General features: G+C 41.8%; 2 protein-coding genes across 2 annotated transcripts; one reads left to right on the top strand and one right to left on the bottom strand.

Moving 5' to 3' along the window:
* The first annotated feature begins 25,294 nt into the window (after window positions 1-25,294).
* Window positions 25,295-52,414, top strand: LOC103054639 (chromobox protein homolog 2). Its single transcript, XM_007423360.3, has 5 exons — window positions 25,295-25,580; window positions 25,683-25,726; window positions 27,041-27,106; window positions 45,645-45,714; window positions 46,120-52,414. Exons 1-5 carry the CDS (start codon window positions 25,509-25,511, stop codon window positions 47,470-47,472), a joined length of 1,605 nt encoding a protein of 534 aa, XP_007423422.1. The 5' UTR covers window positions 25,295-25,508; the 3' UTR covers window positions 47,473-52,414.
* Window positions 52,415-60,475: 8,061 nt separating this feature from the next.
* On the bottom strand, window positions 60,476-65,565 carry CBX8 (chromobox 8). The gene is made up of 5 exons (XM_007423356.2): window positions 65,234-65,565; window positions 64,652-64,695; window positions 64,355-64,420; window positions 64,160-64,226; window positions 60,476-63,772 (listed from the first exon to the last, which is right to left on the bottom strand). The coding sequence occupies exons 1-5, from the start codon at window positions 65,300-65,302 to the stop codon at window positions 62,936-62,938; spliced, it is 1,083 nt and encodes a 360-aa protein (XP_007423418.1). The 5' UTR covers window positions 65,303-65,565; the 3' UTR covers window positions 60,476-62,935.
* Between the last annotated feature and the right edge of the window lie 6,524 nt (window positions 65,566-72,089).

Genomic DNA, 72,089 nt, shown 5'->3' with positions numbered 1-72,089 from the left:
CTATAATCAAACATTAAGTATCTCTGTTAGTGAAATGTATGGTCTGAACCTGTCTGGAGGTTTATTCTGGGTCTTATAAGGTGTTCCTTTATCAATCCACTCTCTCATATGTTTCCTCGCTTGTCCTGTTCTTTGCTGCAGATGGAGAGAGGTCCAGAACTGAATCTGGCAGTGACAGGTTCTTTCACCAGACTTTACTTCCCAGTCCTCTCTGGCCTTTCCTTCTTTCCAGCTGGCTTTGCATTGCTAAAACCCCCAGTGGGAAAAGATTCTGCCCTTCCAAGGCTGCTCATTTCCAACCCTCCTGAATTGGGCCCGTCGCTCATGACGGATTATGCCATCTTCAAGGCCAGCCCCAGGCCCCTCTGCCTACAGAGGCTGCCAGACCCTGCTTCCATAAGGGATCGGGGGTGCTGGAGCCCGAGGGCAAGGAGCCCGTCCTGTGCCACAGCAGCCGCTCCAACAGCAGGGTTTGCCCTCCCTCCTCCCTCTACCCCCTCCCCATGTTTCTCTCCCCAGCCTAGGACCTCATATCTCAGGAGCTCAATAAACAGAGGTTTCCATAGCAACCAGTTCCGGCTGTGCGGACTTCTCCCACTAATGAGATGAAACAAGAGACGGCAGGAAGGAAGTGCTTGGCTTGGGAACCTGTTGCAGGGCGGTGGGGGCGCCTAGACAGGCAGCCGGGTCTGCAGCCAAGCCTTTAAAAAAAGATGAGCCAAGGATGGTTGACAAGGGTCACCAAAAAACTAGAATTATTATTACTGTTTTACAGCAGAGTCCGTCAGGCAGGGGGCAATTCCCTTCTACCTGCCTACAATCAACCGGGTGGCTTCTTCTATTGCACAGAAGCCCTGCAGCAATGGGCCAGCAATGAAAATGCACAAGTCGCTGCTTCTCCCAGAGCAGGCTAAGATCTGAGACAGGTGCTTCGGTCTGGTTTAGGGAACTCTGGCCCTGTTCCATTTATGTTTTTTCAAGACTAATCTAGTTTGGTGTTTTTTTTTTAAAGTATGGAATGCAAGTACCCAAGCAATATGTTCTTAATAGATTTTTCCCCCACAACAATAATAATATATTAAATTTGTATGCTGCTCGACTCTTAATGACTCTGAGTGGCTCACAACTATCAAACAAAAAAATTACAATAAAATCAATAAAAATAAAAAATAAAGATAAAGATAAAAAATGGCAAGCATAATGAAGTGAGGGGTGGCACTCTCCCCTGCTGAAGGCCTGGGTGAAGAGCTTTGAACTGCATTGCGCCACCTCACTTTTCCTTAGGAGGCAACATGTATTATTTTAAGCTGGGATAAGGCAGTCCTGTTTCACTTGGAAGGATGGCACCACTCGGCTCTCCTCTTTCCCCTTGCTATTGTCCCTTCCTGTGTCTTGCCCTCTGCATTCAGTCAGCAGCACCTAAAAAAGACAAGGGAGAGACCAGGAGTGCTGAACATCACCAGATCTTTTTTCACATGGAAAGGGGTAAGTGAACAGGACACAAGAAGGAGGAGGAGGTTTGCAGAAGAGCAATGGACCCCAACTTGGGCTCAAAGGGTACCCAGTAACCAACCTATTTTCCTCTAAGGGGGGCGGGTTATTTGAGGGACTGCCTCTCCCCGATTACATCTGCCAGTCCCATCAAGTCTGGCAGATAGGCATGCTGCAGGTCCTGTCTGTCAGGGAACTGCATTTCCCTGTCTTGGGGAATCTTCTCCCCCACCCCAGCATGGAACTGAGGTTAGCCCCATCCTTCTTAACATTCTGCAAGTCCTGGCTATGTGATCAGGCCTGGGAGTCCCAGGGGACTGGGGAGATTTTGTGATGGCTCCCTTACTATGGTTAACGTCATCCTCTTCTGTTTTGTGTGTTATTTATAGTTTTTATAATTTTAATGATTGTTTTATATGTACAGCATTTACTGGTTCTTTTTAACTGAGCGTTGTGTGCCACCCAGAGTCACTCTTTTGTGAGATGAGTGGCTATACAAATATGATCAGTCAATCAATCAATCAAGGTGCAATGAAATGCCAACAGAAGCAACCTTAATCATTTGATTATTTGTTCTTTTAGACATGGGACAGAAACTATCACTGACTTTAATATTGAAAAATCTCAGGGTACACACAATAATTTCATGAGCAGGCACATTCCACTTTACAAAATGTGTACAAGCTACAGGTCAAAGCTGTCTAGCAAAAGTGATCAGTAAAACTGTACATGAAAATCCAGAGTGGAATGAAAGTGTGGGTCTAAACTGGTGTTTTGGAAACCAGATTGAATTTAGATATTGTTTGCAATATAATCGCAGCACTGACTGACAAAAGCTAGGAATGCTCCCAAGAATCACTTGACCACTGGACTGAAAACATTGATCAATGCAATTAATCAATTGGTTTGTCACAGCTCAAGAGGTGTTGCCTAGCAGATGGATTTGATTCATATGTACCCTGTACAGAAGGCTTTGAATGCTCCTGAAACAATTGCAAGCTCTATACAGATGCCTTCTAATTACAGCAATATATTTAAGTTCATCTTCTGGAAAGATCAGGAATGCTGTTGCCCTCTCCCTTTAGGACAGCTACAGAACATTGCCTGGTACCAGAGGAGATGTTTACAAGCATTAGGAACGAGAAGAAGAAAAAAATTAAGATGCTAATTTAAATATCAGATAATTATCTATTTAAGTTCTTTGAACAGAAGAAACATTGCCCTGTTTCTAAGAGTGGCAACATTTCCTGCTTGCATTGCCTCATCATGATTCCTAGAACAGAGAATGGCTTCTTTAACTGTGCTTGGAATAGGAGAGTGCAGAGTCCAAGCACAACCATTCACATGTTCTGCAATACCAGTTGCAAGCAGATGATGGCTCCCAAGCTGTGTTACTATTAAAATAACCATAATTGCATTTTTAACCCCCTGGGCATAGGTTTTTGCAGCTGTAGGGTCAAAACAGGCCAAGAAAGAAATAAGCTCCATCAGCATATTTTTCAAATGCTGAACAGCTTCTAGTTGGCATTGATATCACATAAAGTCAACATAACAATTTCCATTCTTAGTACTGAGATATTATTGGTCTAAATCCAACCTTCTCCAAGTTAGTGTTCTCTAGATGAACTACTCCCATAATCCCTAGTCAACAGTTGGCTGGGCATACACAGGGAGGGGGGTGGGGAACTATACTGAAGAATGCCAATATACTGCATACTGTATATTCCTAATTGATAACTGAAGAGCATTCAGAGTTAAAGCAATGACACATCTCTATGCCTCCCTTTGTCTTTGACCTTTTACCAAAGCAGTACGTATGCAGGTATACCCAGTTTCTACCACTGGCTAAACAATAGTATTTATTAAGAGCAATCAATCTGCCTAGCCATTAAAAGTTTTCTCAACTACATCACATCTCAAATAAGTCGCACATATGCATAAAGTCTCTTCCTACCCTAAAGAAAAGCAACAAAAAGATATGATTTTGACTACATTTGCATAATTCACTTTACTTTTAATCCAGTACAACAATAAAAGCACTGCTAGTCAAGGTTAACCTAATGGTCATGCTAATTCTATGTCTCCTCTTTGACAGTGTCCCATTTTGGAGTTACAAAGGAAGTAGCCAGGTTCCAGGAGTCAGATATTGAAGACTGTAGCAGGCAACAGAGTTCTCCAGGTATTTTGGACCAATTGTCACAAATGGTTGACTGACTGACTGACTGACTGACTGACTGACTGACTGACTGACTGACTGACTGACTGACTGATTATTATGTGCCATCAAGTCGGTGTCAACTCTTAGTGACCACATAGATAGATTTTCTCCATGACAATCTGTCCCTAACCTGGTATTTCAAACTGAATCCATTCACCTTATTGCTGGTCATCCTCTTTTCTTTCCTTCTACCTTTCCCAGTATTATACCCTTCTCTAGAGAGGTAGATCTTTGCATAATGTGTCTGAAGTAGGATAATTTGAGCCTGGTAACTTGTCCCTTGAGTGAGTACTCTGGGTTGATTGTTTGATTATCCATTTCTTTTTGTTTGTTTGTTTGTTTGTTTGTTTGTTTGTTTCTTGGCTGTCCGCAGCATTCTCAGAAGGCTTCTCCAACAACGAAGCTCAAAAGTGTCAATACTCTTCCTATCCTGCTTCTTCACAGTCTAACTTTCACTTCCATAGAGTATTACAGGGACCACTGCTTGCACCATTCTGATCTTTGTAGGTATAGATACATCACAGCATCTGAATATCTTTTCCAAGGTCTTCATGGCTGCTCTACCAAGTGTTAGTGTGCAGCATATTTCTTGACTGCTTCTTCCTTTATTGTTGATGGTTGATCCTAAAAGACAGAAGCTATCCACTACTTCAATATCTTCATTGTTAATTCTAAGTCTCGGTGTTTCACCTATTGTCATTAGTTTGGTTTCTTTATATTTAATTTTAGCCCCATTTTTTCACTGTGCTCCTTGACTTTTATTACTGGAACTTGCATTTTTGGCTATCAGAGTAGTGTCATCAGTATAGTGCAGGTTATTGATGTTTCTTCCTCTGCTTTTAAAACCACATGCTTCTAATCTAGCATCCCTTAATATATATTCAGCGTATAAATTGAATAAATCAAGGCAGAGTATATAGTCTTGTCTCACTCCTTTGCCAGTCTGGAGCCAGTCTGTTTCACCATGTTCTGTTTATAGTGTGGTTTCCTGACCTGTATACAGATTTCTCAAGAGGACAATGAGAAGCACATTCCACAGCTTGATGTGATTAATACAATCAAAGGCCTTTCTATAATCAATAAAGCATATATTGACTTCTTTTTTGGTATTCTTTGGCTTTCTCAATTATCCAGTGCGCATCAGAAATAATGTCTCATGTTTCTCAGCCTTTTCTAAAGCCAGCTTTAACATGTGGCATCTTTTTTTCTGTATAGGGAATCTAGTCTGCTTTGGATGATTCTAAGTATTGTTTTGCTAGCATGTGAAATTAAGGATATTTACAATACTTTGCACATTCAGTTAAGTCTTCCTTTTTTGGTATTGGAATGTAGATTGACCTCTTCCAATCTGCTGGCCACTGTGTTGTTCTCCAGATTTGCTGGAATAGCTTGGTTAGAACTTTTACTAATTCTTCTTCTGTTGCCTGCCATATTTCTGTGGATATTCCATCAGTTCCTGTAGCCTTCAGACTTGGTAAGGATTGGAGTGCTGATCTAATTTTATCTTCTAGTACTAGAGGTTCTTGTAAGTAGGGAATACTTTCTAAGCTATCTTGTATGTTGACATCTCAACTGTATATTATTTCAGTTTACTCCTTCTAACTTTGTTTGATCTCCTTTGAATTCATTACTATCGGTCCATTGGTGTTCTTTAGCATACCAGTTCAAGGTTGGAACCTCCTTCTGAGTTCAGAGATCTTTTGAAAGAGTTTCCTTGTTTTTCCATGTCTGTTTCTATCTTCAGATTTTTCAGATGCTGTTGTAATATTGTTTATTGTCTCTTCTAACAGCTCTCTGAAATTCTTTGTTAAATTCCTTCCTGAGGTTTTTGTCTTTCTTGGTTCGGTTTGGTTTGGTTTGGTTTGGTTTGGGCTTCTCTTCTCTTCTCTTCTCTTCTCTTCTCTTCTCTTCTCTTCTCTTCTCTTCTCTTCTCTTCTCTTCCTGGCAATTTCCATGATTTGTTCTGACATCCAGTTTTCTTTCTTCTGCTTCTTCATCTCTGGCAGTCTCTTTTCATATTGATCCTTAACAACCTCTTCAAATTCATTCCACTGTTACTCTGGTTCTCTATCAAGGAGGTTCAGGACTTCAAAGCAATTCCTGGTGTTCTCCTTGAAAACAATGGGTATATGCTCAGGACCATATCATGGAACCTGGTTGGCTTTCTTCTTCTTTAGCTTAACTTGGATTTGTACATGAGCAGTTCATGATGAATTGATGCATTTGCCATTGTCACTATAGTGATCATATGCCTCCAGCATTTTCCCATATTGCTGCTACCACCCAATATAAGTGCCTGCTTGTTTTATCTGGGCAGTTGGGATGACCTTCACACCTTGGATGGCCCTGCTGGGAATATATACTCTTGGCATACGCTCCTGATATTCTTCCCTCATTCTTCCCAGGAATATTCCCCCACCATGATGAGGCAGCACAGCAGGACTTAGGAAGATGCGGGGGATAACTTGACACTATGTTAATGGTTAGAGACCACTGCTGGTCTAAAATCACTCTACAACCAATCACTGTATTGACTAGCTATCAAATATAATTTTTGATTTCTTGTTGACTGCAACATTACAGGACGACTTATGTATGCATGAATATTCTATCCAGACCTAACCATTCAAACTGACCTTTGATTTCATTCTGAAGCTAAGAAATCTGGGCCTGTCAGAACTTCAACATCCGTATAACCTGCCTTGACTTCCATAGAAAAAATGGAAGTATATTTTTTTAAATGCCAAAACTGAAGTATGTACTTTTTTCATTGTAAGAGACAGTATATATTTTATACAGAATAAAAAATGAAATAAAATGAATTTTGAATGAGAATTCCAAGAGAAGAGATTTTAAATAAACAAAATTATATGCAATTCGGTAGTACGGTTAGCAGAATGGTGAAATAGTTCACCTGTGGGCCAGTAGTTATCTCTTGGCCTAATCTACATCACAGGGCTGTTAAAAGTATGACATAAAAAAACACAATGTAAATAATTCCTCAGAGGAAAAGTTGCATATAAAATCAATTATTGAAAAAGTAAAATTATAAAAACACAATGTAGTCTCATAAAGTTTTGCCAATGGAGAAATATTGGTGTAAGTTGGGTTTTTTTCCTTCAGGTAGCAGAGAAGAGGTTACGGTATTTTTTTATTATTATTATTTAGTTGGCTTCCTTTACTCTCTCCTTAGATATTAGCAAGAAATGTAGAAACATACAGAGTTCTCATGCAAGCTTCCTATGCTATGGAGGATTCTAAAATTGCAAGTGTTTCAAAGTAAGTGGTCTTACCATAAGATTGAAGACAAAGCCATAAAATTTTTATTTGTTGTTAAGGACTCTCTGTAGTTTCTCCTACAACAGCCTGTCATTTACCCCTCTGGAAAAAGTACTGTTGTGCTATAAGTCACCAGGATCGTTTATACAGGATTACATCAATCAGTCAGTGGATCATATGAACCCTCTTCTAATTTTTTTGAGAAGAAAAAACACTCTTGTTTTCTTTGGGGACAGACCAGATGACAGTGGGAAGACCTTCCTTCCTTGTCAATCAACTTAAGAAAGAAAGAAAAAAGTATTCAGGCATCCAGACTTTCTAGGGATCTTGTCATAACTGGTCAGGGAATTCATTTCTTCTCCTATAGAGAGAGGAGTAGTGCTGTTTGGCTACAAAGCTCAGCAAGAGCCCCTGCCCTGGAAAGTCAAAGAAGCTCTTTTTCTCTCAGTCCTGGGTGCCATACCTGAGCATACAGTATAGAACAATCACCCCCAACCTGCTGCTCTCCAAAAACTTTGGACTACAACTCCCACCAATCACCCTTCAGCATTCTTGGGTGGGATGATGGAAGCTATCATGCAACCTAGCCCAGGATGCTAGGTTGGATGCAGGATTGGAAGAGGCTGACACAGGAACAAGCTCAGAAAACCTCCTTCTCCAGTTCCCTTCCAAGCTTTCTCTTAATGACATTTTTTTTTTAAAAAAAATTGCTTTCCGAGTGATTGAAAAAAGAAAAGCCAGAGCTCTGAGTTACAAAAGCCAAAGAGCCCTACAGAGGGTTTAGCGGGTGCTTCTGTCCACAAAAGTAGTTGGAAAGACCATTATTGTTTTCCTCTTCCCAGAATGATTGGTTCCCCATCTGCCTCTCCTGCCTCCCAGGCGGAAAGGAATCACACAGCACAGCAGGGAGAGGCCTGTGTTATATTGCCTCCTAATTTGCTACGCATTTCCACACCATTTGCTTCCCTTTCTTTCTCCTAGGCTGGAAAGGCACTTGCTGCCCAGGGGGTCTTCGCTGACCAAGTGAGTTGGATGCTAAGTCCAGGAAAGCTGCCTGTCAGGGGACCAGCTTGGGGGTTGCTCCAGGTGTTCCTATGGTTACCCAAAAGCCACAGGGACAATAAGAGTCTCCAGCCAGCTGACTGGTAGAGATTTGAAAGCTATACATCTATAGTTTCCTTATTGTGGTGCACACTCAGATTCTGACTGGCCAGAAGTCCCTTAAGAACTTTGGCCAGTCTATGCTATCTAAACTTCTACAGCACCCCGGCTACATTGTACAGTACTGTACAGCGGGAAATGTGAAATATGCACTCTAGGACAGTGTTGATCAGCCTTAGCAACTTTAACATGGACTGATATCTATCTAACAGATTCTTCTCCAAACTTCACAGTTCCCAAAGATGGAGCTCTGCAGACTGGAGACTGAAGATAAGATTTTTTTCAGGCATAGCACCCTGGACTGAAGAGCAGGCTGGCAGATGTTAACATGAATAAACCAACCAAATGTTCATTGCACTGGGCTGCTGAAAGATACGAAAGCATTGAAACCTAGAATGTTGAAGGTGTACAGCTTTCAGTTAAAGTTATAATTAAACAGAATGAATTATATGGCTAACTCAGGAATGGCCACTAAGCCAGCTTGTCCAGGTCGTGGTGCCTTCACTTCCCATCTTTTGTGATGTGAATTCTATTTGCAGGCAGTCTGTCTGAAATCTCTGCAAGGGCAGCTTTGTTTTGGTCATTTCACACTTTGCCATTGGGAAATGCCCAGGAAGGCCAAAAAGTGCTCTCAAATGCAGTTGCAACCATTCCAGTAAAGCTCATAGAAAAAAGGCTCCTTTTGTTTTTCTAGTACTATAATGTCAACAATTCCCTAGAGCTGGAATGAAATATCAGTAATATCATGCAGTTTATATCCCTCTGTTTTGTCTATTCTTGCCCATTTGGTGATCATCTCCAACTATGTGTTTCTACTTAATATCATAAATGTTATAAAAGCTCTAATGCTATACATACTCTTTTGGGAATAAAACCTGTTGAGCTCACTGGAACTTACTTTTAAGTCAATATACACAGGATCTGATGCAAGTTAAGAATTGCCATGTTGAAGGATGGAGGGAATCTTAAAGAGCTGCCATGATAAATAAAAACAAAGGACCTGCTTATCCGGTATACAGTGGGCATTTAAAGAACACTCTCTGATTTCTATCTAAGTCTCCATGTATTTAGCAGTCAAGAGAAATCCATGTATGAAACATCTTCCTTCAGAATTACTAACTAAAATATTTAATAGAATGATAGAAGTGTGTGTTACCACCAAATGATTTATTTCCATTTAGATTCATAGGTAAATCAGGGGTCATCTTAAATATGAACATCCTACAGCAGCCAACATGCTATGGTGCATGGTGGTTAAACTTGGCCTGGCAAGACTTGCTCCCAAATTCTTACAGAGCAGTGAACTAGATGGCTCCATCCGTTATTATCTCTGGTGTTGTGAAAGCTACAGAAACATGGTCATAGGTCAGTAGAATTATCCCAATAGCTGCAAGAGGGACAGCTGGAAAACAGAAGAACTGCTTTTTTCCATACAAATGCGTCTGAGAATTAATAACTGTGTCAAAAATCCTTCTCCAAGTACTTTCACTATCAGTGGTAATATGCAAAGAATGGCTTGGTAATAATATCTAAGAATGTTAAATAGAAGATTTCAAAAAAAGCGATAAAAGAACATCCTCTTTCCCATGCAAATATTATTTCGGTCTGGGGAGAGCTAATTCTGCAAAAGGCCATGGCAACAGATCTTCCTTCATTCTCCCGTCATCTTCAATGTCACGGAAAGGAATTCTTGCTGCAACTGATCTCGTACTAGGAAAAAACATATTGCATTGGACTCATTCATATCTCTAAGCCACAAGCACCAGGGTTAAAACAAACAAATGGCTTGGCATAATGTGCAACCTGAGCTATTACTGTACAAATTATTCCACAAACTAGGATTTAAGCAAATAATAGCTTGGTGTAATATGTGAAGCCAGTTGGGAGTTAGCACACTAGAGTTTTTTGGAAAAATTGTAACACAATCTTCGATGATGGATTTTTATTTTTTCTTACATGTGTACACACAATCCCCTTTGCCATTTAAATAAATTTCCCAAATTGAACAGTGACTTACATGCATCTCCCACAAAAGGAGAAAAAAAAATCATTCCACTAAGTTTCACAAGAGTTTATACATAACAAGCAGTATTGTTAATTTACTCAGATATTTTAACTGATTTGTGAACAGTTGTTTTTATATTAAAGTATTTTGTTTTGTTGTTAATTGGATGCTGGGTTTTGTTTCTTATTTATTTGGCTGTAACTTCCTTTTCTTTTTTTATAGCAATCTTAATTTGTTTACATGAATTTATTATTTGTGAATTCAAATTATTTTTCATTAAAATGTTATTGTTGACTTTTGTTGTAGTAAGTGTGACTGCTTTGAAACTAGGGTAGCCACATGTTCTGTTTCAGAGGATAGTGCTCTGTTTCAAGGTGATTTTTACTTGAATGATTGTCCAATCCAAATCTGGTATAAAAGAAAAAAGAATGAAAAGAGAAGAAACATACAGTTATGCCTTCCACCCTTCTTCCTATTGAGTCATTATCATCTTATTCTTTTCCCCATCGTCTTTGGCCTTTTTTAATCCCCTAATCCAGAAATCATCAATTTGATCTTTTCTTCTTTCAACAAAAAGTCCATTTAAAGTTTCCAGTCTTTCAAAAAAAAACGTGTTGCTTTCTCTGACCAAATTGGTCAGCTTCACCATTTCTGTAAGTTCAGTTAACTTTATGATCCTATCTTCCACTGTAGGTATTTCATTACTTTACCAGCTTAATGCAAACAATAATCTTGCTGTGGTGACCATATATGATATTAATTTCCCATCTTTCTTTTCTAATTCCATGTCCATAAAACCCAATAGGAATAATTCTGGTTTCATCATGATGTTAGTACCATTTTGACTTTTTTGACACACAGACCCACCCTGCAGTCACCCCTGGCATGAATGATATTACTTAAGGGAGGAGCCTCGTTCTCAGGCAGTATGAAATATTCCAGTATAATTCCATCCCCTACCAAGTGCATTCATAAGCCTTTATAACAAGCCTTGTTGCATCTGCGACCCACTTCATAAATTATTCCAAAGATGTTTGTGTATCAGAAAGTGCCAGATGAGTCCCAATTTTTTTAAAAGCAATGCCAAAGCTCTTATTGCAGGAGTTAGAAAATAATAAGGAATAGACCCCCGTAGAGGAAGCCTGGAGATGCAGTTGACCCTTCTTGTTTTATCCTGAGCCCCAGGGACCTTCAGTCAAAGGGTAAACTAAGGCGCCAACAGCGACCTCGGGTGCACTCCAAGGAAACCACTACACTTCTCCACAAAGCACAGCTCCTTGACTACACAGCCATCCATGAAGTCCCTTCTCATATTCAAAAGACAGATACTCTAGATGAGTTCAGAAAGAACATCGGCTGAATAACAAGGAAAGATGGCAATCCTATTCCTCTAAGAAGGACTTGCATGTTAATTTAGCCAAATAGATTTGTGTTCTGGCTATTCAAGTCCATCTTTGACGTTTACAGCACCATCTTATAGATGCCAGCTCAGACATTAGCTTCACTGAATCTAATGGGATTTGTTCTGGGTTTACAGGCAACAACAAACGAAAGGTGACAAATTTGGCAAATCAAACATGATTTACCAAGAAGGAAATGAAAACAAGTGAAGGTTTGTTGGAGATATGATCAACCCCACTCAATAGAAGGTATTATAAACAATAATCATAAAAACCACAGAACAAAAGGCCCTTTTTTGCCTTCAGAAGTACCCCATCTGACTGAAGAGAGGAGGAAGGCTGGCAGTACTGCTCTGCTACTGATGAAGTCACGGTTCATTCATTCAGAAAGAACAGTGGAGGCAGAGGTGATACAGCAGCAGCACTGCTGGCAGTGGCTGCTCTTTCACTCACTCGTTCCTTCCTTCTGCACCATTCCTCTGTTGTGGCTCCTGTTGGTAGGGTTACTTACCCGGGCTGCAAAATTTAGACAACCACTCTGTCTCCAACTAACTTCAGCACACCATTCTTTTCACTAAGCCACTTTCTCTCCTCCCCAGTTAGAGAAGAAACTGGATCTCCACCCAACCTTCTTAGTTCCAGCCAATGACTACTGTCCTTCTTGTGCTCCTGCCTCATTTAGTTTGCAAAAAAACTAAGACTCATGTGGCACATTTATTATGGCATAGGTTTTAGTGTATAACTGTCTACTGCATCAGAAATATTGCTCAAGAATCTCCTAATAAGCAACTAATTATGTATTTACAACCACCCTACTTCTTCCTCTCATTTATCCCACTCATGAAATCCCTTTGGAACCATAGGTCAGCTATATCCTGCCTTTATATTCACTTGAATGTTCAACACAGTGAACAATCAAAATACAAAGACCAATATCAAAATGGCTAACAATCAAAGCAAAAGTTATGCCTCTTAGCTGCTCTCCTAAAGGTACAGACAGTGGGGATCAAATGCAGTTTCCTACAGAGTGGTTTACCCAAGTTGGGAGCAGTGCAGAAGGCTCTGTCCCACTAAAGAGGCCTCTTCAGGAGGGTCTCCCTACAGATCTTAATGTCCAGGGAGATCTGTAATGAGAGAGGTAATCTCACAGACAGTCAGACTCTAAAGCTTTTAGGGTTTAAATATCAAAACCTTAAATCATGGCCAGAAAGAAATCAGCAATCAGTACAGATTTTTCAACAAAGAGTTCACATGATCCCATGGACTTTTACAAACAAGAGCATGGCAGAGCAGTAGAGAGGCTGGTCTGCAGAAAAGGCTGAGTTCTGCAGAAGATGAGAGCTGCTGGTTTTTCCCACCATAAATATAGGTCCTGATGTGAAGTTGAAGCACTTGCAAAAACATAGAGTACTGACCAGATGATCATTCATTGTAAGAAGCCTGTATATTAGAGGAACACTACCCAGGGCTATGCAATGTCAGGTGAGAGACAGACACAGGTTGAGGAAGGAAGGCCTGGAGTGAGAGAATGGGTCAGAATAAGGCTGGGATGGAGGTGGAAGGTCACCAAGAAGGGCTGAATTAGTTGGAGCTATCAGAGAATGAGAGCTATATGTGGGAAGTGAATGTGGAGAGAACTGATTGAGTAGTTTGCCAGAGTACCAGCCACCTGGATCCCAAATAGAGATGTGGTTGATTGGTGGGATGGATGTTTGGAAGAAGACAGATCCTGAAGAGGCCCACCCTTCCTTTTTCAGGAAGATTGTGGAGAAGGTAGTGGGGCTACAACTGCAAAGAACTCTAAAAAAAGAAGATCATCTAGATCCTTTTCAGTTGGGGGTCTTAGATCTGAGTATGGGACAGAAGCCACATTGGTCATGTTGGCTGATAACCTGCAGTAGGACGTGGAGATAAACCTTCCTTGGTCCGTTTGGATCTCTTCATGACACTGGTTACTATCAATCATGATATCTTTCTGGGCTACCTGCAAGGGTTGGGAACTGAGGCATTGTTCCATTGGTAGAGGAGACAAGAAGCCAACTTGTCAGCTGCTCCAGTAGGGGGTGCCACAGGGTTCATCTTTCTCTCCCCTTCTTTTCAATATTTACGCAAAGCTGTTGGGAGAGGTCATTCATTAGTTCAGATACCATCAGTATGCTGATGATACCAAGATATATATCTCCACCCAGATTGAGCAGGTGGTGTGGAGGCTGTGAAAAACTGGATAGGAAGAGACAAGTTGAAGCTGAAGTTCAGTGAGAATGAGCTGCTGTTCTCCAGAAACCATCTGATGCTCTTTCAAATCCAGTTACTCTGGATAAGGTGGCACTAACCATGAGGGAATAGATTCATGGCTTGGGGGTCCTCCTGGACTCACAGCTATTGCTAGATAGGCAGGTGGAGACCATGGCCTTTGCCCAGCTTTGGCTGATTGGTCAGTTGTGGCCCTTTGTAGAGATGGCATCATACCTTTGCACCTATGAGTTGTTTTTGCTAACTGGTGAGAGATAGATGAGGGAAAGGATCTTCACACACTGTGCCTGTTTCTTTCTTACTTAGCCTATTGTTAGCTAAATTTGTCTCTGTTTTAAAAAAACAAAATGGAACTTCCTCTTTCATTCTCATGCTTCCCTCCCTTCAAGATGTAACTTAGAAGTGAATCTTTCCCATCTTACTTTTTCCATAATAAATCTAATTTTTAATTCAAATATCATGGAAGCCTGGGTTCTATTCTGGGAAAGAGCTAGAAATCACTTTGTTGTTGTAACATGAACTCTTTGAAATAGCTTCTTACTCGACATCTGTATGCCCCCCCACACACGCACACACATATATACCGCCTTTTGTAGCATTCAGAACAACAGTGAAAACAGAGCTGTTTAGAACTTAGAAGAGTTCAGGTCTGGTCTCTCTGGATGATTTTTTGGTTGTATGGGACTTAGATGCCTGTAACGATATTTTTTGTTTGTAATGTTTAATCTTAACAATATATCTTTGCGGGGGGTAGTTGGGATGGGTTTTTTGTTTATTAGAGGGGATAATATTCATCTTTTTTATGTTTAAAACCATGAGAAGTCCTTGCTGAGTGTGGCAGTATGAAAATACAGTAAATAAATGAATGAATAGCTGGATATTTTTCCTTATACAACCTGGTATATTAAGCTTAAGCAACATTCCAAAATACCAATTGCTTCCTTGGAGTTGGATGGAAGGAGGCAACCGCAGTTAATCTTCTGGAGCCTAATTTTAAATCTCCATTCTGATGAAGAATCATTGATAAGAACTATGATTTTGATTATTTGCTACAAGGACAAAGCTTGAGTTAGGAACCTTAGCTGTTATAAGAAGAAAAAGATACTGAGACTGTATGGGTGGGTTCACACAACACGTTAACAAAGTGTAATTCCTGTACTTGCATAACATGCTAGGCTCAGACAAAAAGTAGTCCTCACTTAACTACCACAGTTGGGACCAGAATTTAGGTTACTGAGTGATGCAGTCATAAGCGAATTATCATGTGACCGCTTCGCTTAGTGACTACAATCCCAGCGGTCCCAGTTGCCATTGTTAAGTGAACGCCGTGGTTGTTAGGGAAGGCAACCTCCTGCTGCCTTCCCACAATCAGGTCAGTGGAGAAACCGGCAGAAAGGTCCAAGCCCAGGCATTGCCGGGTGGAGGAGGGAGCGAGGGGGTGCGTGTGAGGGCTGGCGAGGGTGCGCAGGGGTACAGTGCAGGTCAGGTGCTGAAGGGCCTCAGAACCGCTTGAATTTTCACATCGAGAGGCGTCTGAAGCCTCTCCACTCCAGGGCTGAAACTCCTACTTGGATTTCAGCACGGAGCTTTTTCAGCCAGCCCCCAGGGACAAAAGGGAGCACTGCGAAGGAGGGGGGGGAAATGGCTGCTTTCACCTCTTTTCCCCTTTTTTGCAGCACATAGCCAGCCCCATAGGGCCCAGCAGCTAGGCCAGGCAAGCCTTGTTAGCAGCAGGAGCAAGAAAACTGCTGGTGGCAGGGGGCCAAAAGGGCAACAAGGGGTGGGGGGGAGATAGGCAGGTGGGGGGAGGTGAAGCGCCCCTGGGCTCATAAGTGTGGGCAGGCTGCCAAGCGCCCAAATTTTGATCACATGATCGCGAGAGCACTGCAACGGTCATAATTTCAGACACAGCTTGTAAGTCCATTTTTTCAATGCCATTGTAATTTCAAATGGTCGCTGAACAAATGGTCATTAAATGAGGACTACCTGTAAACCATATTTTGGATTATGTTGTGTTGTGTTGTCTTGTGCTATGCTATGCTATGCTATGCTATGCTATGCTATGATGGCCTGTTTCATACAACATGCTAAGACAATGGCTCGGTTCTCATAACACACTAAACATAAATTACCAACACCTTTTAGCCTAATTAATATGTAATGCAAAAATCAGTCTTTTAGCCCTAGTAATGTTATTTGCAACCATCAGCTAGCCTCATCCAGCTTACAAGACTATCTAGCGTTTGGGTCAAGGAAACAATAATGAGTGAATTGGAACTATTGAACAAAATTCCCTGCTGGAACTGAGTCATGTCTTAAATTGGTTCAATTAAATCAGCTTGTTTTGCAGAACATTTTCTAGATGTAGAAATAGAAGTTGCTAACCCAAATAATATGAATGAGAGGCTAGAAGAATCTAATTGTAGGCCATTAGAGAAATCTTATGTCTTCATATTTTATCTCATATTAACATAGTATCATACAAGACAAAGGCATTTTTCAGGTTCTCTGGAGAGTAATTGAAAGTATTCATCTTACGATACTAAGATTTTCAGCATGGCCTCTTCTGTACAGTCTATAAAACTTCACAGGTCAATAAATTATATATACCTTAATCTTGAAGACTATAATTAAGGCTGCAAAGCTAGATGTATTTATTTGCAAACTACCCTTTTCAGCAAAATGGGAATTACTAAGAAGGAAATCTGCATATAGGCTGAATGCATTTTCGCCTGATATCTGTCACAATGCCTACTAGGGACACATGCACACCTAGCCCTGGATATTTTAGGGAGTGAGGTGAGTGTAATGGTGTGAAAAGAAGGCAGGTTTGATCATACTCACTGATATCTAGTACAAATATAAATATCCATAACGCTGGCCTCATTATCTTTTAACACCAATAAATCAGCTAACAGGAAGCTCAGACAAGTGACACACTGAGTCTATGGCCTTTAGCATAGATGAGAACTAATGCTGTGACCAACTAATCCAGTGGCATGGGCACAGCTAGGAGAGAAGTTCTTAGAGGCCCCTATCTTTTAAAAATTCTTCTTTTGCACTGCAGCAGTAGTCTGTATCCCATACATCTATTCTGTCCCCTGGAATTTATATATTAATTAACTCTAAATCTAAAACTAGCTTGCCAGGTAAGAAAAAGGCCCATGTTGTCCAGCTGTCTACCTTCAGCCGTGGCCAGCAAGATACCTCTGAACCAGCATTTCCCCAGTCTGGTGACCCAGATGTGTTTGGACTACAGTATAATTCCCATTACCTCAGCTACATCTGTTCAGGTTGGGAAGAGCTGCTGTATGTAAAAATAAACAGGTTTTCTCATACAACTCCACCATCCTGGAGAATTATATTTCTGAAGTCCACTTTCCTAAGGGAAGTGTTTAAGCAACAGAAGAAAAAGGTAAGATCTTTGCTCTCCAACGGATTATTGGAAAAGGAAGAAATATGCAAATATACATACAGTATTCCTATATTTGAAGGTTTCTAATAACTGTAGCTTAGCAACTGGAGAAAGGCACAATCAAAGTTTCCTGGATTTTCCCCTTAGGACTCTCACTGACCAATCAGATCAAATATCCATTTTCTCTAAGACATTTCCTTTGCCACATGGAGATTCCTAAATTAATAGCTGAGTCCAGCTGAGTCCACTAGTAGTTTCCAGCAGGCCAATATTAGTGTGTGTGTGTGTGTGTGTGTGTGTGTACACATATATGTACACAGAAATATGCACACATACATACATTCATAATTTTGAGGAATATGAAATTTTAAACTTCCATATTCAATATTTCTGTCTCAAAAGATATTCCTATATAAACAGGGAGCAAACCCCACACTACTCGCACTGATGATGTTACTTAGTTGAGTAATGAAACATCTGCAAGCAAACAACCAAGCTCAGAGAGCACCAAGGACTCCACAGATATTCTTACAGTTAGAGATAAACAGTAATAACTACTTTGTTGAATTAACTAAAAAAGAATAAACAATCTTTAACAAAAACATTCTTCAAGGCTCTTTGCTCTCATGGTAATTTTTCATCCAGTGATATTTATCACACTTCTAAATACTGTTGATTAAAGAAAGGTTATTTTTAAGCTTTTTCTGATAAAAAATGATACAATGTACAAAAATAATTCAATTTTGTTATAGCTGTCAAATAACTAAATGGAATCAGTTTTGTACATTGTACCATTTTCTAATACTTATGGGAAACAAACAATAAAGCCACAAGGAACTTAATTGCCAAAGGTTGCTGTGCAATGTTTCCAATTTCTTCACACATTTTCAAGCCTTCTGGAGCCCCGAGGCAGCCTTGCTTTTTTATCTGTGCTGTACCTGAGCTACTTGTAGCTGTATACTGGCATAGGCTTTCATAGCCAATATCTGTTGGGCAGTGATGGGCTTCAGGGTTTAGTGACCGTGGTGTAGACAACAGATTTCCTGACATTTTGCCAGCAACTGTGGCTGGCATCTTCAGACCACCTTGTCTCTGAAGATGCCAGCCACAGTTGCCGGTGAAATATCAGGAAATCTGTTGTCTAGACCACAGTCACTAAACCCTGAAGCCCAACACTGCCTATCTGTATCTACTTTTCTCCCTCTCCATCTTTCTGTTCCAGCTGCACTCTGTTGACTTTTAAGAATAGACTAACACTGTTCAATAAGCTGCAACTTGGACTCTCGTTAAGGTCTGTCAGGTTTAGCTATCTGACTAGCTATAGAAATGTGCCTGTAGTGAAGTCAGAAAACTAAGAAAAACATCTTCTCAGCAGATTCCATATGGCAGACAAAGCTCACAGTAATATGTCTGCAGCTAGGTCTGTTTGGCCTTTGGACCCATGACCAGAGTGAAGAATGGACTATTAATATCAGGTCAGCTATCCCTCCAAACTACTACTACATATATGGAATCGAGGCAAATAATTGAATTAAGCTCTAGGGTCCTCAGCAAGTCAGACAATATACTTCACTTAACAAACCTCACTTACTAATGAAGTGCAGAGGTTTTAGATAAAACTCCATAGAAGAACACAAATAATTACTCAAGGAATTTGGAATCTGCTTCAGATTTTGCACTTCTATCACTCGCCCCTTTAAAGTCTGCAAAGTGATTCTAAATGTGCCAATTGCAGCTGTAACATGTCATCATACTGCTCCTAAACTCTGCTGGCTGTTCCAACAATTCTATTCCTAATTTGAAGCACAGCAGAGAGCATGATGTATAACAAACTCCATCATGTGAGCTCACCAAAAATACACTTAAGTCAGTGGAGAAGGCCATACTGGGAGAACTTGTTCCAAAATCTTCTTGATGAGGGTGTACCCAAAGTGATAGTCTGAAAGATCAGTGAAGCTGTATACCATTATGGATGACAGAGGAACAGTTCATGGTCTAGGAGTGGGTTCTTTGACTAACTGATGTCCCATACACATTGAGTGGTCAAGACAACAGGAAGGAGAGCACGTGGTTTCACGTTTGAATTTGCAGATGGCAGCTTCCAGCTACCCTTCTCTATACCCACAGATTGCAACCAGATGTCAAACAAGCAGGATGAGAGTATACATCAGAAGCTACATCCTGAAATCCATACCCAATCACCTCTCACCTTAGGAACACATTGCTCAAATCTTTGCTGCTTCTTGGACAGATATGCTAAGGGAGCACGTGAACCAAGTGTAATAATGCCCCATACGCTCAAAGGCTTATCTTGGGTGGATGAGATGCTGCTGCAGACAGAATATGCAAACCTAGCCATGTCAATGCAGACAACACGGCAGTGTTAGAAAATGGTCATATAATCTATTTCAAGCCATGACTATCCGTTTGTCATCAAGGAAATTCAAAGGCACAAGGAAAAAAGGGTTGTATCACTCCAAAACAGTTGGAAAGTTCCCCACAGGGAACACCTGATGACTGCCTGGGATATGCAGTGTTCCACGCCACAGGGCACAACAGCAAAACTGTTCTCTCAGAGGAATGTAATTAAAGAGTTCTCCAAAGATGGTTTTAAGAGCTGGATGGCTCCATTGCCATTTTGAACACCCAGGTCCCAACTTTCTCAAAACAGAGACCACACCTTCACAAAAGTTGTATTCCTATATCACAATATGGAAAAGAAACTGGAAATGAAAGATCATTTTATCACCTTCATGAAAAACATGCTCTGAAAAGGACATGCATAACTAACCTAACTATGTGCGAATGGTGAGGATCACTGGTGTCGTCCAATCTTTGGTACATACTACCCACAGAATCCAGGTCAAATAAGCGTTCTTATTTGTGCTCAGTGCTCAGTTTTAGTGAGACTCCCTGAATGAACTTCTCCTGTCTGAACCAAATGTAATGAACATAGCCATCTAGGAGTGCTGATATAATATAGAGCCCATTGCTATAATAGTTAATATCTAGCAAATGTTCTACTGCATTGTCATTAGAGAAGAGGGGAGTAATTATCTAAAGTTCCCATGGTACAAAGACAACAACATGAGCAAGGTTCACAGAATGCTGCTCCCAACACCATCAACCACAACTAATCACTGCCCTTGGAAGGATCCACAGTTGGCCCAATGCTGGCCGGGGAATTCTGAGTGTTGAAGTCCGCACAGCTTAAAGTTGCCAAGGTTGAGAAACACTAGGCTAGAGGATCCATGCTTGGCCAGTGGGAAGGGGAAGAAGCCAGCAGCAGAGGAGAAGAACCCCCTTTTCCATTCATCTGGCAGTGGCAGCAAATCACTGTCCCTCTGTCAGCCGTTTTTAGAGGTGTAACAAAGGGAAAGCTGTGGAGGAAGCAGTTTTCCAAGTAACTTACTTATTCCCTTTTATTCAAGGACAAGAGGATTGCACCTTGTCAAGAGTGTGAGGAAAAGCCCTGAGATTGTAATAAGGCAATAATTTTAAGGGGGTATAGTACCATTAAGAATTGTTTTTACAGCCAGCAACTGATGACTTAACAAAAATAAATGTAAAGGAAATGTTATATTAAAAAGAGCTCTTAACTGACATCAAAGTCAAATTCCACCTCCTCATCCTAAACTTTAAGAGACTTTCAAGAAGGTCATCTTGTCCTTGATTTGATCAAGAATTGCTTGACTGGGCCTGTTATGTGAGCGTGGTCATGGCAGCTGGGGAAGAGAGGGAATCAGTCACCCATTTGGGAAAATCCAAGAGCTTCAGAAGATGTTGTTGCTGCTGCTGTTTTCATTTCTTCCCCATCCCTTCCACTCTTAATATCCTAAAATGAAGATTATAAAATCAATACTCCAGAATAACAAACAGTAGTACTTGTGATTAAGACTACTGTTAGTCAGATACAATTTATAAATCTCTGGTAATTCTTCCTCCAGGACTACAGTGGAATTTCCTCTCCTTGCATGACAAGAATGGGCTACAATGGAGCTGCAATGATTCAAAATAAAGCCTTATCAGATTCTGTGTAGCCATGATATTTGGAAAGAAGTGTCTCATTTTTCAAAATTGGAAAAGGTAAAACCACCTGGGAAATTCAGAGAACATATCCAGCTTCATGACCCACCGTAATCATGGGTTTCAAGGTTTGTAGCCTGCTGTGAGATGCACGCACCTGCATGGATCCTCATGGATTGATACAATTTTTTCTCAAGATCTTCATGAACTGACCATCACATGGAATACACTTCAATGTGAAGACTAATTTCCTACATAAACCTGATGTAGAATTTAATTCTAGTTGGAAACCATTCTTTGATTATAATGTTATATATGATGTTGTACACATCTGAGATTTGGGTTTTCTTTTCCACTAAATCATATTTCAGCTTGATCTATAATCTTCAATAGTGATTTAATGTACTGTGTATTGTTTATAGTTTTGTTAGTGATGTGTACTGTGTACTGCGTTAACCTAGGTTCAATTTAAAGTTCAATAGGGATAACTTTTATTTATATTTTTTCATTTATATTCTTTTAAATACGATTTTAAAAAACAACAACCGTCACATATCAGATTATATCTGTCAACAAGAATGAGCATTGAATTGCAGATCTGTCATTTTTACGCTTAATTATCTTTATGTGTATATAATACATGTTTTTATATCAGACCTAGAGAGGTCCCATGTCCAAATCAGAACAAGCCATCACGTGGGTCTAGATTTTCAAGGCTACCATGTGCAAAAACATGGATGTGATGCATCACAGATTCACATTATTGTTCTAAGGAATCTGCATGAAACCACCATCAGATTATAGATCACATCATCTGCACAGAATGAACCACTGAATCACAGATCTGTCATTTTTTTCTCCTTACTTATCTTCAGGTATATGTGATATATGCTTTAGCATTAAATTTAGGCAGATCCCATGGGAAAAAAATCAGATGATGAGGATCCATGCGTTGAATTCATCTTTTGTGTTATTTTATTGCTATTTTGGCACCTTAAGTAGTCAGTTTGTGATTGTGACAACTTATTCTATGCAGACAGATCCCTTGTACAATCATATAATTACATGAAGATTTGCACTTCAAATCTGTATTTGTGTACAAGGTCATTAAAACCTTCAAATCCAGATTGTAGGGACTCTGTGTGCAGATGAATATAGCTGTAATTTGATGGTGGGTTTAGGTGAATCTAGATATCTTACTTAGAGGATCCATACTTTGGATTCATATTTTTACACCATGCCAATATCACAAATGAAGGATTCACGATAATCATGAGTCATGCCATCCAGATAAATGTGGACTGTGATTTAATTCTGGTCTCATGTAGATCCCATGTTAAAATTATGTGGATCTATGAGAATGCATACCTTAGATCCATATTTTTTGTACCAAAGCAATGCCAGCACCTGTTAGATCCATAACTTTAATGCATGTAGAACAACATGGATTTGATTGTTCTTGCATGTGAATCCGATGTATGAACCATATGTAATCAAACTGATCCAGTGACTTGGGTTCATGATTTTGTAGCACAAAAATCTTCAGATCTTTATTGTCTAACTGCACTGAACCCTAACAAAGGTAATATATTATTTGATGAGGGCTTCAAATGCACTTGATGTACAAATCAATTGGATCCTTAAGCCTCCATAACTTAGATAGTAATCTGTCTAATTTTTTGGCCATGGTGACATCAAATTTTGAAAGTGTAATTGTGTCAGGTCCAGCCTAAGAACAATGGTGAAACAGTCTAGTTGAGTATAGTTCCTTTATTCCTTACACCTTATAGACAGAATCTTGCCAAACTAAATCTCTACTACAGCAACTAGTAGATATACCATCAGGGAGTGGTTATCCTGAACCTCTTTTGCTTCCCACGCTCCCCTTGAGGACTGCATTGTCTCTTATCTTCTTTCCCCTTCTGGAATGCACCCCCTCCCTCCTGATAGCCATGATCTCCCACATCACTCTCCTCCTCATAGATACATTCCACAAAGATTGTGATGGACTCATTGTGTGCAAACATCTTTGATTTTACGGTGGTTTTATGAGAAGCCCATGTTAAATCATTTTGGTCCATGAAACTCCATGACTTACGTCCACTTTTTAGTGATACAGCACCCCCAAAATTGTTGGGTTCTTATGTGTAAATGTGTGTGACTTGTATGACCATGGTTTCATGAGGATCCCAGGTAAAAGACATGGGTTCCATGTGGTTCCATGAAGATCTGTGCTTCAAATCTGTTTTGTGCCCTGATGGTGCCAGAACCATTGGATACATGATTTGAATCAATGCAAGTGGATGTGATCTGATGATGGTTTCATGTGAATCACCTGTAGAGTTTATCCACAATTAACAGGAGCCATTCTTTAGATTTACATATTTGATGAAATAGTTAGATTCTTGATGGTTAAAGTTCAGTGCATGCAGACAGATACTCTATATTTGATAGTGATTTCATGTGGATCCCATGTAAAATTCATGCAAAATTAAAAGGAACTTTTCAGTTGAGTCCACATTGGTGCATCATGGCAATGACTTTTTGCATGCCAACAGCTGTGATCTGTGATTTGAAGATGACTCCGTGTGGATCCTATGTGAAAACTACATATATAATTTTTATGCCAGGGTGTTTTATGCCAGGGTAATCTGTTTCCTAATTGTAGTATCTTACCCATAAGATGGTTATGATCTGTGATTAATAGTGGAGTTCTTGTAAAAAACCTGAGGATCAATGCCTCAGATCCATGTATCTGTGTTACAGCACTGTCACAAACTATCAGATCCATGATGATCAGGGAGTTATCTGTGATTTGATGGTGGTTTCCTGTAAGTCTCATTTAAAAAAAAAGGGCAAAATCAAGAGGATGCATCCTTTAGATGCACTTTCTTGCTGTATGACAGTGCCAAAATCTGTGATTATTAGAATTATGTGTCTGCAGACAATTTATTATTTGTGGTAGTTCCAGGAAGATCCCATGTCAAAATGTTATGAAATTATATTTGATTTCATCTACCCAACTTTCTCCTAAATTCACCTAGAGACTTCACCAAGACAAGATCCAATTCAGGTATTTTTCAGCTCATAGCTCACAACTCAATCATTCTACAGCACCACATTGAAACTATCATACTTGTTTCTTAACAATGCTGAAGCTGATGGAAACTGTAGAACTGTATTTGTTTTCTTTTAATTTTCCCTTTCTTACCTCCTTTTCAAGCATTTAATTCAAACAATAAGGAAATCACTTGATTTAAAAAAAAAAAAACTTTAACGTTTGTACAGTGTTCTATTTCTTGACTGATTTCCTGATGAGACCATTTGTCCGTGGAGTGATTCTAGGCGCCTAAATCCAAGCCAAGTCCGGTGGTCCCCGTTTATGATTAGGATGGGGGACCGCCTGAGAATTCCAGGACGGGTGGCTGCACCGGAAAAGTTGGGAAATCATCCCGTAGGAGGCAATAGATGAAGTTACGAGGAGCTGAATTTCGACTTTATCTCTAGGAATCATGAGAAAATGAAGACCGATGATGAAAGTTATCACTTTTTCGGCGCGCATTACGAAATAATTAAAGGAGGCGTTCTTAGAATTCCCGCACCAGATGAAGAATTTCGATTCCCGGGTTTAATCGGCGTTCTAAGATGTTTAGAAGGAAGGTGTTGAGCACCAAAAAGCCCAGACCCCGCGAAACCTTTCAACTTATTCGGGAGCGGATTTTTGATGCGGTCACACGTTTCAGAGCCGTGAAGAAAGTCGCTCGCGCACTCTGCGAATCTGGGCTGGGCAAGGCAAGTGTCGTCCTTCTCTCAAGGTTTAAACTTCAGAAACCCGCAGACCGTTCCTTTCACTCGCTTTCTACTCCAGCAGCTCGCTCGTCGGCGGACCCAGAAAGCGACGCAAGAAACAATAGGAGAAGCTTGGCTCCCTTTCTCCGCGAGAAGCTATCAAGCCCCGCCTTCCCCCTTTCTCATTGGTTAACTGGGAATTTGGGGAGCCCCTGAGCAGGGTGTGGGAAGGCGGAGCCGGTTGCGCGCGCGCTGCATTGTGTGCGCTAGAAGTGAAGCTTAGGGCGTCGGGGGTGCGCGCGTTGCCGCCGAAACTGGGGGGACGGCGGCGGGTGAGGGGGAGCGCGCGCTCCCGCGGACTCTAGCCTTGTGCAGGCACAACGCTGGCTCCACTAAGAGCAAGTCAGAGGCGGCGGAAGAGGCGAAGGAGGCGGCCGAGGAGGAGGGAGCCGAGCGGAGCCAGTCGGCGCCATGGAGGAGCTGAGCAGCGTGGGAGAGCAAGTCTTCGCCGCCGAGTGCATCCTCAGCAAGCGGCTTCGCAAGGTGGGCGGCGAGGAAGCGAGGCGGCGGGCAATAGCAGCAACGCCGTCGCCCGCCGCCTCGGCTCCCGCTAACGCGCCTCTTTCTTTTTCCCTCTCCTCACAGGGCAAGCTGGAGTATTTGGTGAAGTGGAGAGGCTGGTCTTCCAAGTGAGTCGGACAATGAAGCGAGCAGCTGAGCGCCAGCCAGCCGTTGAGCTGAGGGGCTCCAGGGCGGGGCTTGAGGGCTTGGGGATGCTGGGCCCAGGCGAGCGGAGACTTGGGGGAAAACAAGACGCGGGCGCGGGCGGCGCGGCTGCGAAACGCCAGCGGAAATGGGGAGGCAGAAATCCCGGGACAGAGGGGCTCCTGCAGCCTCGGGTGGACTTCCGAGCGCTTAGAAGTTACTTCATTTCTTGCGGGTGTTTTTACTCTTGCTGGTAGGGGAGGAGGGGATAACGTTTCCTCCCACGGACGTTCTTTTGTTTACTAGTAATTAGTTAATTTGCGCCGTTTCTTTCTTGGGCCGCTCTCCTGGCGTCGGCTTTCGACGAACTCCCTGATTTGATTTGCTTCGCTTCCATGTGTTGCATTTTGCTTTGCCGCTTCTGCTAAACGAACTTCTAGCCTGTGGGCCGCCGTAATCTCCCTGGCTGTAGCAGGGACGCATCGGGGGGTGGGGGTGGCACTGCTCCGTAGAAGCATAAAGGCTCCGCAGCAGAAACTGCAAACGCTTCCTTGGCTGTCCGTTGATTCGCTTCTAAACTCCGAGCTTCCAACTGATGCATGTGGTGGGTGTCCTCTACCCCCACCCCTTGCAGAAGAAGGGGGAAAGGGTTGTCAGACTAAGAGAAGAGCTTCTCGGTTTACCCCTCCTGCCAGCTGCTCCTGCAAGCCAGACTTCGCTCTGCTTTTATCCTTTTCTTGCTTGACTTCTCATCTTACTCCCCAGCCCCCTCCCCACACACGTGCTCAAGTTATCCATAATGCATCTCAGTGTGCTCCTTTTCTGATTGCCTTCCATGCCTTTTCCATTAAGCAAATTGAACGTGTCCTGTCATAAGGCACTAAATTTTCACCCGTTTCGTGAGTTGCTGTTCCAACACTGCAAAAATTTAAATTTCATCCAAGAATTAAACTAGTGCTTATTTTTATTCAGCCAGTGCTCCTGTTATGTCCACTGGTCTTTAATTAACTATTACTTTAATCCCAGCCTTCCCCTATGATGCCCTCTAGATTGATTAAATTGTAGCTGATTATACCTAGTCAGCATGGCAATAGTGCCCCCCAGGTTGGGGGTTATGGGAGTTGTAGTAGCCCAACAGATCTGGAAGGCAGCAGCTTGGGGAGAGCTGAAGTAGTGTGTGCTGTGCCTCAGATACACTTTGCCTCAAAATGCAGCCCTGCAGTAAACAATATCCCGATTTGTTGGTTGCAAGAAAGCAGAATGTATATTGTAGTGAGTGATCTGTTCCTCTTTTCTAGGCACAACAGCTGGGAACCTGAAGAGAATATTCTTGATCCCAGACTTCTCTTGGCCTTCCAGAAGAAGTGAGTAAACCACCAACCTTGCTGAGAGGTGGGAGGAGGGCTCCCCTAGGCAGGCCAGCTGGGATTGTGGAAACCAAATACAGAGTAGTCCATTGTTCCCCCAAATTGCAGTCCATCAGCCTGCTTTTCCTTGATACCTAAATACAGTTTTAAGGGCCTGGTTAATAAAGAAGGCTCAGTTGTAAAGTTGATCTGTGGTGCTTTCAGGTAGGGCTTAATCCTGTTTCGTGTTTTCTCTGCTTCTCCATTCCACGTAGAGGTTACTCTGTAGACTTCATTCTGTACACTGACAAACTGTTTAAGCTGTTACGAAATAAAAAAATGGCTGCTATGTAGCAATGAAGTGGAGAGGATTTAGGTCCGGAAAGAAGGGTGCTATAACTAACTCGGTGCTTAAGACTTCTGCTAGCATGTGATAGCTGCCAATAGCTTGCCTTGGTCCTGATGCAAGTTTTACGGATATTGAGAAATCATAAAAATTGTCACTAGTCAGGAAAGAAGATACTAAGTGGTATGATCTCTGAATATAATGTACAGTAACAAAAAATATGCACTATATTAAGCAGTAATATCTGTGAGGGGAGGGTCAGAAGGGGCAAGTTGGCGGATAGGGCATCACAGTCCAAGCCCCACCCCTTTCTATGTGCGTTGATGATATGTGTGTGTACAAAAGGGGTGTGGCTTGGATCACATCCACTTTTTTGCCCATTTTGCTCCCATGCAAGTACTGCTGATATTGGGAACTATTGACAATGCATGATATTAGGAAAGTAATGTAAACCTAAAATAGCCGGCACACAAGAGAAATGCTGTTTGGTGTTGGAAGGAAGGATGCTAGAGAGAGAACTATGCCCAGGGTAAAGGCAAGAATTTCCTTCTTAGCTGTTACCATGTAGTAGTTGCTTAGGTGCTGGTCCAAGCTGCAGGAACACTGAGAAGTTTAAAAAATGGTCCAGATCAGTTAGTCAATCTTGTGAAGATACTGGGTGGCATGTTCTCTGAATACAAAGCGTGATAACAAACATGCACGATAATCGGAAAGCAGTGAAAAGCTAAAGCAACTATCATACAAGAAAAGTGTGTCAAAGGACTTGGCAAAAGCAAGCAAATATATTCTTAGACTGGCAGTTTTGGTCTCCTGCTCTGTTATGCTACACAAGATAAGCAGTAGATTTGTCCATTGGCTCTGGAACAGCATCCCCCTGGAGATCTGTATGGTTCCCACCCTAAGCATCTTCCAAAAGTCTTTGAAAACTTGGCTTTTCTCCCAGGCCTGAGGGTAGGTAGCTACTGAACCCCAGTTCATTTCTCCTGGGGAGTTGTATTTATTCCTTCTGGATATTCATGAACTTTCTCTTTTGTTTTTATTCTTTACTTCTAAAATGTAAACAACCCGGAGTCAGAGGGCCTCTAAATTTTAAATAAATAAATAAACAAACAAACAAACAAATAAACTGATAACCATTTGCAGTGCTTTATCACAATTATGGAATGCAAACTCTAAGAATAATACATATTGCTGCATCCTTCCACCAAAATTTCCAGTGTGGTTCAGTGGTTGACTGTGCAGGTTTAAGCAGCCTTCAGACTTCTTACAGCTTTAGTTTCCTGCACATATTTTTGGAAAAACATGAAACTGATTTCCTGTGGGAGTGACGCCTTTAGAAGATTTATAGATTGGGCCATGCCTCCTTTCTAGCTGTGCTCTGTTTCCACAATGAGAAGTGCAACTTCTGTCTCCTGTAACTTTTTGTGGGTTTGATCCTGTCCTTTGTGTCCCTACTTAATTTACCTAAATTTTAACTCCAGTAGTTTAATCCTGGAAGAAAGATTGCTAAAAAGGGTATGAAATATATTTATATGAATTTTATAAAACTAACTTAGTTACTGTGTGATATATAAATGCTAATAAACAAATGCATAAAAGGTGAGAAATCATTCTTTAAATGGGTCGATGAAAGCAAGACAAACTTTGTAAAACTGTAGAATTATTTGCATGAGATGTGTCTACTAGGCCTGGAATTTAAAATATTAGATAAATAAATCGAAGATGGGTCTGTTAATAAACGTCAGCCAAGAAACTGGAATCTCCATTTTCAAAATCTATGTTCCTTTAATATTAATAGATGGATATGGCTGTTGATGCCTTATTTATGCGTTCTTATGGGTATCTGGCCACTGTTGGACTGAAGAATCTTGTTGGGGTATTTAATTCTCCTTACCCTGTGTAATTTTACTATATAACTTCATAATGTTATTAAAATAATGTATCAACCAAACATCAGAGGAAAATAGCATCATAAGGGACAATTAATAAAGATATTTCCAACTTTACAAATCTATATATGTTCCCAAACTGCAATTCTGTTGTTGTTCCCTCTGTTTTTGTTCCTTAATCTGTGCAATCCTCATAATTTACTGAATACGGTTTGAGTGATAAGATGGATTATGCTTCCTGGATATCAACAAATGAAGCACTCAAAAGTAATAATAATGAGGTACAGGACTTTAGGATCTGTTGTACCAAAGGAATGGTAGACATATTACAGGTAGAATACTAGTGGATCATTGTCATCATAGATATCCATGTAGACATAATGGGGGAGGAGAACACTTCAGCTGGGTACTGTCTCCCTTCAGTTGATGGGCACATTTTGTTCTATGATAGAGTTTTCTACCAGTCAGTCCAAAACTTGGTGCAGGAAATTTCCCTTTCACTGACTTCAGTGGGAGAGGTAAAAATCAGAAATTGCTATCCCAATGTTGACAACTGCCTCCTTGATATCAATATGCAAGTGTTTAACATGTTTAGCTCAGCTCACAAGCATACCATTAATGTATCAATCTCAGACAGAGATCATGTCTCAGGACAAGTGTGCAGCATGGGGCAGTATCTGTGGTCTGACATTATGCAAATGGAGCTCAAACAGAAGAATGATGGGAACGTATGGAGAAAAGACATTCTGCACAAAAAGGAAGCTTGGTCCACAGAATAGCCTGACCTTGCAACGCATATGAGAACTTACTGCTGACCAATTTTTGACTAGAACCCTCAACAGGTACTTATCTTGGGATTCCAGACTCATATGTCCAGCACCAAATTCTATTTCCAAGTTGAAGTATCAGACAAAGCATCCTACACAGGTAAGCATGGAAATGAGGAACGTTTGTTAAGCTGCATCTCTCTCCCATATCTCTTCCCAACCCCTTTACCATATATATAAAGCACATCTTTACCATATATAAAGCACACCTTGACTCTGTTGTTTTAGCACTTCCCATACTCAGCAGTAGAAGTCCTCATTCCTAGACACCAAGGACGTCCTTCAGTTGGCAAAGATCAGGTGCTTCATTGCAACTGCTGTCCATGAGCACCTTTGCTTTGCAAAATTACAGCTTCTATACATTGGACAATGCATACAGTCTCTCATTACAACCCTGCAGGGTGAAATATACTCTCAAAGACTTGACAATCTCCTTGTTGCCACAGAGGATGCAAATTAGGGAAGGGCATGAGTATTGTCTACTACCAAGGATATCATTCACTCTTTCTCTTGCACAAATAATAGTGTATGTCCAGATTAAGAAGCTATGGGCTCCAGCTGTCTATTGCTAGTTCCACTTTCTATGTTTTTCCCTTGCTGTCCTGCAGGTACAGGTTGAAGGCCAAGATCAGAAGAGAGATGTAACCTTTGACTATCAGCAAAACCAAGGATTTCCCCAGCTGTTCTTCAGTGAGGTATTGACCAACTTCTCCAGGCAGATTTACATACCTCCAGAGCAAACAGTCATGCAACTTGCTGCCCTGCTGTCTGTTAAGCCACTGTTTCCAACACTCAAGACCCTGCTCTTTGTGTCTTCTGAGGCAGCTCCATCCCAAAGAGACTGTTCAATAAAAGCTCTGACATTGTCCTGTGTATTGTTTGTGTTTTGTTACAATGGAATAGTGACTAAGATTTCTTTTTCCATAAACATTCTAGCTGAGTACATTGAGAGTTGTAGGCCTACATGCTTGAAGAACATCAGGTGGAAGAAATTTGCCATAATAAAGACTTGCTTTTGTCTAGTCTCAGATGGAACAAGAGAGAGCAGAGACTTTGGTGGACTCAGGATTAGCTATGTGCTCCACTTAATATGTGCACTCATCTGTGTGCTGAGGGAAATCTTTTCTGCATGCGCTGGTGGGATGAGTGCCTGAATCAGTAGAGAGTCATCAGGAGACCATGGGATACTCACATGAATACAAGGTTGGTCAAGTCAAGGATGGCAGAGGCTGCAAAATGAAGGGTGGCCTCACACAAGGAACAATCAATATGTTGATGCAGTGTTTCACTTTGTTACGCAGTGTCCTTGAGTAGGGACCTCCTTATAGATCTGTTGTTTTGATGTGGTTAGCTAACCAGCTCTGTGGCATGTCTAGCGTATGGTGCTTAGATGCTGTCTTTCTTTTGTCCTGATGTTTTCTCTCCAGGTGTCAAAAAGATGAGTGGCTATATTTTCCTACCACTTACCCCTGTAGAACTTAAAAATCTTTTGTTCAGCCCTATGCAATGAGCCACTGGAGGGTGCTGCTACCAGTTTATGGCTGTCCCTGTTTTGTGTGTGTTGGAATGGTTGCTGGGCCATTTCTTCTGTAGTTGGGCCTCCCTCATGCTAAGGTGTATTATTTGTAGTCTGTTCAGACTCCCTGTTGGGGAAGGCTGTGTTATATGAGCTTTTCTTCCTTCCCTTTGTATGTTGTGCTTCAGAGCTGACTGAGGAGCATGTGATTTCTGTAAAAATATCTGATGAATTGAACAAACAAGGTTACTGCTGACTGAGCCAGGGGAAGTACTAAGGGGGGGTTGCCATTTCCCCTGTGGATCTTTTCTGTAGTGATGCAGAGGGTGTGCTGAATGTTGTGTGAGCTCTCTGGCTCCCTCTGCGTGGCTGGCATATAGCATCATCAATACACAGTTTGAAATTGTTGCAGATGTGTTGTTTTCCTGCCATTACTGTACTGGCTAGTTACAGATGTTTCTTCTGCTCTCTGGGTGTTAACATGCTTAAGGTATAGAAGCCATTTGTCCAGAGGAATAATGGTGTAGTTCCAGCATACAGCAGCTCCGCTGACATAATGTAGAACCCCAAATCTCTATCTTTGGGAGGATACAATATCTTCCTTGACCAAATATGTGAAATTAAAGATGATATATTTGATGCAGTAACTAATACATAATATCAAGTAAATAATCATTCTTTAGAGAGGCTTGCACTATGAAGTTGGTTTTGCCAGAAATCGAAAACTTACTTCTTGCACAGAACTTCCCTTGATCTTATTAGCTGCCCTGAGTTATTTAACCTGTTTCTTTCATTGGGCTTTTTTTAAAAAAAACTATTGTTTTTATTTCATAGTTTATGGAAACCACTTTTGATATTTTCTAAATGAAAAATAAAAATATTGTAAATAAGAGAAAGAAATGCACTTCACAGGTCCAGATATATGAAATACAAAACAATGATCATTTTGGTTGCCCTCTTCCATGGTTAATCCAGATATGAGCATACTATACATTTGTATAAGGACTTTACAAAATTGGTGGTTTTATTTTTGCTCCTTCCTCCATGATCCCTTGTATAAAACTGGCCACTTTTTACAATGGCCACATGCTGAGTCAATGTCTTTTCTCAGCTATCTGCTGTGGCTCCATTTTTTTCCCCTGGTTAGTTATAGACAACTCAGTCCTTATCAGCATCTATTTAAAGTAAGGGGGTATGCATCCCTTTACACTTACTTAAACTCAACATAGATCATTTGAGTGGCCATTTACTTACTGAATACAGGTAGTCCTCCTTTAGTAACCACAATTGGAACCAGCAACTTGGTCATTAAATGAAGCGTTCACTAAGTGAAACCACAACTGTGCTTATGATCTTATTTCAGCTTTCCTTTGCTGTGCAGACCTGTGACAGTCATAAATATGAAGATTGATCATAAAGTTACTTTTTCATCACCACCGTAACTGAACAGTTGCTAAATGAGGCTGTCGTTAAATGAGGACTACCTGTAGTTTGGTATCATTTGCAAAGTTGGCCAGCTCACTGCTTATCCTAAGTTAAGATCATTTTTTAGGAAGTTTTAAAAATTTCCCAGCACAAATGCTTGAGAGACTTTACCTGTTCCCTCCACTGAGAAAATTGTCAATTTATTCCTCCTCATTGCTTTCGGCTTTTTTAATCAGTTGGCAATCTATGAAAGAGAAGTCATCTTTTAAAATTATTTGTTTTAAAATAATACAAAAGATAAGCAAAGTACCAGATGCACAAAAATTACAAAATTAAAATAATCCATAAAAATAAAAATGATTAAAAAACAAGAAAAAGAAACAAAAGCGAGAAAAGAAAAAAAACAAATTCTATCTTATGAATTAAATTTGTAGTCACTAGTTTACAAAACAACCATATAATGCTATATTTTAATCAGATATAAAATATTGTAAAATATAAAATCTAAGCCAAAGAAGAACATAATGCTTCATCCTTTGATTAGTAGAAAATAAGACAAGTAATCTTATCTCATGACTGCTTCATGAGTCTTTGATAAAGAAAATGTACTTAATTTCTTAGATTCTGAGATTCCTAAGGAAGTGTCAGTACATGTAACTCTGTTGGTGGAGTGCATGCTAGAGTATGTTAACTTCCAAGGTAATCTTTAGAGATTCTAGCTTGCACAGAACAGCATGTATGCTTGTGGTAAAATGGGGCTTTGGTTGGGCTTTGGCATTCTGGCCAAAATGTGCCAAACTCACCAGTACTGTACTTACCACTAGCAGGGAATGCTGCGTATGGCACAGGTACAACCTTATAATTCTATTACAAAACATTATATGAAAACCTCAATTGACTGAAGCCATATTGGGCAATGGAAGACAATAGTTATGGGTCCATCTTGTGATGCCCATGACATTTGGAAGATTGTGGCTTGGAATGTAAGACGAGTAAATAATAAAGATTGTGAATTAATGAAATGAAAGAATAATTATGAAAGTTAAAGAAAGGATGTAATTGATCTGAGTCTGCATCTTCTGAAGTGGAGTTGATATGAATACATGCAAGAAAATAAAGGTGTAGATTTAATTATGGATGAAAGGGCTAAAACATGTGTCAGATAGTATAAATTGATGCCATCTAGGTTACTGTGGATGTGTATGAAAGTAGGAATCCAGATGTTGGTAATAGTTTCATATTAGTTATACTGTAGTGAATGGTGAAAAAACCAGGAATGAGTTTAAGGAAAAACTCTGACATTCTGAATGAATGCAGTCCAAGGGGGAAAATATTCTGATAGGAATGGATAGGAATGGAAACAAGATGACAGTACAAAAAAAGTTATTGAGCCATTTAGAATGAAAATGAGAATGGTGATTGCTTGGTGAGTATCTGCTTTGAAAAAGCATTGACTTTAAATAAGCAGTTCAACCATAAGTATTTATACGTATACATGCAGATATATAAATACAAGCCTCCCAACAGAATGAATGGGAAAGTAGATACCAGGAAAGAAGATGTGGATGCTATAGAATGAATTAAGATGCGTTCCACATTCATGCATGGAGTTATGCTAATAGGAACTTTGGGGGAAAAAATGCTTGGTGGAATGATGAAATCGAAGAGGCTGTGAATAAGAAAAATACATGTAAGACTGCTACAAAAAAGAGGATGAGAGAAAGATATGTATGGAGAGAAAAAGACTTGCAAAGAATGTTGCCAAACTTCCTGTCCACTTTGTTGTTGGGTACCTCAGGAGAAACAAAGTACAGGTAGTCCCTGGGTTAAGAACATCTGGTTTAAGGATGACCCATAGTTAAGAACAGAGCCTGTGGTAGCAAAATTCAAGTTAAATACACAATGGTTTGAGTTAATTACACAATACTACTTATACAGTATTACATAATAATACTCTTCTGGTTTATATACAGAATTGACTTAAGGACAGACCTTGGGAACAGAACTCATTCTTAAACTGGGGATTACCTGTACATTAAATGCAGTGAGAAGGAATCACTTAAGTTTGTGTGTTAAAAGAAGAAAATATAGCATTAAGCATGAACAGGTACTGAATTAATGTGGATTGAATATAAAATGAATTATTAGTAAAGAAATATGTTGATGGTTTGCTTATACAAAGAAAATAAATAAGGAGTGCATCATTTAAAACAAATATATGAAGAACGAACGAATAGATCAAGAGAAGGATATAGACCAGAACATTTATGGTTGGATGGAGTTAGTGAGATCCTCCAAAAGAGAGAGATGAGAAGTTTAAAGAACAAAAGGCAGTGTATAGATATGGTAGAAGCAAAAATTGTTTGCAGGAATAGAAATGTATGGAAAAGTATGATCAACTGTCGGTGAAAACTGTACTGAGCTATACTTAACTTTTCTTTTGACTTAATTTCTTTGTCTATTACTTCTTGCTCCATTTCTGTGTTTGCACTGTGTTGCTTACCATGAAACAGAATAGTGCAATGGGTATGTATACATTTGAAAAAACTTTTGATAGAGTTGGCAGGGTCACTTCCAGCTATGTGTCTGTTGATGCTCTCAAAAAGTTCTAGAAGGTTGAGAATCCATGCTGATTGTCCTTCAGCAAAACTTCTATATATGTAGTTTTACTTGATTATCATGTCTACCAATTTTCCCAGAACAGGTCTTAAGCTAACCATTCTGTAATTTTGCAGATCTTCCATTAATGTGTTTTTAAAAATTGGCATCACACCTACTAACTACCTAGCCCAGTGTCAGAAATAAGTTACATTTTTGCTAGGAGTTCAGCAAGTGCACATCTGAGTTCTGACTCTTGAATAGATATCATCAGGACCCAGTGATTTGTTACTATGCATTCTCTCATAATGTTGTAGAATGTTTTCTCTGGATACCTCAATTTGCTTTAGTTGTTCCAGTTCCCTCCCTAAGAAAGTCAGATCTCTCTTCTACATTTTCTGAACAGAGAATATAGTTCATTTAGTTTCTCTGAATTCTCAATATCCTTCTTGAGCATCCCTTTCACTCCTGTGTTGTTTAATGGCCCAGTCACTTCCCTGGCTGGGTCTTTGCTTTGAATATATTGAAAAATTATTTTTGTTCCCTTAATTTGTACTGTCCTGAAATTATAATTATTGGTACCTACTTGACTATCATCTTACACTTTTCTCTATCAGAGTTTGTAGTTTATGTTCTCTTCATTAGGACAGATACTCCCTTCCTGAAGGAAGGCTTCTTAACTTTTACAGCTTCCTGGATACATTAGAAAAACCAGGTCCTTTTCCTGGACTTGTTGACCCATTCTTACATTGTGGAATACATTCCAATTATACTTATATTGTTGTGGTTTTAAATAACCTGTTATGAAACAAATTGGCCTTATTTATTTTCACTCTCTTTATTAAAAGCTGATAAACTACTTGAGAACAAAAGTATACCTGGATTCCTGGTATGTCACTCTGGGCCACTTTCCATTTGACTGGAATTCTGAAAGAAGCTGAGAAAGGCCAACCAGTTATGTTTATGGAAGTTCTACTGTGAGAAAGTATTGACTTTGCAATTTCTACCTTCTAATTATTTTATTATTTTATTTTTTTATTTATTAAATTTCTCCCCACCCATCTCCCCCCAATGGGGGACTCAGAGCATTTCACAGAGTTAAATTATGCACTCAGTTGTTACAGGATACTATATGTCCTTGGCTACAGAGAGAGATTACAAATGGCAGTTTCTTTTTTATATACAGTATATACTAATTTTATTAAAAATTACAATTAAAAAGATAAAAATTAATACAAAGGGAAAAAAAGGAAAAAAGAAAAAGTGAAGAAAAGAAAAAAATAGAAAAGAAAGAAAAAATAAGAATATAGTAAAGAAAAAGAAAAGAAATATATAAAAAAATGACTTCCGCCTTCATGACAATAAGTATAAACAATTTTAGTAACTTATCACCTCTTAAAACAAATGATCTCTTCTTCCCATATTCCATCTCTTCTCTATAAACAAATCCTTAAATCCTCATCATTTCAGTCCTGATCAGCAAACGTCCATTAAGGGTTACCAGAGATAACAACATATGTGTTTTAACCTTGATCAAATAAACCAGCTTTATATTCCTTACTTTTAACAATCTTGATATTTAATCCCTTCAAATAATGTCCTAGAACTTGTTTTCTTTTCATTTTTTCTTTATCCCTTCTCACAAAATTCTTAAAAGCTTTAACAAGCCTCTTTTATAAATCCAATATAGGAAAATTATCCAGATCACTCTCTTGGTTTGTTATTTGTATATTCCCTTTAATTATTAATACATCAGCTGGTTTCTTTTGTATGTCCATGAAACATCTTTTTCCATGTCATTCTTGTAGCCTGTCATTTTTAAATCCACTTTCAGATCAGTCTCAATCTTGTCAGATATAACTTGTTCCTTTTTCATAACATCTTCTAAACACAGTCTATAGAGGCAGACACTTTTAAAATTAACTTCTGAGTCCATTGTTCAAAAATATCCTTCAATATATCCAAAGTTAAAATATTCTGCTTCATTCTGTATTAGTAAGTCAAATTTGAGTGTTTTTCTCCTTTAATTGTATTTGTTAGTTCCTTCTGGTTTCCTCTAGTGTCCAACCTTCAAAGTCCCAACTTATCATTTTTTTTAAAGAGATTTCAAAACAAAAGCAGTTTCCCACAGGAAGGATTCTTACAATTAATTTCAAAATCTTATTTCAAATCCACCTGGACCCTTAGTCCGTTTGTAACTTTCCAAAATCAAAGTTCTAATCACACTTTTGTTGTTTATTCCAAAAGAAAATAAAATGAAGTCCTTAAACTTATATTTAAATCTTCTTTCGCTAAGGATTGAAGGAAACTCACCCAGTGCTGTAAAACTTATGGATCCAAAGGTTCCTGATAGCTGAAAAGCAGTTAACAAGCAATATCCAAAAGTGATTGAAAAGGAAGTATGTGAACCCAGTGTCCTTGTTGAAGGCACCAACCGTGGTTTGAGCAAGATGATTATTCCCTTGTCTCCCAGAGCTCTAAACCCGCCAAAGACCACTGTCTTGCGGTCTCATTGTGAGGAGCAACTCCCTGGAGCACTTGTGGGTGATCCCAAGTCCTCTCCTTGTCCGGAGAGGAATTACAAAGAGCCAGTCTACTTGCCAGCTCTTTGTTCCACCGCAGTTGTCAGCTCCACTTTTAGTGGAGCCATCTTCAATTCACCATTTCTTCCCTGGAAGTCCCAGTTTCTTTAACAGCTGTGCTTTGTCTTTTTTTCTTCTCTCTCTCTCTCTCTCTCTCCTGCTCCCATCCATTTTCTCTCTGGCTCTTTTTTTTTTTTTCCTGAATTTGCTTTCTTTTAAGATTCATATACTTTAAAAGCTTAATCAGTTGAACTTCTATTCTTCCCTCTTCCCCTTATCTATCTGTGTAGAGGAGATCTGACATGATGCACCATGCTTTACTACTGACAATTGCAACATACAGATTTCAATATAGCTGGGATATATCATGCCCACTGCTTTTAATATTAACATTTAATGCAGTCTCCTTGATAACATGGAATGCTAAGATGACTTTCCCTCCAGCCAAACACAAACTGATACTAAGTTTTTAAACTTAAATTGCTTTAAATTAAACTTAATTTTAAACTGCTTTTCTGTAAGAGAAAAGCAAAAACTCATATTCTCCCTAAAGATAAATAGTTTTTAAAGAACATGTGGGTGGGGGAGGTATTACATTTTTTATCAATAGTTTTTCTAGACTAAAATTGTACTAGATTACATATTTGATTTTAATTTTGTGGGTATTTGGCATTCTATTAACCCTTCCTCATAGATATATACTTCCTTTGCCCATGCTCAGAAATTGTTTTCATCTAGATATTTAAAGCAAGTGACTTAGAAGATATTACAATGCTCCTGCGAAACTTTTAGCCTTATTTGACAAAAATTTAAAGGCATATTTTGAGTCAGTTTTGAAAGTATCCTTGCTGAAACATAAAAGTTTTTTTAAGCAGATGTACCAGAAAATAATATAGTTTTTTGTATTAAGCAAGATTTGGCCACATCACTGTCTTTGGTATGGGCCACTGCGAAAGCATTTATTTGAGTTTGAAGAATTACATATGCTTTTTACAAAGCAACAACTAGCTAAGTTAAATTGTTACAGGAGAAAGTTAAATAATTATTATCTCCTTATAACTTCCCTCCATCTGAGCAATATAGAACTTTGCTCTCTGCTAAATATGAACTTTACAGGCATTTTGTCTCCAAAATAAAGTTTTTTCCTTGTGTGAGAGCCAGTATGATGTAATGGTTTAATGCTGGACAAGGACTGGGGAGTTCCAGGTTCTAATCCACCTTCAAATAGAAGCTCACTGTATGACCTTGGACCACTCTCTCAGACCAACCAGAATAGAGTAGAGTAGAGTAGAGTAGAGTAGAGTAGAGTAGAGTAGAGTAGAATAGAATAGAATAGAATAGAATAGAATAGAATAGAATAGAATAGAATAGAATAGAATAGAATAGAATAGAATAGAATAGAATAGAATAGAATAGAATAGAACAGAACAGAACAGAACAGAACAGAACAGAACAGAACAGAACAGAACAGAACAGAAACCTTTATTATGTTATACCAGATAATGATGTTTGGAAAAGGTAGAATTAGACTTGAGCAAATTAAATAACATAATATTATATCATCTATTTCACACAGGAAAGTGAATAACACATCTTAGACCTATTAATCAATAGCTGTTAAAATTTTATTCTAAATTGTGGAGGAAATATGTTTACAGAAAGTGAGACTTTTCTATACTTCAACTGCATGTCTCCCATGCATAAATTGGCTGCAAATGAAACCCGCCTAGGAAATCCCTTTTTGGCTTTCAGCCCCATCCTCTACTTTGGCATGGCAGCGACCTGATATTCAGTCATTTGCCATGGCTCCAGATGGTTGAATTTCCCTGCTTTAACGCTTCTGGACTGGTAAAAAGAAAAAAGAAAACGCAATTTTACCATTTTTTCCTGTCAACCAGGCCAACAGCGGAAAATTGCAGAACTCTTTGTTAATTTCACTTGGTTAAAATGGGGGGGGGGCACTTGCACTGGAGTAAGTTGGTCATGTGGATCTGTCCAATCGCAGTTACCCTGGGGGACAGTCCCTAATCTTAAACCATTTCTCTTTGAGAAATCTTTTAAATTTATGAAAGACTATGGCACTTCTCATTTTCCAGTGGATTTCCAGTGGATTGGTACAAAAAGTATCTCATTTTTTTAATCTCCTATTTTACTAGAGGTATATATAATGAAACTTTTTCAAATAAATCTGTATCCCTTTGATGAGATAGATATTATAGCTATTTCCAAACCAGGCACGGATTCAACTGTGTGTTCTAACTATAGAACATTTCCTTGATAAATATGAATGTTAAGATTTTAACAGCTGCCTTGGTTTGTAGATTACATCTTATTCTTTGATTATTGTGCACACAGCCCAGGCTAGATTTATATAGGAATTTCAAGCCTAATCAGGTTTTTAATTAAGTTTGTGCTCTACCACAAAATAAGCAGAGTCCAACAGCTATAATTTATTTGGATACTGAGAAAGCCTTTTATATGTTTTGGTTTTTGGTTTCATTTCTGAGGCAGGTTTTGTCTTCTTGTGATTTCCTGAATAAGAAATCTGAGCTGAGGAGAAGATGTGGCTGTTTTAAAAGTCCATTAATGAGGGAATTCCATAAAACTGTAGCATCAGGATGATGGAGAAGCCTGATGGAACTGAGGCTGCTTTAAAAGCCATTGTGTTCACCTGAGGTCCAAAGCTCTTCTTCCAAATATTTTTGAAATACATACAGCTCTGGAAAATATACTGTGGATCCTTTTATCAATGAAATCCTCCATTGAGAGATAACCCTTTTTTGAGTAAATTGATCCTTTCATATAGTATTACTTTAGATCAACTTAGTTCTGAGGGAGTCATTTTTAAGGCTTTTGTTAGATTTTTTTTTTAAACATGTAGTTTGATATATCAGAGTGTTTCTTGGCAATTTATTCAACTCAAGCATTTGTTGCTTTGTCCAGAAACTGTTGCTACCTCTGAAGCTCTACAATGGTAGGTTTTGGAGGAATCATTTGGGACTCTCAAGCCAGAAACTTATTTTCATAGTAAGATGAAGGAAGATAATGATATTGGCACTGGTTATTTATGCAACTTCTGGAATCTTAACAGTGTTAAAGATCCTAGCCTTGTAAACTTGAGGCATATTGCTTTAAATAAGGTGAAATTAGTTTCTTAGATGAAAATGAAGCGAATGCAACAAACACATTGCTTCAGAGATATTGGATACCCACGGGAATGTTCTAAATGGCTGACTGCAGTTGCCTCGCTGTTGGAGATTCCGTTCAGGAGTTGGAACAGGAGCCCTTGCGGTCAGGACAAGTCCTCCTGCTCCACCTTTGGGGCTGATATTGACATCTGTTAATCTGACTCTGTATTGATTGCTGTGTTAAAGACATAAATGTATCTCTTAGCTATGCCCCTCGTATTTGAAAATTATCAAGAACTAGGACTTCTGGGACAAGTGACTGAGTATAATATACAATGCTAGAAGGAAGACTATATACCAGATCTGCAGCAGTATCTTGCTTGTCAAGACTTGTGTTTTTTTCTTCAATAAAGAGGCAAGGAAAAGTATTTTGAGCAATATATTTACTTTCTTATTATCAAAATTATAATGTCAACGTGCTAATGTATATTCATATTAAATAATATGCATTCTATTTTCATTAAAAAATAAACATTCTCCATTGTAATAATATTATTCCAGAAGCAATAATGGTGAAGCAATAACATGGACTAGTGTGTCATGTAAATCAGTTGGGTTGTCTGTATTCATACTGTGATACATTTGTTTTTGCCATGTACTCTAAATAAGTCAGTATAGAGCTTATGTTTCTACATCTCTTCAATGTGGTTTGATGGTTATTTATTGGTCAGTCCAATTGCAATCTCAGTACATCTGTGGGCATACATTTTGGGGATGCTGCTATAGAATACCACTAATAATTTTTTAAGCAACAATTTCATTTTCTTGCATTTTTAATTTTTAGGCTTGCTTATATGCCATTTGAAAGGAGCTAACTACATTCAGTTTCATGTATTAAAAAAAAATACATCTGCTTTCCAATTTGAAGTGTGCTGACATTTTAGCCTGTGAGTCGTGATTATACAGTAATTTGTTTTATTAAAGTATTGTGATTGTTTTGTATAGGAGAAAAGTGGCTAATTGTGTAAGAGGTGGAGTGATGTAATTGCCCCTGCTGAATGACAGCTGGGAGAAGGAAACCCTGTTTAAAATGGTGAGAGAACAGAGGAGTTAAAAGAGATAATTAGCCAGAGGGTTAGAAAGAGGAGAGTTGTGAGAAAGGATGCAATGAAGCTGGAGTTTGTTAGCAAGTGGAGAAAAACTTAAGAGTTAACTAGCCCAAATGGTAAAGAACTGAGGAAGTTCATGAACTAAAAACAAAGTTAAATTGTTCTTAACAAACTGAATGGAGATTCTATTTCACTTAACAACTTGGAAGATTCTGCTTGAAAATGGCTAAGTCAAATAATTATATAATAAAACATCACTGACATCAAGAAACATAAAACATGATTAACATATAAGCATTCCCAGGGAAATTGAGAAACCTATAAAAGTAAGCTATACTGATAAGGTATGACCCATTCACGTACATAATTTGTAGAAGCACTTGAAATAAGAATATTTTTCTGTCTTTAATATCATTTTCTGTAAGGTAACTTTGTGGTAATAAAGACTGACATTACCAAAATAAATATTTTCTGTGCCACTTTAAAGATAAAGGAACTTTTATCCCCATTTACCAGGAAAAAAGGTTGGAACAGTTTGCAAAAGGCAGTCCAGGAAGAGACCAGGCAGTTGTTAAAGGTCTGATAACATATAAAGGCAGTTAAATGTGTTGGGTGTCTCTGAGGAATTGAAAAACCCTACAGGTGGGGGCACTAGAGGAAGATGTTTCTTCATGCCAGTCCCTATATTGGTTATTGTCTATGTTAGGGGTTCTAGCAGATGTTGGATCCTGTTTCTGGGATTCCTACAAACACATACTGATTCACCCTCATTTGGCCCCCCAAAGCCAGTGTCCTGCTCTTGGAGGAGGTACCATGGGTCTTTCACCTTAAGGAAGCTCTAGTAGATTAGACTAAACAATCCAATCTAGTCCAGCATTCTTTTCCCAAACTTACCATACCAAAGAAGGACCGCTCTACCCATCCTGTAGCTGATATATTTGCTTGGGAATCTTTCGTAAGGAACTTTGTCAAACACCTTTTGAAAGCTCAAGTAAACAGTATCTGCTGGATCATTTGTATCCACCTGTGTGCTTAACACATAGAGTTAATAACATGATACCACATCACTCACTACACCTAGATGTTGCCTGTAGAATCTCAAAATAACTTTTTAAAAGTCCAAAGTCTTGAAAGATTTTCAGAATACTGAAATACCATGCAATTATTGAATCTCATCAGATCCTAGGGAATTTTATTTGTGAACCTGCGCCATCATGCATGGTGTTGGAGAAGATTCCTGAGAAGGCTATGGACAGCCAAGAAAAACTAATGGATCATCAAACAAATCAACCCAGAGTTCTCACTCAAGTTGCAAATGACCAGCCTTATTTTATCCTACTTTGGATACATGATGTGAAGACCTACCTTTCTGGAGAAGGCTCTAATACTGGGAAAAGTGGAAGGAAAAAGAAGAGGACAACCAGCAGCAATGGATAGACTCAGTTACAGTGGTGATAAATGCGGTGTTGGAAGACCTGAAAGACCAGGTTAGGGACAGATCATCACAGAAAAATTCTATCTATGTGAACACTAGGAGTTGAAAACAACTTGATGGTGCATAATAATAATTTTAAAAAATCATGCAAAATTACATTGTAGTGCCTGAAACAACTGCTCACTCAAACCTTAGTGAGAAAAACGTATTTTTTGCGGGAAGCACTTTTTCTTCAACAAGTATCTCTCCATATGCTCAATAATTTTATATTTATATTTGAAACAATTTGTCTAATGATTTACTCTAAGTAGATATTAAACTAACAAGCCTTATTCTCTGCAGCCCTTCTTAATACAAATATTGCATTGACCACTTTGGAAACTTCTGCCAAGGAGGTTCATGTTAAGGATAAAGTATTTTACAATTTTTTGTTACAAAATCAGCAATTTCAAATTTTATTTCTGTAATACTCTCTGATAGCTCTTATCTGGACTATCAGTAAAGCCTAGAACATTTTCTTCTGTTACCGCTATTTTCTTCAGTTCCTTGGATATACCATCTTGAAAATCTAACTTCTGGCAGATACACCCAGTCTCCTTCTGTAGTAAAGGCAGAGGCAAGGAACCATTAAGCCTCTCTGAAATTTCCTTATCATTCCCTAATAATTCTTTAACTTCTTTGTAATTCAATGAATCCATTGCCTTATGCAAGCGTATGTTCTCTTTGGGACAACGCTCCCATTTTCTCAAGGATCCAATCTTTAACCATTTCTTTGATACCATTTAATTGTGCTGTGACCTCTGGACTTGGCTAACTTTCATGGCTTGCTGTAGAGATGGAAGCTGAGCTTCTAATATGGTTTTGGGTAACCCCAAATATTCTGTAGATTTGATCTTCCTGTTTGGAAAGATTCATCTTTTGAAATCCATTGTAATTTTTGGACTTCGATAGCAATTTTCCACATTAATTTTTTTTTAATAGGGTTGGGGGTTTTGTTTGTGGTTTTTTGATTTTTTGTTTTTGTTTTTGTTTTGCATCTTAATAGAAAAGCCATTACTTCTGACCATGTCTTTCTGAGTATGTTGCATATATTTGATATGTAATACAATATTTTTATTTGTATCTGTTGTATACATAAATCAGTGTTGTTTGAAAATGTACAAAATGCATATAAACAAAAATTAAACACAACTGTTTCACGGGTTAAAAAGTGTCAGTTTTTTTAAAGTCAGTATTTATCTTAAGAGTTTCTCTAGAGAGAATATCATCATCGATACATTTGAAATTGTGCCATTCATACAAGGAATAAACTTTGTAAGGCAGCAAAACCAGAATAAATAATTGATTTCTGTACACAAATAACTTGGAGGGAGTGACAAAACATTTCAGCAGAATAGAGAATTCATTGAACCTAGTCTTTGCTACAACAGAATGAGCCACTAAAGTGTGATCAAGGAATAGCAGTGACTAAATTCTATAAAACCAAATCTGATGATTTGTAATGCAGCATATTCTTATTATATAAGAAATAAGCAAATTTGTGTTGTGCTGGTAATCAGTATTCCTGTGTGGTGAGAAAGATTTCAGTCTGTGGATGAATCACAAGATTCCTGTAAATTTATAGTGAAATTGTGCGAAAACAAAAATACGGCATCTTCTAGTGAAAAAGAAAATTAAGAGGTTAACTTTCTGTCTTCCCAGGGAACATGAGAAAGAGGTGCAGAATCGAAAAAGAGGCAAACGACCCAGAGGCAGGCCAAGAAAAAATGTTGTAAGTAATGATGATTTATAGGACCCATTGAAATTACTACAGGGTCTGGGAGCCATGCTTACTTGTAGATATTTGGATTTCATGTACTGTGGTGTCTGTTAATCCCTTGTACAGTCTGGCTTGATTCATACCACTTGTAGTCAATATTTATTCATCACTGGCAACATTTAATTTTACCTTGGAAAGTAAAGTCTGTCTGTAACAAGAAACTTTTACACACTGAAGTATAATAAGCAAAGTACAAAAGCAAATTCTGTTGGTTTTGAAAAGTAAACTGTTGCCCAGACAGGATATTGATTATCCAAATCTTATTTAAGAAAGTAAAGTCTCAGCATGCTTATTGAAGAAGTGGGTCATTACTAATGTTGCTGTCATTCTATTTTGTCTTTACGCCTGTATTTAAAGGAACCTGAAGTACCCCCCAAGAGCAAATCTAGCAGCTCTTCTTCCTCCACCTCCTCTTCAACTTCCTCTTCTGAGGAAGAGGACGAAAGTGACCTTGAGACAAAGAGAAGTCAGCGGAACAGAGAGAGTCACCCAGTGCCTCAGAAGAAAGCTCAGATTTTGATTGCCAAGCCTGAAAATAAGGACCCTATTAGGAAGAAACGTGGGCGGAAGCCACTGCCTCCAGAGCAGAAGGCAGCAAAGAGGACTGTCAACCTAACCAAGGTGCTTAAAACAAATAGAAAGGAGCTGGGAGGGGGAGGGGGTCCCAAACTGATAGGCAAGATGCAGCCCCAACACAATGCCCAAAGTTCTGGCATTGCCATGCTTAAATCCCACATGAAGGAAGCACAAGGTGCATTCAGTGGCTTTTGTTCTGGAGCATCCTCCAATGATAACCTCTCCAGTATAGTGAAGAATACTACAGTTGGAAGCCCAAATTGTGGTATCAGCTGGCAAAGCTCCATTGTCCATTATATGAGTAGGATGTCACAGAACCAGAGCTCAGCAGATGCCTCTGCAGTGGGGCGACTGACTCTGAAGTCAGCTATGTCCTGCAAGAGCGGCCTAGGATTGGATTTAAAACTAAAAAACCAGAAGGGTTCTGGAAACCTGGAGTTGACTGTGCAAGGATCCAAAGTGACCAAGAGACCTAGTGGCAATTCATTGGGGGAGCAAAAGACAGGGTGTGGTGCTGGTGGCCAGAACTTGCACAACGGCAACAAAGTCCCTTCTGGTTCTCCGAGCAGCCAGCCAGCTTGCAACCAAGAGCTCAACCTACAAGCTTTAAATCTGCAAAGTGTGAAAAATGGGCCAAACTCCACTGGCAGTGGCAATATTTCTCATCATGGTAAAGGCAGTGGCAACAGTTTAGCAACAAAGACAAGTGCAACCAAGGGCAGCGGGCCTGGGAGTGGCCAGAACACTGCAAATACAGGGGCAACGTTAACAGATGCAGACACTTGCAAAGGTGAGAAACCAGCACAAAGAGCAGCTATTAGTGAGAGAGATGTGGCAGCCAAGAGTAATACCACATGTGCACAGGAGGGATGTCCCACAAAAGAGAAGACTTCAGGCATGTCAGAAGTGAGCACCGGAGAAGAGGAGACTAGCTCTGATTCTGACAGAGATTCTGCTGCTTTTCCTGGAGCAGGCCAGAATATGTCTGTCTCCATCCAGACTAGCCAGGACTGGAAGCCTACCCGCAGTCTTATTGAGCATGTTTTTGTCACAGATGTGACAGCTAATTTGATCACGGTGACTGTTAAGGAATCTCCAACCAGTGTGGGCTTTTTTAACCTAAGACATTACTGAGCTCTAAGGCAGATAAGCATTCTTCCTCCATCTCATTTGACTTTCCCTTACTGTCCCCTTGGATATTAGAAGGAGAAACAAAGCCCAGTAGTTAGCAACCAGAGAGATAAGGTTAGGGACTCTTTTTCAAGAGTCTTGGCTTTACTTGTGTTACTCGCCAGTACAGAGAAGGTGTAGTGAAAGCTACAACCCCATGTTTTGCTGTACTTGGACATTTTAGCTTTATAATTTGAAATACCAGAGGATTTGGATATTCAGGAGAACGAACGAATGAACGAACCCAAATACATTCATTCATTCGCACATACATACATACATACATACATAGATTCAGGAGAATGAAATATATACATTCATTCATTCATTCATTCAATCGTGAGAATATATATATATTTCTCTAAGAAAAAAATAGTTCCTTATTTTTCCCCCAGATAATACCGCTCCAACACTTCTAAGCTAGAACAAATTATGTTAGTTTGAAAATTTGTGAACAAATCTATATTTAGGAAATCTGCCAAGGGCCGTATAAAAAGTATGTCTTACATACATTCCCTTAAACTTAACTTGCTTTGGAAACTAGATGGTATGATACATAAGACAGCATTGTCATCTGAGGTTTGGAGCTGGGACTAACAGCTATTGCCTGAGTTTGGCTCAGGTTGAGCATTGATCTCTAGAAACATCAGAAGTACCAGTTAACTTGTATGGACTAGAGAACCAGTGTCTCAAGAACTTGAGATAGGAAATCAGCCTTGGAGAACTACAAAACAATGTCTCAAGAACTTGAGAAGATGGTATGCTTTTCAAACTTGCCAAATATCAGCAGATGTCACTCTTGGGGAATGCAGCCTCATTTTCAACACCTGGATGTGCATGAGTGTACACACATGTATGTAATTAAAGAGATTTTACACGTTAGAAAATTCTACATGGAAAGTAGTTCTGTGTAAAATGTAACTTGCATATAAATCATTGCTTAAGCCATGTATGCTGAGGAGTTGCTATATGTTTATGTGGTTGAGACCACTTGTGGCTCCCGAAAGTGTTCATGTACTTGTGCACACACACACATTTTGCATGCTGTTGCTTACACAGAAGAAACAAGAAGGAAGCAAAATTAAAATAGAAGAATTCCATGTAGAGCATAAGCTGCCGTATAATGTGAGAGGAATAATATTGATGTGTGCTGTTCAAAGTGAGTTGAGAATCTTTGGAATTAGAAAGCAGGTTCTTGAGGTGGTGCAATTGATATCTTTCTACTTATCCTTGCCTGTATTAACTACAAAGAAAGTATTGCAGATAGGTAACACTGTGATTCCACAAGCTGCCATTTACTTTTATCTTGTATTGGGTCTCTGCATATATCCTGCATCTCTCAATCACATTCTGCTACAGGGCATCACTGTTTCTTAAGGCAGAAATGACTGAAACCTCTCTTTGTTTTATCCTTCCAGCAAGGGCTGGCTTTATCAGCACCTTTACCAGGATGCTAATGTATGAAATCAGAGAGGATAGACTGGGTGAAAACAGCCTAGAACCTATGTTCATTTTAGACTGCCTGCTTTCTGAAGTCAAGAGATGACTCAGTTTGGGTTTCTATTATTTCTCTCAGAACAGATGTTTCCTGTGGGTCAAGAACTATAGTCTAGGTTTGGGCAGCATTGAGCTCTGTCAGAATTTGACTGTCTTCTAACAGCGTGCTTCTGTGATGAGTCCCATGCTTATAGCATATTCAGCAAAAAGATACAGATAGGAACAGGGAATGTCAGATTGATTATAAGGAAATTCATCGGAATGGGTACTTTTGCAGCTTTCACAGTCATAAGGTACATGATGTTGGACTACTATTTATCAGACCCATTCCAAGGTAAAGTGATGCAGAGTTTTTCTGTTCTGTTCTGAAACTGAGTATGTTGAGACCACAATTTAGTCTATTGTGCGCATGTCGTAATATGATCCAGCCACTGGTTTGAAAGCTTTTAGATCATTTGAAACATTGACTTAGCCTGCTAGTTTTCCTGCTCATCATTTCCCTTTTGTATTGCTGATCCTTTGTGCTACTACATATGAGCTGTCAAGATAAGAAAAGGCAAGGTGGCAAGTTTATCAGGGATAAAGTGTTGCTCACGCTTATATTTGCTAGTATGATTTTATTGAATAAGTTGATGTGGAAGCATATCTTTTTCACCAAAGTTTACTTACCTAGAAATCAATTCCATGGTAGTCCATGAGATTTGCTACCATGGAGCTATAATTTAAATTTGATATGCCAGGTTATAATAGTGCACTGAATGAGTCTTCTAAAAACAGTGCTTCTAGTTCCTCACACTTACTCCTTTTGTTCTACTGCTGCTGAATAAGGTGACAAGTTCAGCGAGATTTTCCAAAGGGTCCGCAGCTGGGTAGAACACCCCCAATGGTGAAGCTACAGACCTAATGTAACACCTTCAGGTAGCATTTTCAGAGTTTCATGACCCTACTGGTTTGGGTCTCAACTCACCACGTTGGTTCCAGCAACATTCTTTGCTTAGACCTGAATAAAAACCTCTTTTTGCTAGTCTGTGAGGATGTGACTTGCTATAATGTAGCCTGTAAAAGAGACCACCAAAGGTTAAATTACATACACCCTTACAGATAGTGTAAGAAAGCAGGGCATTTGTTCTGAATCATAGAAGATTTGTATGACTTTCTCATTCACTGTTTAATCCTTTCACACTTGCTCTCCGTTGCAATTAGTACAATATGCTATAGGCTGTGTACTCCTCTGAGTCAGAGTAGACAATTCCCATTTTCTATTTTTTTCTGTGGGGTTCCCCACCTCAACAACTAATCTCTTTAGAGTGCCCAAATGCCAACATTATCTAGGTGCTTCTGTCCACTTGAAGCTGTCAGTGAATAATATTGAAGGGCCTCTATTAGCCAATCATTTAAATGCCTTTGGTAAAATCTGCCAACTTTGGATATCCCAGATAATGTCAAAGTTGCCTGTGTCCTTTGTAATAATTGGCACATCCTACTTAGATATTATCAGTGAAGGATCTGAGGAACTCAGATGAGAATGCCTGCTCTCTCAGCTTTTTTGCTGTGCATCTCCTGTTGGAGCTGTCCTTAGCTAAATTCTTTTTAATTTCTACAGTGTGCCTTTTGGTATTGGGTGCATGCTGACAATATTTTGATAATTCTGCCAAAGTGGATGTCTCTGTGGAGAGCTAAGGTTCTGGAGCAGAGTCAAAAGAGGAGGAGGCAATTCAGTTAATTGAAATGTCAGTTTTCTGTTAGACCCACTCCACCCTTTCTTGTGGAGACCACTGTCTTCCCAAGGAAAATAGTTCCACTGAAATAATGGCAAGCCTTGCTTGTGGACCCGAAGAGTTCAGTGGAATGAGCGTTCCTCCCAGAAAGCCGTGTTCTCACCAATGCCATTTCTCAGGCCCTTGCTGTGCCGTGTATGTATGTGTGTGTACAGATGCACCTGTGTTACATTGCTCTTGCAGGACTGCTGCTTCTGTTAGCCTACACGCCACGTTGTCTTGCTTTTCTTTGTTTTAAGTTTTGCCAGTCTCTTCTGCTTCTGTTCATTTTCTGTACTCGTTCCTTTTCCAGCTGTAATTTATAGCATGCAACCATTTCCCCTCACAGAAATGCATTCCTCCCTTTTTCAATCTCTGTACAACTTCAGATTCTTGGCTCTGCTTTTCAGTCAGTTCCATTTGAGACAAGCTTCTTTCTAATCTCCAGTTTGTTTGGAAACTTGAAAAGTCTGTTGCTCTCCTTCAGAAGCTCAATGCAGTGCCTTTTGGCTAACCAGCTATTTCAGTTTCAAAGTCTAAAGTCTTAAATACCTTATCAAAATGAGCAAGTTGATCTATTCTTCTTTAGTTGTATAATGCACATGCGACTGAACTACAAAATGACAACATTTTATAAGCAAATTATGCATGTGAGTTCACTAGTTAAGGACTCATTTTTATCAATAATGGATAGACAACTGAAGTTGATGATAACCATTACCCCTTTTAGTATTCAAAGCCTACTCTTACATGTTTTTCTTAGGTTTGTTGCTCTGCATCTTCTGTGCATGTTTTATTTATGTAACAAACTGCTTTTAAAAGTTCTGTTGCTACTATTCTACATTTTTAAAAATTCTTTTTATAACAGTTGTGTTACTGCATTGATCAGGTTAATATTTTTGTCTTGGAGTAACTTAGCTACTCTGTTTACACTGAGCAAAAGTGCTTAGTTTAGTCTTGTGATTAACATTAATAACTACAGTACCAAAAACAAAAGAACAGAGTTACTTTATATTACAGTGTTCTGCTACTCCAATAAATATTCACTGTATTCTGTTCTGAGTTCGGCGAAATGGCTTTGCAAGAAAGAGACTTGTGAGAATTGGTTCAGTGTTTCTTGCAATGTGTGTCAACCACTATATGTTCCATTTTTTAAAAGCCAAATAGTTCTTGTATGACATTTTCTAATTGCTTTAACTGGAGCTGCTTCTTTGCTTTTATGCTAAGAGAACAAAAGTTGGAGATGTTATTACCCTGGGAAAGCTTAGGTTCTTTGTTTGAGTGGGACAGACTTTCCAGGCAGAATATTAAATAAGGCTGACAGCAGTGTCTGCCCACTGATCTCACTGTGGGTTCACTGCTGCACTGGGGGTTTATTTGTTTGACCCTGGCTGTCTAGCTTGCTTGCTTCTGTGGTGTGATGTCTATCTTCCAGTTTTTCTTGCCATTTACTCTAGTTTAGACTTGAGATTTCTGTTCTGTTTGTTTTGTTTCTTTAATTTATTTCCCAGCTTAAAAGAACTTTTAGACTACATTATGCTGGACAGTCTTTGTATAACTTTCAATTCACTGTTTTAGTATCAATAAATATTTTTTTAACTTAGTTGTCTGTGGCTTGTTCTGCCTCATTTGATAGTCTTTTCACTGTTACCTTTTTTCCCTAAATCTACTCTAAGGCATTAATGCATTTATCATAGATACTTTACTGACAATGCAATCTTATACATGTTTACTTAATAAAATCACCCTGAATTGTACGGGTTTTATTTCCAAGCTTCTGTATGTAATTTCAGCTTAAGGAATATTTCAGTGATCTCACTTGTCAGTATAAAAAAACCTGCTGATACAGGCTTCAGAAGTATCAGTATCCAAAAAGTATCCAAAAAGAAACAACTTCATATCAGCAGATTTGAAGATCTTGAGCAGTATATCAGCAGTTATTAATGGGTATATCCATTGATGTAATAACATTTGGTTCTCTTAAAGGATTTTCAAAGTATTCCTTAATACAACCCCCCCCAAAAATCTATGGTGATAGGATTGGGATGCACTCTGTGCAGTTTGCTTAATCCCCTCTTTGTGGTGTTATGTGAAGTTTCAGCACTGGACTGATAACAATTTTTCACAAACCTTACATGGCCCTTGTACAGCAAATGAGCTGCCGAATATCCACAGTGAAGAAAAAAAAGTTTCAAGCAGTTATTTTGCCTCTGGTTATGTAGAAGATGTACCCTCTTTTTTTACTATAATCTGCAGATGGTATTAATCCCAAGTGTAGACAAGAAATCTGAATTAGAATACTTCACTATCAGAAAGTTTTAGTGAGATCTAAATATGATTTTTTAAAATCTTTTAAAAATGTAAATGTTTTAAATTATTTTAAAATTTAAAGATTGAAAGATGCATTTTTAATGTCACAAGGTACTTTCTGTACACTCTACTTTCTCTATTCTCATCAGTGTTAGGGTGTGTTTGTAGCCTGTTCCTTGGTATTAGCAACTGTTTAATTACACCATAATAAAAAAGATATATACAAAGAAATCAGCTGCTGTGGGGGGGGGGAAGTTCAGGGGAGTAGAATATGAAACCTTTATCTCAGGCCTTTGAAACAGTTCATCATATTTTGGCCAGGCTAATGAAGACCAGATCTAATGTACTTGTTTTATTTTAACAAAACTAGAAGTAGGTAATGAAGTGACATTTCTAAGGGCCCTTTACTATCTATACAAGAGCAGTTCCTTACATTTTCCTAGGTTAATATATGCGCAAATTATTGAGAATACTGTTCATATTCTAACACCCTTAACTGCTTCCTGTTAGCCTTCTCCTGATTAACATTGGTTCGAAAATTTATAACAGCGACTGGGTAACAGTATAGTATAACCTTTTTACATGGCTGGTTTTGGTGTCCGTGACAAGATAAAGAACACTGAATAGCCAGCATGGCAAAGAAATCACTATCATGTCGACTTTAACTTAAAATATGCTGTGATGAAGCCAGGACTCTCTTCCGATGTCGATAGGGTAGGTTAATAGACTTTCAGTGTTCCTGTGCAGTGGAACGACGCTGCTGCAACGTCGAAATCCAGAACTGATAGATCCAGCGGGAGCAGCTTTGTTCTCCTCTTCACTTTTCCTCCAAACGTAGGGCCTGCGCTTCGCCAACAATTCCCCGAGCGGCAGTGGAAGGATCTCCTTCGGTCACGTGCGGCCAGTGCAGCGGCAGGTCAGGGAGGCCGCGAGTGCGCCCACTGCCACCAGCGCGACTTCCCGGTAGTAGGGCTCAGCCATCAAGTCGCCCCTAGTGGCCAGCTTAGGGTCGTACACCCAAATATCGGTCTTCTGAAGTCGCCCAACTATGGCAGTCAGCCGCCTGAGGCTCCAGCTGCGACAGCACGTGCAGCAGCCGCGCCGTTTTTCCAAGGGCGCTGCCCCGGGTGGGCATCGGGAGAGGATAGAAGGGGCGGATGGAGCACAGTCCTTCGCCCCCGCCCCTTCTTCCTTTCCCCGTTTTCCTCAGGAAGAATCGCGTCGCGCAAGGAGCGGGGATCGTTTTGGATGCTTTGAAATCTCCCAGATGATTTGCCACGAACAATGCCACGGGCTCAGGGACGCGTCGGTCACGTGGAATGTTCCGCGAACCTGGCCCCGGCGGTTCATTCCAGAAACTGGAGTTTGCACCTCCGGGCTTAATGCAGGTCGTTAGCGCAGGGTGCCCCAAGCTTGGCTGAGAGGCCGGGAGAGTCTGGGAGTTGTATTCCGGTACCTCTGGAGGGCTGCCACGTTGGGGAAGACGAAGCTGTGGCTTTGTCGCTCTCCTCATCCGCAGCAAAACTTGGGGTTCGTGTCTCCCGTCCCTTCGCTATTAGAGTTTTATCATTTTGGAAGCGGTATCGGTGGTGAGTAGGAAAACCTGTTCATACACTTCTCCTTTTACTGCTGGGGGTCGCTGTTTCGTGGCAGACGTTGGTCGCAATCCAGCCTCCCTAAAAGAGGCTGAAGCGCTCCCAGTCCTTCCTTAGGGGGAACGCGGGACAGCCCTCCCGCAGCGCAAACAGCGGCGGCAGGGAGGTTGTCCTGAAAACCAACGCAGGCCATGGAGCGCGGAAAAAGCCAGCTGGCTTCGCGGAAGAGCTTCCCAAGTACCCCTTCACTTCTTAAAAGTTACCTGAACGCAGGTTCATTCATTCAGATTAACCCCGGGCGGGGCAGCGTCAAGCAATACGGTAGCTGAGAAGATAATGGGCACTGATCTTCGTTGGCCCTCTGATGTAAGCTGTTGTCCCATGGTCAATTAATATTTGAACGATGCCCCCACAAACCAAAATACATTTAGCCAGAGCTAAGGAAAGTTGCTTACAAATAAGCGTGCCGGCAATCATCTCACGTTGGAATGTTTAATTTTGAAAGATACTTAAGGGCAACTGGCAAGAACTTTCTGCTGGGACTCCCCACCATCAGAGCCAGCCCTGGTTGCCAGATCCATGCCTTCTAAGGATCAAGGGAGCTTTTTGATTCCCGATTTTCTTTCTCGAGATTCACCAGCTGAAGTCTGGCCCTGCCAGATAGAACTTTCGCCACAGTTTGGGGTGGCCCAGATTACACACCCTTGACTTCATTATACAAGTCCCGGATCTTGGGGAGTTGCATCACTTTTGCCTTCCCTTAGCGCTGGCTGAGCAGGAGGGCAGGATCCCATGTGCCTGGTGGATTCTCTGGAGAACATGTCCAGCGTGCACTTCCCCGGAGCCTTCCTCCTGGGCTTTTTTTCCCGTTCTCTCTGGGAAGCTGTTGGCAGCACCTAGCCAACCTTCACTGATCCTGAAAAGCAGGATCAAACCTGATTCATAGCAGGATGGGAGACCACCACGAAATCCCACATCTATAGACTACTCTGGGCAGTTTAAAAAATCCTGGCAATGGGTAACTCCCTCCTTATTGTTGCTAAGAAAATCGGATGTCTCTGCCCATGAAGTCTAATTTGCCTCCAAGGAGATTTTACCTGTTACCTCTAAGAGGTCTCCTTTAAGCTGGGCTTCTGTCCATCCCTTTCTCGATCCTTCCAGCCATTCCTTACTCTTCCATTCCTTCTCAGTTGAACAGAGATATTTTAATCTGTCCCCTTGTCTCACACTTATTTGTCCTCTTTGTTAGATTAGAACAAATCTGTCTGGAAGGGCATTTCTGCCCAGGCCAAGATGGAAAGAAGAGCAGTTCCAGGGTCTCTGCCACCAATTTCCACTTCCAATAAAAGGGACCCTTTGGAAGGGGAGGGGGTCGTGCCTTTGATTCAAAAGTTAAAAGGTAAAGGAGGCAAGGAAAAGCTGGCCTTAAAGGCAGGGACACAAATACTAAGAAGTATAAGTCGCTGTCTGGGTACAGTCTTCTGGGCCAAGACTGAAGGTCATCTTTGGATAAGCCAAAAGAAGGAATCCTGAACGGCAAAGCACTGATGGATTTGTTTCTGTGTCCCAGCTAATTTGTTTCCAACTTTGCTCTCCAAAGCAAGTGCCGAGAAAACCTAAAGAAAAAAGCTGGAAAAAGCAAATGCTCCCAGGGCTTATTTCTTTACTCCTAGGCCTCTTTTCCATATTTCTGTGTAAAAAAACCAGAACATTCACTCCATAAAGTATCAAATAAAAAATAAACAAACAGCTCAGATCAACAGTATGCTCTTCACTAGATGATTAGTAGCCACTTTCCAGAAACCTTTGCCTGAGATCAGACCTTGCTGTTGCAGCTCACCTTGTAAACTCAGCCTTAGAAAGGGGGATGAGCAGGACTGGTTGAGCAAAGCTGCTCTCTTGACTTAATGAATACACCAACGGGAGTCTCGGCAATTGTGGGTTTTTTAACCTCCCAGGTTAAGCTACAGTCCTGGGGTTTCCTGGTAGTCTCCTGTTCCAAGCATCAATCAGAGCGGAGCCGTTTTAGTTTTTCGAGATCAGCCACAGCAGGCGTCTACCGCTTTATTGAAAGGGCTCCCTACTTCCAAGAAGGGTTGGAAAAGTTCATCAGGGGCAAGGTTGTAAAACTTCGGTTGGCAACGAACTACGCGGCAGGGCTGGTCTAAGGAGAGGCGGTTTTTGAAAGCTGACTCCTCTTTGCGGTTCACCGCTCCTCGGTGGTGTTGCAAGCTCACCAGCACGGTGCGAGGCGCCTGTGTGCGAGCACATAAAGGCTTGCAGATCGTGTGAAGGTTGGGAGAAGTGGCGATCCCTATTTAGAGAAGATGCGCGTCTCAGCCTGAAGGCGCTCCCTTTCAAGTTCCAGAACCGCCAAGGAAACTCTCCTGCTTCGATCTCCCGGGGGCGGGGGAGAGGATGGTTTCTTGTGCTTTGGTCTGGGAAGGCGGCGTCTTTGGTCTCGGGGAGAGAGGCTGGAGGAATTCTGGTCTCCTCGTCCAAACGCGGACCAGCTAAAACTGGCCCCGCTCACCTCTGATTTCCCACTCCACTTCTGCGGCTCTTCCCGGGCAAGAGTGTAACTTGCCCGCTGGCGACAAGATGAATTGCCGCTGCTTAGTAACGCGCAACCCCGGACCTCTGTCTCTGGGCCGAGGCACCAGCCTTCTTTATGTGAAGTATAAGGGCGCCTTTGGGGACCCTGTAAGGCAGCCAGTATTTACCGCGCGCTCACGCACACTTTTTGGGATTAATGTGCAAGGCTCTGAGTTGCTTTTTAAGTTAGCTTAAGATGAGTTTCTTCTTAGAGCAGTCTTCCCCAGCCTGAAAATCACGCGAAGTGTTAGGACTTTAAGTCCCAGCATTGCTAAGCCAGAGTCACTATCAACAGATTTGGAGAAAGCTGCCTTAGAAATTACCCGCCGAGGCCGCAAAGCGACGCCTAGTGAGCGGGGAGTAAGCAACCTGCAACAGGACGGCGTTCAGCTTCTTAGTAAACACGCAGTGATTTGCTTGGCCAGTTTGGTCGGCTGTCTTTGGGGGAAAGAAAAAAGGACACGGGTACAAAAGTTACGCTTTCCCAAGTAGCTTTCGCCTGCCCTCCCTTCGTTTGCAGCTGCCGCCCTGGACGCCGGGTGGCGAAATCGGGACGAGCCGTCCAGGAGGCGCTGGGAGCGCTGATTCCAGTCGCCGCTCCTGAATCGTTCCAGCCTCCTCCTCCTCCTCCTCCTCCCCCCCTGGTGAGGACCACGACGGGACGGGAGGAACCCGGTGTTCTGCCCTCCCGCTGGTCCGGAGGAAGAACACGAGAAACCCCCCTGGCTCGTCCCTCCGGCGGGAGTAGCAGCAGCCGCCGCCGCCGCCGCCGCCCAAGCTTCCCCTCCAAGGGGCGGCTCTTCCCTTCCAAGACCACGCGCCGCTTGGCGAGGCGAGGCGAGGCAACCCAACCCAACCCAACCAGTGTTTCTGGACTCGCTAATTGCCTACTTGATGACAGAAACACACACACACTCCAGACTGAAAACACGCCAGAACAACAATAATTATGCTGGCGCAGAAGCTGGGAAAGGGAGAGGTTCCCAGTTAAAAAATCTGCCTTTCCAACAGACCCGCCTCCTCGCCCTCCTCCTTTGCAAGTTAAGGCGTGAGGGAAAGAGATTCGCTTGGCAGACCTTTAGGATCCCCGGCTGGAGCAGGTGCGAGAGCAAGGAACTAAAGTCAAACTCCCCGGCGGGGGGAACACTTTGTAATAAATAGGGAGGAGTTTTTATGCTCGCTTTTTCAAGATTACGGCCTTCTATGGTATTTGTTGAGATAGTGACTAAATCGAGGGCGGTGCCCCGCTTTAATCAGACAACACACCTTTACGCTGTGAAGTCCGTAGCCGACCTTGGAAACGCGGCGGCGGTCGTTGTTTCTCCTCCTGCAGCCAATTAGCTGCAGTTGAACCTGTTTTACTCCACAATAAGATAGCCTACCTCATTGACTTAATTCCGAAATAAGGGAACTTGGAATAGGTATCCATGTGTTCAGCAGGAAGAGCGCTCAGTGTCCTGGGTGTTAGCAGGACGCCCAGTGACTGTTCTCCTAGCATCTGGGAGCAGAGAGGATCAAACACAGCCTGGTCTCGGAAAGTAGGATGAGTTGCCCCTTAGGCTAAGCTGAAGTGGGGTTTCCTAGCCTGAACTTCCATTTCTGGTGGGAATGCAGCTATTGTCTTGGCATTTTGTAGGAACCGGATCTTCAGGTTCCATCCTAACATGACTTATTGGGGCATGCCAGATGAACATTAAACCAGGGATTATGACCTGTAAACCCATCTTTAGGGTTTGGCTTAGCGCATTGTGCGAAGCCAGCCGCTCAGCAACCTTTCAGGTCAAGGGTTGGCATTCTTTCTAACCGCAGGGCGCCCTGTATGATCCCCCTTCCCACGATGGGCATCCACACGCCAGATGGTTTCCTATAAGGCCTCCATTGCTCCTGCCTGCAGGTGTTTCCCAGACTCGCCAGTTTCACAGCCCTCCAAGCTCTCTGCCACGCCACGCCAAACTGCAGAGAAGACCTAAGAAATTGCATGCCAACGAAGGCCATGGCGAATTATTACTTCCAAAGGAGTTATATTCCTAACAGTGTCAAGGCTAGATGAGAAAGACGGAAGGCTATATTTAAAAGCAATGAAACGTGACTTCGCTCTGATCCTGCACGGAAAAGGAATGTGGTTTTCGTTGTGGTCACCTGAAGAATTAATGTCGGATTTCTCTGAGAGATTAGGATTTCTGATTGCAGAGAAACTGCCGATAGGCTGACTCAGCAGGCCTAACCGAAAAGGGGAATGGCGCCCTGTATTTTACTTAAGCCAAGTTCAAATCAGTCTTTTCTTCACCCGCCTTCTTAGTTCGACCTCAAAGAGACCAACAGCTTGGCCACTTCTCTCAAGGAAGACATGGACTTGAAGCCATAAAGGTTTTTTTCTTTAGGGCTTAGTATTTTTGGAACTTGAAGTCCTGGGTCATCACAATTCCACACGTAAGGTACTTGCCAACCAGAGGACGGTTGCACTACACTGTTTCACTAACTGTTTTCCAGGTAAAAGGTACAAGGCCGTTGAGTTCCATTGAAGGCAATGGGAATCATTGAATTTCTGTGAACTCCCTGGCAGGGCTGGCTTCTCAGATTAGCAACGTTGTAGAACTAATTAACCTGATACTTCGTGCCTGATCATGCTTATTAGATCCAGCCTCCATGCATGGCTTGGTGATAAATATAAATAGATTGTGTTCCCTCTTTTAATCTTCAACTTCTTTGGATCTCATTTGATCCCAGAGACTGATGAATGCCCCAAGAGAAAGAGGCTTGGGGCACAAGGAAATCCATTATCAGCCAAAAAATGATAGAGGCCAGCAACGCAATAACTTTCCCAAGAGATAATTCTTTATTTCAATTTAATTTCTCAGCAATCCAGTAAGAGAACTACCTCAGGTCAGGTTCCTGGTCTACCCTACTGAATTTTGGTCAACTGAGATCTGGCCCATGAAGTAACCTCAAAGGCTCCTCTTTCAACTGTGTGTTAAGTAGCTGGTTACAGCAAGGGGGTAGGACGACATTTTCCCAATTTCAACACCTCACTCAGGAAATGGGCTTGGTTCACCCAGCTTCAGATCAGAGGAACTGTTGATTTAGCCAAGAGGCTGCTATGTGGCTCTTTCCCACAAGCCTCTTAGCAGAGCAAGGTTGGGTGACCCTCTGAACTGTAAATCAGGAGGAGGAGTCTTTTACCTCGCAGAGCAACAAACGAAACAAAGCCAAGTCTCTATTTACAAAGAATTATATATATTTCAATTCACATAAAAAGCAGGTACTGTATTAGACATTCCACATTTGCAGAAGACACCTACTTAAGCTTCACTTCTGAGACTGTGAGGCCAGTTCAATAATTTTTTTTTTCCTTTTACAAATCTTAAAAGAGAATTAAATAACTCACACCCACATACATTCAATATATGTAACTATGTACATAGACAGATACACTCACATGTCGGTCTAGCTTTTATATACCCATGTGTGTGCCTCTAGAAACCCACATCACAGGGGGCATATACCACCTTTGACACCTGAGGAGGTAGGGACAGCACTTAAGATTATTTCCATCCAGGAAGTGTTCCTCCTAGGCATGCCCCTCTTCCCCACTCCAGCTCCAGCCTATATGGAACCACTGTCAACAAACATATATGCTGCATACTTTCTCACCTCTGGTTGAACTTAACACATCTGCAGCGCTACATAAATGCTTTGAGCTGACTGGAATTAAAATATTGGTTTTCCTTTAAATAAGAAAGGGAGGGAGAACGGGGGGGGGGAGAGAGGAACCTGGCTTACTTCTTCAGCACAATCTAAACAAAATGCCCATGCTGATTTTGTTGGAGAAATCTCACCCCCCAATAAGCAGAAGGAGGGAGTGGGTCAAGAAGCAATATTTCTAGCTGAGCCCAGAAATGACAAGGGCTTTTCTGCTTCTTCCAACATTCACCTGATTTTCTCAGTGTCTCTTCTCATTAGGCCACACATAGAGCTTCATGCCCTGTTCACTCCCCAAATTAGAAAGTGTTTTAAAAGGGCCCAGTGAGTCAGCCATTCAGAAAAAGACAGAGAAGTCAACACATCCCCCTGCCAGGCCCTTAGGGGCTGTGAGGCAGATTTGTGCTTTTTGAACCAACAAAAGATACTTAAATCAATATCTATTGGGACACCACAGCACCTGCTAAAAGCAGAGGAAAACAACCCTTCCCCCAATTCCCTCTGCATGTTCCCTCTTAATCAGGAGCTTTACAGAGTTAAGAACCAAACTGTTTTCTTGTAAAGTTAAACAGAGTTCATACTGAACAGATTTCATATTGCTTTCTTCAAGGGAGCAGAAAAATGGTTTAAATGTTTGCATAAAGTTGACAAGCAAGAAGAACTGTTCTTTTTTTAAATCACTTGACTTAGGAATCTCGGGGGGGGGAAGGGTTGTGAGATCAGATGCTTCTTTCTAGCAAATGAAGAAAAAAAGAAAGAAATCTAGCTATAAAAACAACTAACTTTGAAACTGGTCTTTCCCAACTTCATGGGAAGTTGTTTTCTATGTATCCCTAATCAGAGACTGAGATATATGAAGAAAACAGTGATTTTATGCTACACATTAAAATTCATTTAATAGCCTACAAAAGAACTGCAAACACTGGGAGAAGATGGAAAATCCACTTTCAATATAACAGCAGGAACACTGAAAATATGACCAGTCAGATGCTTTCCTCCCCAACTTTCTGGCATGTAAGGAATGTAAACAGATTTTCTTATTGGAGTGAGCAGGGAAGGGATCAAGAGAGAAAAAATCCAAAGTTAAACTAAACTATCAGCTCAGTTCCTTCTTCTACTACGCCCGCCTTCCCTCTATGACAGTCATATTAAAGTGCATAACAGCAGCTACACTTTTTAAAAAAATCTTACACATCCCCTTTTCCCTTGCAAGAAAAGGTATTCAAGTTAATACTTCTTTGCTAAAACATCTTTCAACTGTTTTTAATGGACACTTTTTAGAACAACAACTTTTTTTCAACTGGAGCAAAACAAAGCAAGACAATACTGTAAAGTCAAGTGCTTACTTCAGCTGTCCAGCCAGAACAGTTGTGTATACAGCACACTTGATTGTACAAAGCAACACCTTATAATATAACAATTAAAAAAAACTGGAGCTTTTTTAATCCCCAGATGAATATAATATCCCCATATTTTCAGTCAACATTGTATTTGTGGGAAGGGGGGGAAACAACTGAAAAAAAAAAAAACCTAAATCAAGATGTTATGATTGGCTGATAAGATCATTCATTATCTACACCAGCTCTTGCAGTTGAGGCAAGAGATGCATCACTTCTGTTTTATTATCCTTCTCCAAAAGCCTTAAATAAAAAAAAGCAACAAACAACTTAGAGTTGAAATATATATATTTATATGTATGTATATAGATATATATATGTATTTTTCTTTAAATAACATATTTACATCTAATAGAAAATATAACTCTAGAGATAATTTTTCCAACCAAAATTGAAATTGGTGGCAAGGTGGCAAAGGTTGGGGGGGGGGGGTGGGCATATAAAGAAAGAATTAAGGACAGATATTTGAAATGCAAGCCTGTCCAAAAAAGTTTAAAAATAAAAGTTTAAAAAAATCCCAAGTCAGCCGACCTCTATCCAAAGCCTTTCAATGACTTCTCCTCTTCTCTGAAGGAATTCACCGCTTTTCTTTAAAGAAGCCTTGGTCTGTGCTGCTCTCCTTGATGGTTACTGTCAAGAAATTGGATGTCACATCAGTCACTACTACTTTCTCCAGATTGTTGAGAGATGGGCTCCAAGCTTCTTCTTCTGGGTCACCCAGGATCCTGGAGACAGGGATGCGGGCGATGAGGGAAGGCCTGCCAGCCTGCGTCCCTATGCCATCTCGATATAAGCTGCCTTGGTTTGCAGAGCTGTGCAAGATCTTAGGAGTCCCCAAGTCCAAACCACTTTGCCCTTTGGGATCCAGGAAATCCGCCCTGTGCTTTGTCAGTCTAGGAGGGTAAGTCTCAGGTGCACCCAGCTTAATGCCAGCTTCTGCCCTGGGGTTGGAAACAGCACTGGGTAACTCAGGCTCCCGTCTCCGGGCTAACTGGATCACACTGTGTCCCGAACTGAATTTTGCTGCCCCGGAGTTAGCCGACTCTTCCAATTTTCTGGCTTTTAGGTAGTCCACCACCATCTTCTCGCCAGGCTCCATTGATTTCCGCTTTGAAGCAACATCTGCCATTTCAGGCAGGTCTTTCCTGGGCTTTGGACCTCGCTTTTTAAAGGACCCTTCAGATCGGTCTTCCTCTGCCCCTACCCTGTTTTCCTGGATCGTCTCCATTCGGGGCACGTTGGGGGTAGCAGTGGTGGAGCTGCTTTGAGGGGGCAGCGGGATCTGTCTCAGTCCTTCTCTAGCCCGGGAAGTAGAGCCGAGCTCCTGGGGAGATCGTCCTGGGTAAGGTACCCGGATGCCCCTGGCAGAGTCACTACGGAATTCATAGGTCTTGGCTTTGGCTTTAGCCTGGGCCTGAAAAACAGTGGAAGCAACTATACTGCTTTAGTCCTGTTTTATTTACTTATTAAACCACCCTGATGTGGCCACCCACCTCACAAGAAGCGACTCTGGGTGATATGCAACAATCAGTAAGAACAATAAATACATAAAAAACAATCCTAATAAAATATAAAAGCCATTATTATTATTATTATTATCATCATCATCATCCTATACCACAACAATCTTATCAATGCAACTTAAAGGCAAAGTGACCCCCTTCCTTCACTCACTCACACACGCAGCAGTAAAGGACCCGGTTCTTCAAAATGTGGCCTTTTAATTAAGAAAAAGTCACATTTTCCATTATGATCATAGCAGCAACTCAAAAAATATGGCTCTTGTACTTTTCTTTCTTACCTTTAAAAGGAAAGTTTTGGGCTTGGGGCCACGTTTCTTAGGACCATAAAGTTCCATTTCTCTTTCCCTAAATGTGGTTTTTAAGAAAAATAAACGCATACATTGTCAGGACATAGAGTGATTTAATGGTGCTCTAAAACACAATGATATGGCTCTAATAAATAAGACCGCCTAGGTTTCCTCAAGAAGACATACCTTTCCTCAAAAGCAGCAAGCAGACGGGCATCAAGAATGTTTTCCTCGGGTTCCCAGGTGCTGTATCTAGCAAAAAGAGGAAGAAAGTCAAACAGAGAGGGAGAGAGAAAGAGAACAGAAAGAAGATACCTTGCTTTTCCCTCCTATACACACATTTCTTTATCTTCCAGAACACAGCAGTGGAAGGTAGCTTTCTGAAAAAAATGTGTCCCTCCATCTACCCAACAAAGCACTATCTCCAGTCCTACTGCAATTTTTGCTACCAACGTGCATTAGACTACACTGAGGTCTACTTACTTCTGAGACCAGCCTTTCCATTTCACCAGATATTCCATACGACCCTGCAGTTGTCAAGAAGAAGAAACAAATGAGCATGCATTTCAGGGGGTGTACTAAATAAACTGGTGCTAAAACGTAGTCGCCATAAAAATCAAAGGTATCCCCGACCGCATGCGTCAATTAAAAAAAAAAAAAGCAAGCAGCCCAAAGCATGCTACGAAAATGCAAAGGCAAGCTGCAAGGGCGGAAAAAAATCCATGCATGAAAAGGGGGCGTGCTGCAAGCCGGGATCCAATATGCATGCAGAGCTGCGTGCAGCAAAATATAGCCGCAGCAGCCAAAACGTGCATGCATTTAAGAGGAGGAAAGCGTCCGCGACGCTCGAGATGGTGGCAATCTGCGCAGGGCGAGCCGAAAGGGGGAGCGGCAGGCAGCAAAGAGCTGCTGCAGAGAGGAGGGAGCCGTGCGGAGCCGAGCCGAGCAGAGCCCCGCTCGCCAGCCTGCCTGCCTGCCTGCCTGCGGCCTCGGGCGGGCCTGGCGGGTTCGCTGCTGCGCGCACAAAGCCGGGACTGCGCTGCCAGGCGGGGCCGGGGCACCTACTTTACGGATGCGTCTCTTGAGCAAGGCCTCAGCCGCGAAGACCCTCTCGCCCACGGCGGAGAGCTCCATGTTTACTCGGCCGCTGGCAGCAGAAAAGCAGCGGCGGCGGCGGCGGCGGCGGCAACGGCGGCGGCAGCCAGCACAGCCCAGACCATAATACTCCGCTCGCTGACGTCAGCTTTCGCCCTCCCTCGCCTCGCCTGCCTGCCTGCCTGCGCACTTGTTGCTGGCTCAGCCTGCCTGCCCGCCGACCCAGCCGCCCGTCTACGGGAGAGGCCGCTCTTGCCGAAGCCCTGGCTCCGGCTCGGCTCGGCTCGGCTCGGCCCGGCTCTTCCCCAGCCTTCCCCCTCCAGCTACCCCCGCCTCCCTGCGACGTGATCCGCGTTTCAATCACAAAGGGGCGGAGCCTAAGGAGCAGGGAGCCCGGAGGGGGTGGGGAGGCTGCGTCCCCAGCAGGGGGAGCTGGGAGGGGGACCTCCAGAGCGGCTGAGGGGAGAAAGAGAGACGGAGGGGGTCTTCAGCTGTCTGATGGGGGAGGCGGGGGGAGGGGTGACGAGCTCCGCAGAGCCCCCTCCCCACCCCTCCTCTCCTCTCCTCTCCTCCTTCTTCATATCCAGCCTTGCTCACCGCACTCCTCCAATCCGTTAGCCCAGTTTCAGTCCCCTCCCCTCGTGTGTGTGGGGGGGAAATAAATCAATGGCATTTATAGAGCCTGGAGACAGGCGAAGCTTTTCTTTCTTTTTTAATCGACTTCCTTACTCCAGCTAAATAAACAACGACCACCCCCTCCCTGAGCCTGGAAAGAAACCCCCCTACAAATAATAAGGAGGCGGAATAATACGCGATGGAGGAGGGGAGGTGCCCATGCCCGATTAATTTGAGAGGGAGAAGAAGGAGGCCAAGTTATCCTGGGATTCACAGAATCTGGGAATTGACACGTTTAGGAACTCGACCCTGGGTATCGGTTCTGGAGCGTGGCGGATTCTGTGTGTTGCAAAAAGCGGAGGGAGGAGACACGCCGTCCGCATAATACCTTCCCTTCTTCTCCATCAGCTAACGTGTCTCTTCAGGGCGATAGGGGGCAGGGCCAGAATAGCTGAGGTTCCGAAGATGCCCCCACCCCACCCCACCCCGCTTCAACCCGCTGGCTTTCCTGAAACGAGGGGAGGGGGTAGGACACCCACGCACATATTGAGCTGAAATGTCGAACCAGCCGCACAGAGCGCCCCCCCGCCCCCGCCGTCTCGTTTTTGGTGGTTCCGGGAAGAACAGTCTCCTCGGAACTGCTCCCCATAGATCCAACTAGATCGGGACTTTCTCCGACAGTCCTGGATCTATGCAAATCTCTAGGAAGAGCGCCTCCCAGGCTCCACTTCGGTGCGCTCCGCTAAACCTACGAGTCTCTCCGCTTTCCCGCTGGTGTTCAATTCCCCTTCATCTGGCATTCTGCAGAGAAATTGTGAAATGCAACTATCTTTCCTTTTATTACAACGTTCTGAGCTAAACTCGGTGGACGTTGACTTCAGCATATTTTTTGTGAGAAGCATAAAGATACGCGGGGAGATAAGTGAAAGGCGTTGGTGAGTGAGTGTGTGGTGCAGAAATACCTCATAGGAAAGCTCACGTCCAGGAAGAAAAGGTCTCTGCTACTTACCGACCGACCGACCATGTTCATCTTTCCGCTTTAAGTCTCCGAGAGGTTGGAGTTTAGCACTTAGGGTTACATAGTTAGGAGAAACTCCCACGAACATCAATAATCTTCGCTTCCGAGTAAATGCCAGTGAGATCAAGGAAAGGATACCTATACGTTCGTGACACTGCGTGCCGTTTACAGCCTTGGAAAGCAGTGGGATTTCCAGCCAGGGACACGTGTTCCTCACCCCTGGAAATACTAGATGTGATCAAAAGATGCGTGTGTGTGCCTCCATACAGAAATCGCGATCGCGATCTATCCCCACCACCGATCCAGTTGCCCCGGATCATTTTGATTTGGATCCTAAAAGAAGCTTAAAATTAGTCCTGTTCTGCTCTGATCTTCTGCTTGAAATCAGCGGGGATCTCTCTCCCAAGAGACAGACTAAGTTTTGTAGTTTACTGTACAGATTTTCTGACGACCCTGTGCTGATGGGTTGGAATGAAAGCCAAAGAGCTCATAGAAGTATGCCAGTGCTCGGGCAATGGCTAGAGATTTAGAATATACCTGACTCTCTGAGATCGAATACATTAAAACACAAACCCAAGAGAAAGTCCTATCATCAGTTAATGGAGTATATGTAATTTTAACACACTTGCTGGGCGGGGGGGGGGGGGATACCGGCGAGGAGGAACGATAACTTTATTTGCAGACTAGGTAAAAAAAAAAAGAGCAACCGAGACTTCCTCCCTTCTAAGAAGCCAGATCTGAACTACAAAGTAATCCTTCGCAGCAACAAAAAGCTGTGCCAGCAATCCAGCTGTTTCTGCTTAAGTTTAAATACTTTCCAACAGTTTGGGTAGTGAAAATGAAGTCGACTTCAAGAGCCTATAATGCGAGGTTCTGATTTCCTAACTCCAAGTACCTCTGGGGGCTGTTCGCTAGTTTGCCAGAGAGAGAGCGCCAGGGTGGGAGAAAGGAGAGTAGCGGTGGGACAGGGAAAGTGTTGGGCAGGGCAGGTCCCATCCGGGGCGTCTGGAGGTCGGGAAGAAACCGCCAGCCGATCCCGTTCTTAAGGGCGCGAGCACTCACTCAACAAGTGTTCCCAGTCCCTGACACTCAGCGCCAACTTTGGGCGACCCTTTTTATTGAATCATTTATTGGATCTCGCTTCGACCCGCTCCTCCGCTGAGCCCTTGAGAGCACTAATGACTCTTGAAGAGTTCAGATATTTACTTTAAGAGAGTATTTTGCTGTATTTCATCCTTCAGCGACTTTACTGCCTCTTTACCCCAGTTAACTATATTTACCTTTTGGCGCTTTGAACGGACTCAAAGGATTAGGAGGCGCGGGAAGAGAGAAGGAAGGCAGAAACATAGATTTGTTTCTATTTTGTTTTTGAAGAGAGGGGCTTTTTTTTTTACACTTTTCCCGTGAAACGTAAACAACAACGATCCTCTCAAAGCGAATATTATATTTGCTTTATAGTGATTCCAGAGTAAATCGCAGTCCGTTTCTTTGTCGCGGTTTGTTTTATTGGAGGGGGAACCCCAATAAAAATCCTAGCACAGTGTCACGCTTGTGCGAAATGAAAACACGAAAAACAATCGGACGGGAAGGGAAGGTACGACCAGAAATGCAGCTTTGCTAGGCAGCAATTACACAAAAGGAAGTGGGGTGTTGGTTCTGGACGAAACCCAAGATGAAAAAGTGTTCCGCCGTTTCTCGGCACCGTCTCAGGTTCCACCTCTAGTTTCTCTGCCTCAACGTGGGGAAAGGGAGCAAGCGCTCCACCATGCAGGTCTCCAGCCACTGGCTGAACTTGCCAGGGGAGCAATTCTGTAACCACCTTGAACCTCCAGGGCAGAGACAGGTATTGAGAGCCAGGGCGTGGGAACAGAATCCTCTCCCGCACCTACGTGGGACATGCAGAGGCTGCTCAGCCATAGCAGGCCACCTCTTGAGGAGACCTAGCTCAGTCTCTTGTACCCGCTTGATTCCTCTTCGTTTCTTCGTCCGACCCAACGCGGTAGGAATGAGAACATCCCCCTGCAGCCGCCCTCATTCTCTCTGTCTCTCTCAGACACACACACGAAAGAGATTTCCAGGCACCGCGAGTAGAAATGTTGGCTCCGCCAAGCGTCAGTCTACGTGCGTCTCCGCTTCGGTAAATAAGGTAAAGCTTTCTCTTCCGCTAGGTTATCTCCATCTGGCTGCAATTTTGACCGTCTCGGAGTGAGTCCGTGCGCCTGTGTGAATGTGGAAATAAAACGGTCTAGTATTGCAATTTTATGAAGAGAAAAAGGCAGCGGATCCATCTGCATCGTTAGCAGCTTGGTCAATGTTCTTTCCCGTCCCCGGTTCGCCCTGCCTCCTCCATCTCGCTCCCTTTGTGTATCTACAGCTATCGAAGGAAATACGGGCCGCGCAACACCTGTTTCTTTCCAGGACTCCTAGCTTTTATCGCTCCGGGTTTGGAGCAGAAATCGGGAAGGGGAAGAGAAAGGCGCTAGACCTTGGGCGAGTCAGGGAGCAGCTGCCGGGTTACGCTTTCATCCTGGGATCTCCTCCCGGCCTGGGACGGAGGAAAACAAATTGCCCAGAGACAGTGACGGGGGGAGTCGCTTCTTGCTGAGGCTACCTGCCCCTTAAAAGGCACGCCAGCATATTGGCGGCGGAAGGGAGGAATCTCCCAGTCCAACAGCGGAAGGCGCGGCGGGGGGACCTGCTCTTTCAGCCAGGAGCCGCGCGTCCGCCGCGATCGTGCTGTGCGCCTGCGCGCCAATCGGGCTCGGAGAGAACGCGCGCCGGTGGGTTGCCGTGTTCGTGGCCCGAGGTCACTCCACTAAGGCCCGGCCAGGAGCAGTTGCTCGACACCGGTGGAGGGGTGAGATCAGCTGTTGACCTCCACCCCAATTACAAAATACGAACAGCAGCTTTCTCCCTTGAGGAAAAGATGGGCAAACTTGGCAATCGGGCATCTTTTAAAATCAAACTGAGGAAAGGTTCTGTGAGATTCGAACATTTACACACACCTCCTTAAAGGATCAAGACAAAAAAAAGGGGGGGGGGAGACTTTCTAATTGGAGTAGGGAAATGGATGGGACAACAGGCTAGCCATTGTACACTGTTCCCTGCCGAGCATGAATAGTAGTAATAATACATGGGGGGGGGGCGCTCCAGTGCAAACTTTAAGCAATCACTGATGCAGCAATATCTGCTCCCTTACCAGGTACCCTCCTTGCCAAATCTTCCTCTGGTCTTTCCCCCTCCTCACGAAGCTATCAAGTAGCAGGGAATAGCACAGAAAAACCCCGTGACGCATGTTGATAGGGCATGTTGACAGGAAAGCATGCAAATGGTGACATGTTGCTCTGCCCCCCTATGAGCGAGCCTAGGAGTGTAGGCATTGAAAAGACAAGGGGTAGACTGTGAGGAGCTTACATGTACAGCGGAGTGCTTTCTGTCTGAGTACTGAACATACCTGCCTGCTTCTCCTAGCTTAACTAAGGAGCTCACGCTGGATCATTCAGTCAAAGAAATGGACTTTCCTATCAAGCTAGGAGAGCAGCCCAAATTAAAGGGGCGATCTCTAAAGTCAGCGGCAGGGAGACTTGCTTGACTCCTACCCCGTTGCGGATGGCAGAGAAAATCCAGTCCACCATTGGACTGGCCCCTTTCATATGGCCCTCAGGGTGGACTTGACATGCCCGGCCAACTTGGGTACGGGCTGGCGGTTGGCGTTTAATCCTCCAGCCTTTGGAAGGGCATCGGCGAAGGTCAAAACGTGCTTTAGGGTCCCGAACGGCGAGGGTGCGCGCGGGAGTCGGCCGTCTCGTGAACCCGGGTGGGATGCAAGTGCCGTCCCGCTGAAGTCACGCTAACCCTGATTTGTTGCCCCGACAGCCCATCTTTTCTCCGGCGCCGTCCGGGATGACACCCCACGCTCTTTCTTTGCAGCAAACGATTCGACGCAGGTTCTGAACGTGACTGTGCAAGCAGTGACAGCAAGGACGGACTAAATACTCCTGAGTTTAACCTTTGCTGATTGCAAGTCTTCTTGCTGGCGGCTGACGTCAACGAAGGGGAAAGCCTTGTGTAAACGCTCGCGTAAAAACACTCGCGAGGGTGAATTATGAGAGCAAATAGCGCGTCTAAGCCAATAAATACGGTTCGTGTCTCGCAGTCCGTCAGCCGCTCTGTCTGCAAGTGCGCCGGCGGAATGCGTGTGCGCGCATTGCAAGTGACAGAGGCCGGCGGCACGTGGACGAAGCAGCCGCGGGTTCTTGCCTGGCTCAAGGGTGTCCCGCACTGATATCACTCTGCTATGTGGCACCTCTCGATCTGGATGAAGCCACCCGCAGGGAACCAAACGAAGTAGTTCCACAAAGCCGGCCTTGCAAAGGCTTTTACTGACAACAGCCTGTCCTTCAGCATAATTTTCCCTCTCGGCCTGACCGTCTTCTTTGCTTGACTCCTACCCCGTTGCGGATGGCAGAGAAAATCCAGGGTGCTCTCAAACTGTCACTGATCCTTTACTGGGAGCAGGGACAGAAGTGGTGGTCTTATCCAGCACCACTCAGAGGATATTAATTCTTGGAATCCTGTACTGACCTGAGTGAGAAAAGGAAGAGAGACAAAGATATTTTGGGTCCCCTTTCTTGCAATCAAATAATTAATCTGTGGTAGCAAAACCAGGCAGGTTCCTTGCTAGTCTATACCTTGAGAGTTAATCTCATTTCAGTCCCTGCTCAGGTACTTTGACCAATGAAAACTACTTCAAGGTATTGCTTATGGAATGAACCCCAGGCCGAGCTTCCTAAATCATGCTGGTTACTAGTAGAAAAGCTTACAGGCTTTGTTCACACAGAAATTTAACCAGATTGCTAAATTAACTAATTTTCTGGGACCGCCCCACACACTGAACCATAACATAACCAGATGACCTCAGTTTGCACTATACACAAAGTTACAAGAAAGCAAAACACAGAAAAACAAAAGGTTATCACTAATCAAGTTTAGCACATTGTGTATATGCATCTGCTAGAACTTTACCTGTCCTGGTTAAACCTTGTCTATAGACACAGTCACATAGTTTGTGACTTATACAAGAAGCCCCATTTTGCAGAACCAAAATGCTGCCTTTGGGTAGGAAGGCTTTCAGTCAGTGGGAGTGTTTCTAAGGCCTGTGGGCTGGGTTCACACACAGCACTAAGCCATAAT

Source organism: Python bivittatus, unplaced genomic scaffold (genome assembly GCF_059951505.1).
Source record: "Python bivittatus isolate LINGU-HERP-01145 unplaced genomic scaffold, Pbiv_v1 ctg000220_np1212, whole genome shotgun sequence".
NCBI lineage: Eukaryota > Metazoa > Chordata > Lepidosauria > Squamata > Pythonidae > Python > Python bivittatus.
Note: the sequence above shows the minus strand (reverse complement) of the source record. Positions and strands in the feature narration are given on the sequence as shown.

What these genes read in the sequence shown, in the direction of transcription:
- LOC103054639 (XM_007423360.3), top strand. Translation starts at nt 25,509, where the DNA reads ATGGAGGAGCTGAGCAGCGTGGGAGAGCAAGTCTTCGCCGCCGAGTGC. An exon ending in TGGAGAGGCTGGTCTTCCAA is followed by an intron (nt 25,727 to 27,040) that starts GTGAGTCGGACA and finishes CCTCTTTTCTAG; the next exon opens with GCACAACAGCTGGGAACCTG. An exon ending in GCAGGCCAAGAAAAAATGTT is followed by an intron (nt 45,715 to 46,119) that starts GTAAGTAATGAT and finishes CTGTATTTAAAG; the next exon opens with GAACCTGAAGTACCCCCCAA.
- CBX8 (XM_007423356.2), bottom strand. Translation starts at nt 65,302, where the DNA reads ATGGAGCTCTCCGCCGTGGGCGAGAGGGTCTTCGCGGCTGAGGCCTTG. An exon ending in TGGAAAGGCTGGTCTCAGAA is followed by an intron (nt 64,421 to 64,651) that starts GTAAGTAGACCT and finishes TCTTTTTGCTAG; the next exon opens with ATACAGCACCTGGGAACCCG. An exon ending in CTTGCTGCTTTTGAGGAAAG is followed by an intron (nt 64,227 to 64,354) that starts GTATGTCTTCTT and finishes AACCACATTTAG; the next exon opens with GGAAAGAGAAATGGAACTTT.